This window comes from Malania oleifera, chromosome 7 (assembly GCF_029873635.1).
Source record: "Malania oleifera isolate guangnan ecotype guangnan chromosome 7, ASM2987363v1, whole genome shotgun sequence".
Lineage (NCBI taxonomy): Eukaryota > Viridiplantae > Streptophyta > Magnoliopsida > Santalales > Ximeniaceae > Malania > Malania oleifera.
The window spans coordinates 44757853-44829941 of record NC_080423.1 but is presented as its reverse complement, the minus strand read 5'-3'; the positions used below and the strand labels follow the sequence as shown (position 1 = coordinate 44829941).

The 72089-nt window shown below is 37.0% G+C and overlaps 1 protein-coding gene across 3 annotated transcripts; it reads right to left on the bottom strand.

Moving 5' to 3' along the window:
• Nucleotides 1-17485: 17485 nt before the first annotated feature.
• Nucleotides 17486-49016, bottom strand: LOC131160135 (exocyst complex component EXO84C). 3 transcript variants are annotated; one of them, XM_058115493.1, is made up of 8 exons: nt 36962-37145; nt 30195-31506; nt 29297-29391; nt 23361-24402; nt 21947-22471; nt 21175-21363; nt 18167-18303; nt 17486-18085 (listed from the first exon to the last, which is right to left on the bottom strand). In XM_058115493.1, the coding sequence occupies exons 2-8, from the start codon at nt 30237-30239 to the stop codon at nt 17842-17844; spliced, it is 2277 nt and encodes a 758-aa protein (XP_057971476.1). In that variant the 5' UTR covers nt 30240-31506; nt 36962-37145; the 3' UTR covers nt 17486-17841. The 3 variants fall into 3 exon arrangements, with proteins under 3 accessions (XP_057971476.1, XP_057971475.1, XP_057971477.1); XM_058115492.1 differs by lacking the exons at nt 30195-31506; nt 36962-37145 and adding an exon at nt 48706-49016; XM_058115494.1 differs by lacking the exon at nt 30195-31506 and having other exon boundaries at nt 36962-37118.
• Between the last annotated feature and the right edge of the window lie 23073 nt (nt 49017-72089).

The following is a 72089-nucleotide window of genomic DNA, read 5'->3' as shown; positions in this document are numbered from 1 at the left end:
CTAGAAAAGAAATATGGAGAATCCCAAGAGAAGGAGATCGTAACTCCTCTGAATGCTCCAAACTCAAATGATCATGAGGAGGTAAATCATGAGCTAGAAATCAACGAGGAGGTATATGATTCTCACTCTAGCTCGTTTTATGATTTTTCTTATGAATGTTGTGATGCGTCATATACTAAATCATCTGTTGATAATACTGTAAATGGTTCATGCAAAGTTTACAATGAAAAATCTTGTGATGAATCATTTGATTACTCATGTGATGTTTTGACTGAAAATTCATGCACTGATTCATATGATAATCCTTGTGTCAAATTGTGTGATGAATCATGTGCTAATTTGATAAATGAAAGCATGCCCTCGTATGGAAAAGCTAGATTAAACTTTTTTGAAAATGAATAAATTTTTAGCGAAGTTATCTAAGCAGAAGTCCATTTTGAAAAAGGAAAATAAAGCATGGCAAAGAAATTAAGAAAAATAAAAGATTATTATGCCATCTTAGAAAAGAGAAAGATTAAGAAGATCTTAAAATTTATTTGCTTAGAAAAGGAAATGGATGATTATTCTAGAGCTACACTCGAAGTTAAAAATGAAAAAAATAATCATGATAAACCCTTAAGATTTAAAAAGAAAAACATTTTCAAGAAGGGTTCAACCTTTAAATCCAATAGCTATTGTTATGCCTCATTGAGCAAAAATAAGAGCTGTAAGCATAATCTTTCACCTATTTACGAAACATGCTTACACTGTAAAAGAAAATGGCACATTCCATCTTGTCCATCTAGTTATGCCAGAGGCCTGGATAAGAAAATGAATTGGATTATCATGATGGTGAATCTCTCGGGATCTAAGGAAGATCGAATTCCAATAGAAATTGTTTAAATATTTTAATCTTCCCTTAGTTCCTAGGTTTAGGGATTTCGATGACTATCAGCTTAGGAAGTGGTTTGTGGTTAAAATGAAAATTCTTAGTATATGTATTCACTATATACTTTTTCCACACTAAGAAATTGAATAATCTTCACTTCCAAATGGACTAGGCATCATTGTTAGGTAAATATTTCCAAATGCTTAACCCATGATTAAATGTAATACTTTAAGTTAAACCATTGTTGTCATTGCACAAAATTGAGTGTTAGGGTTCCATCTTATATCATATATCACTATACCCTAAAACTCACTTTTGAATATGAAATGCCTAATAAAATGGTTAGTCATCATTCTAGGCTTAAAGCACTATTGATCATGACTGACTAATATACATTGAGTAATTCTCATAGCTATAACCAAATTAGAGGCATCCACTAGGGGATTGGTCCATTTGAGTTTAAATTGTGAATCCTTTAATTTTGGTTTAATCCCTCCATAGGAAATCTTTACCATACCACGATCATATCCAGTAAAGATTTATCCTTCCAGTGGTTCATATCCTTGCTCTAATTTATGATCATCTTCAGAGGATACCCTTCATTTGTGGAAAATGAGAAATACCCAAAAAGAGCTTCATTCAAATAAATTCATATACTCATGAACGCTCTTTGCCTAAGCAATTGGACATATTCAATTCCACACGAATATCCTGAATCTTGTCCACTCAAAGTGAATACTCTTCAAACTTAACATAAATTTTAACCCTTTTAACCCTTAAGGTGTAGGTTGAGGTCAGCCCGACTAATTGACCTGGTTGTAAAGCTTGAGGTCAGCCCTGTAATGACCTCCTTATAAAGATAAATTCTCTACTATTTTAAATTAAAACAATTTCCTAGACAGCGGAAAGCAAATAACATGAAATACAACCTTATATATATATATATATATACACACTCAATACCAGAGTGTCTAAATATTCCACAAATATTACATATTATATTATACTCTCAAGAACAGCTCTTACTAATATCAGGGCTAACAAAATTGTACCCCAAAAACACTCACCCTCAAAAAGGGCAGACAAGTAGTTCCTCTATCTGCGAGCCTACTCCGCTCACCCAATTGGCTCACCTAAAAAATAATTCAACACTGGGATGAGCCAAAGCTCAGTAAGACGAAACATGCTATCACTAGTGTGTGGCAACTAAGATGTGGATCTATAAAAATTAATCTGAGTTAAGAGTAGTACAAGTAACTAAAACTAAAAATTTTGATACTACATAACATATTATAAAATTTTTAACTACATAATTTAACATGTCAAACTGTATGAAATTACTTTTCATAATAATACTATTATTTTGAAAAATCTGATAATACCATAATATCTGAGAATATTTTCCTAGATGGTTGTATGTCATGATTTAACTCCTCGTGACGGGGTTATGTAGCCCGAAGGCTAGGTCTATCCTGGTTGGCCTACTAGGGTAAACCACTCTACTCCTACGTCAGATCAGCCCTCCTCAACCCATATCTGATGAGGATCCTGTCCACAACTAGGCACGATCAACCTCGTACCACTTACTATCTGAGTTAAGTGGCTACACTCTAAACTAAATATCTATATATCTGTAGCTACGGTACCGTGCTCAACTGTCTAATCCATCAAGGTCTAATACTATATAATATGTTTCTATATACAACTAACTGTTTTACCATGATTCTATAATAACTGTATAAACCATGACGCTGTAATAATCAGTAACTATATCAATTGTGTTTTTCTAAGATAAACTGTAAATCTACCTGTTATGATGCTGTAAAACTGTAAAATCATGGTATTCCGAAAGATACTGTAAACACATTTCACTGTCTGTATATTCTGTAAAACATATCCGTGAAAATACTGTAAAAACATGTTTTTATACGATATTCATACTCTCATGCCACACAATAATTTAAAACATTTTAATCTCAATAATAAAATGCATAAATTTCTGCTCTGAATAATAATCTGGTAAAAACATAAACTTCATACTGAAATGATACTAGGTTTTCCTAGCATAACATGTTTCCCTTACCAAACTGTCTAAAAGCCCATTTCGTACACCGATCCTACACCCGCAAGGCTTCCTATTCCACACCCTGAAAACCACATTTGCCAAAACAGAACATTAATATTTCTTGGCCTACATCATTTCCTACAACTACTAGAGGGTCAAAAACTGGATAAAAGACCTTACCCTGATTTTGGGAAGGAATTCGTCTCAATCCCATCGACGATCCACCCCAGCAGACTTGAAGAGAACTCTGGCAGGATCATCGTGGTGGGCTTAGATTGTCGATCTGACGACTGATGGGGCCGAAATCGAAGAGATATGGAGGAGAGGCTATAGGAGAGAGAGAGGAGAGAGAACGGTGCTAAATTTCTGCATTTAACCAAAGTTTTGCACTATTTATACTGCAAGATTTGTCGACGAGCCACGTCATCTCGTCGACGAATCCTGTAGAAAGTTCATCGACGAACCACCCCCTCATCGACGAATTTCAAACTTCTCAATAATCTTCTCTCGGTATCTTCTCATCGACGAAACTAGTCCTCGTTGACGAGGTGTTGCTATACCCTTGTCGACGAATCCCCTGTATTCATCGACGAGGACCAAGGAAAAGTTTTCGATTATTATTATTCCCAAAGTGCAATGTCGTCGACGAACGCGACTGCCTCCTTTTGTTACTATTTCCATTTTCCTCCCTTTTTTTATTATTTAAATAACATTATTCTTCGGGTTGTTACATTTTCCCCTCCTTATAAAATTTCGTCCTCAAAATTCACCAATTCATATGATCCTTCCTTCTTAAAGGTAAATGGTCTACTTATTTTATTACTTGCCCTCACTTATGGCGGAGGAATGTCGTGGTTACGTGGGTAGTCCTAGGAGATTACAACCATAAAATAAAATTTCCCCCAAAACCAAAATACTACCTAACCTATGCTCTACATTACAATTACATTGGACTCAAAAAAATAAAATTACCATTCTAACATATACATCTATACTATAATTCATCGAACAATTGGGGATATTTCCGTCTAATTTTATCTTCAAGCTCCCATGAGGCTTCCTCAATCGCGTGGTTTCTCCTTAGAACTTTTACTAGTGGTATCTTCTTACTGTGCAGTTCTTGTTCTTTTCTATCTAAAATCTGTACTAAAGTTTCTTCATATGCTAAAGCCTCACTGACTTCTAGTTCTGCATGGCTGATGATGTGGGAAGGATCTGGGATGTATTTCCTTAGCATAGAAACATGAAATACGTCATGAACTTGAAATAAAGATCGCGGTAAAGTTAGCCGATAAGCTATTGACCAAATCTTCTCAAGTATCTCAAATGGGTCAATAAACCTAGGCCTCAATTTACCTTTCTTCCCAAATCTCAAGATCCCCTTCAATGGAGTTATTCTCAGAAATACATTATCATCCACTTCAAATTTCAGTTTTCGGCAGCAAGTATCCGCATAGCTTTTCTGCCGACTCTGCGCTGCACTGATCCTGTCTCAAATAAGTTAAATTTTATCACATGTTTGCTGAATTATCTCTGGACCCAAAACTCGCCTTTCACGTACTTCATCCTAGAAAAGAGGAGATCGGCATCTCCTACCATATAATGCCTCGTAGGGTGTCATGCCGATGCTAGTCTAATAACTGTTATTATAATAAAATTCAACTAGCGGCAAAAACTGAATCTAGCTACCTCCAAAGTCTAACACATAGGCACAAAGCATATCTTCTAATACCTGGATTGTTCTCTTAGTATGACCATCGGTCTGAGCGTGGAAAGTGGTGCTGAATGCTAATTAAGTCCCTAGTGCCTCTTGCAAGCTCTTCTAGAACCGTGATGTAAAACGAGGGTCACGGTCTGAGACTATAGATACCAACACTCCATGGGGTCGAACAATCTCGTGAATGTAAATCTTTGCTAATCTGTTCATAGGGTAGCTGACTTTAATGGGCAGAAAGTGCGCTGTCTTCATCAACCTATCAACCACTACCCAAATAGCATTCTGACCATGCGGCACTGGCGGCAGCCCAATAACAAAATCCATGAATACGTGGTCCTACTTCCACTCAGGAATTAAAAGTGGCTGCATTTGACCAGCCGACCTATGGTGCTCAGCCTTAACCTGCTGGCATGTCAAACATTGCTGCACAAATTCTTCTATTTTCCTCTTCATACCACTGCACCAGAAATACTCTGGAAGATCCCTATACATTTTCGTACTGCCAGGATGAACAGTGTATAGAGATTTGTGTGCCTATTCTAGAATCATTCTTCTGATGCTGACACCCGCATGCACACACAATCTGGTGCGAAATCTAAGGGGCTCATTATCAGCAATCCTTAATTCCTCTTCCTGACCATCCTGTATTCTAGCAAGCACCTCCACTAACTCTAGATCATCTCTCTGAGCAGCTTTAATTCTCTCATACAGTGCAGGTTGTATCACTAAACTGGCAATAAGCACCTAAGGATCATTCTTCAATTCCATACCGAGCCTTTCCAAGTCCATTTGAATCGGGTGCTAAATTGCTATTGCTAACTGCGCTATATCCTCTAACTTACGGCACAAAGCATCAGCCACCACATTTGCTTTACCTGGGTGGTAACTGATGGTGCAGTCATAATCCTTAATGAGTTCCAACCACCTCCTCTGTAACATGTTCAACTCTTTTTGTGTGAAGAAATACTTTAGATTCTTGTGATCATAAAATATCTCACACCTCTCACCATAAAGGTAATGCCTCCAGATCTTTAGTGCGTGTACAACTGCCGCCAATTCCAAATCGTGAGTAGGGTAGTTCTTTTCATACTCTTTCAACTGCCTAGATGCATATGTCACCACCCTACCATGCTGCATCAGTACACAACCAAGCCTTTTCAAAGACGCATCACTGTAGATAACATAACCATCACCTCCCGATGGAATCGTCAGTACTGGTGCAGTGACGAGCCGCTGCTTTAATTCCTAGAAGCTTTACTCGCATTCTTCATCCCACACAAACCTGGCATTCTTCCTGGTCAAACGTGTGAGGGGTCTTGATAAAGCTGGAAACCCCTCAACAAAACGACAGTAATAACCTGCCAGTCTTAAGAAACTCCAAAATTCCTACACATTCCTCGGCCTGACCCAACTTACTACCGCATCAATCTTGCTGGGATCTACAGAAATACTGTCCCCTGAGATCACATGGCCTAAAAATACAACTTTCTCAAGCCAAAACTCACACTTGCTAAACTTGGCATAGTGTTTCTCTTGCCTGAGCGTCTGCAGTACCTGCCTCAAATGCACCTCATGATCCTCGAAACTCTTCAAGTACACCAGTATATCATCAATGAAAACTACTACAAACTGATCTAGATACTGATGAAAAACTCTGTTCATCAAGTCCATGAACACGGCTGGGGCATTCGTCAAACCAAAAGGCATAATGAGGAGCTCGTAGTGCACATACCTGGTCCTAAAGGTTGTCTTCGTGACGTCCTCTGCTTTTACTCTCACTTGATGATACCCAGATTTAAGGTCGATCTTGGAATATACCCGTGTACCCTAAAGCTGATCAAACAAATCGTCTATACGGGGTAGAGGATATTTATTCTTAATAGGAACCTTGTTGATTTCTTTGTAATCGATACACATCCTCATAGACCCATCTTTCTTCTTTACGAACAACACTGGAGCTCCCCACGGCGATACACTGGGTCGTATAAATCCCTTGTCTAGCAAACCTTGCAACTATTCCTTTAATTCTCCCAATTCGGCTGGAGTCATACGGTAAGGAACCTTAGAAATCGGCGCGGTCCCTGGAGGTAAATCTATAGGAAAATCCACCTCGCGCACAGGAGGCAACCCAGGTAACTCCTCTGGAAAAACATCTAGAAATTCTTGTACCACTGGGGTGCTATCAATCTTCAATTCATTTTCGGGTACTTCTTTCACAAACACTATAAACCCCTGACCTCCATCCAGGAGTAATCTACTCGCCTGCACGGCTGACACCAGCTACGTTGGAGCACGTACTCGTGAACCAATGAATCTGAATTCCTAAGTACCAGGGGGTCTGAAAATTACCTCTTTCCGACGACAATCAATGTTGGCGTGATTGGAAGCCAACCAGTCCATAACTAGTATTATATCAAACCCACACATATCATATACAATCAAATCAACTAGTAATACTTTCTCCTGAATTTCTATCGGATAGCCCCTAAGTACCCTCTGACATCTGATCACTGACCCTAATGGTGTAGCTACTAACAGTACTATATCTAATAACTTGGTCTCACTCTCAAATAATTTAACATAAGATGCAGAGATGAAAAAATGAGTAACACCTAAGTCAAAAAGAACAATAATTGGATATGATTGTTGGGAGTCCCAACCCGAAGTATATAGTCTAGAGGGGGGGTGAATAGACTTTTTTTGTGGAATATGTATTTTTCTACAAAATAAAAACTCTTGGCAAGATACAAGAAATTATATCGCAATATAAATATAAATCATTCACAAGATATAAAATAAAGAGTGTAAGGGAGAGAAAGAACAACACCGGTATTTTTACGTGGTTCGGCACCAAGCCTACATCCATGCCTTAGCACCAAGCCAAGGATTCCACAATCCACTCAAGATACTCCTTCACCGGCAGAGAAGCCTTACAACTCGAGAACAAATCCCTACACTTGGGAACGAACCCCTACCGCGCTCACCAAGAGCCTTCGCTTCGGTTCACAAAGAACCTTACAACAATGGTTCACAAAGAATCTTACAAGAGATTGGAAATACAATTTAATGCTCCTTAAATGAGCCAATATGAAACATAACCAAATCCTCACTCTATTCTCTCAAGGAATGAATCTTACAAGATAAGTGAGCAAGAGAGGATTGAGCACTTGTGAAGAATAACTAAAATGCAAAGTGCAAAGTGCTTAGGTTTTGGATAAAATGATATTTTTCAAAAATATGATCAACAATGCTCAAAACCATGTTAATACAAGTCTAAAAGCTTGTATTTATAGCCCAAGAACCTTAGGAGCCGTTAACTAGCCGTTGGGGGGAAGAAAAAATACTTTATTTGGCAAACTAGCCGTTTTCCGCCCGTTGGGGCGCTTCTGCCCAGAATTCGTCGACGAAATCTGAATTTCATCGACGAGGTCCCTGAATCAGAAAAAGTCACCAAAATGAAAGTTTTAGCATTTTTCTTAGCTTTCCAGGGACACCAAGATCGTCCCATTTGAACTTTTCTAGAAAAAGTTATGCCCAAAATACCGTAAGGTGTTCAGGACTCAAGACTGCACTACAGCAATGACGATTACTTTGTTTTTCCTTATCAAAAAGTATTTTAATGACTCAAATCATTCTTGGACGAAATTATATGAAATATATTAAGTCTAATGAAGATTCAAACTTGTCCAAATGAGTTTCCTTTTGAATATAAGATATTTTAATTAATAGAACACGTTTGAAAACCCATTTTGATATCTTATATGCTTAGTATGTCCTTTTGTAAATATACTCGACTTTCTTTGAACCTTTAGGACGTTAAACTTGTTTTAACACAATCGGGACTAAGTATAAAAATGTTCTTAAAACTAGGATGTTAAAAACTTGTCCCTTTGAAAACATATTTGAGTTTTAGGATTCATTTGACAAACTCTTGTTTTAACTTAGAAAGCTATGAAAGGTGAGTTTGTGTTTATGTCTTTAGTGCAATCCTATAAACTCATGTGTCCTAGTATGCTTATGAAATGGCTCAACTCTTACTCAAAAATAATGCAAGATACACATCGCAAGAGTTATAATACGCACTCACTCACACAACCCTTATTACAATTAATTTATACACTTAAGCTTTCTTTGGTTGTGCTTGGGTCATTCCGAGTACGTGTCCATTTGATCTTTTCTTCTTGACATCTACTCGGTCTGATCTTTGCCTTCGATCCAATAATTCATGTACAAGTACCTGTACTAAACATGATCTTCAAAGATAGGAAAACACTAGGAACAACATGTAGGTTAATATCATCAAAACACATTAAACAATGATGGCGTAGCCACTAAGGCTAACATTCTCCCCCTTTTTGATGATGTCTAACCTATTATTAATTTACTTAATCTTTGCATTTATATTTATACTAATCATGGCTTGATATGCAAAGATAAACTTACCTAGAACCACTAATGGGTTGTTATCATCAAAACAATGCAATTAAGCTTATGTAACCTCTAAGGCTAACAATGATAAAATAGTAAATGTACATGTCACCACATCCGCAGTAGCCTCAACATCACCTGGCGTTAGAGCGTATACTCACGCTGGGGCCACATTCCTCTGCTGGCCACGACAAGGTGCCTGATATCCTCCCCGAGCTACCTGATGTCGTCACCGATAGGGCTTGGGAGCTAGAATCTAGTCCTGCAGTCCTAGGCATGCACGTGCCATGTGGTCGAGTCTCCCACATCGATAGCATATGCCTCTCCCTACCAGATACTCCCCTGAATGACGTCTTCCGCATGTCTAGCACACTGGGAAGGTCTACATACCCTGGTACTCTCAAGGTCCTGCCGTCTACCTCTAATCTCCCCTATCACGACCTCCTCTCCATGGACCCCTACTAGAGCCAATCTGAAAGCCCTGAGGCGCAAGCCTCTTCCTTTGATTCTAAGCCGCTATACCCCTTTGTATACCACTCTCATCAATCACAGCTCTATCTACAACCTCTGTAAATATCTGAGCTTTGAAGCCAATCACCTGCTCAAACAAGTTCTGCCTCAATCCCTTTTCAAACTTCCTAACCTTTTTCTCTTCATCGGGTGCTAGATGTGGAGCAAAACGTGACAACTTGATAAATCGAGCTGCATACTGAGATACAGTCATTTGTCCCTGTACCAAATGCAAAAACTCTTCTGCCTTCGCGCTCCGAACGACAGAAGGAAAATATTGCTCGAAGAACAACTCCTTGAATCGATCCCAAGTCACTGGCACTGGAGCCGGCCTCTGCTCCTCTATCAGTCGCATTGCTCTCCACCAACGTTTCACCTCTCCTGTCAATTTAAATGCCACAAATATGACTTTCTGTTCATCTATACAAGGAAGCACAGCCAACATCTCTTCAATATCTTGGACCCAATTTTCAGCTACAATCGGGTCGTCTCCTCTAGCAAAGGATGGGGGGTTCATCTGCGTAAATTGCTCAATCGAATAGCTATGCTCCCCTGAGCTCCTGACCATCTCAGCCATCACCTGCTAGGTGACACTACGCAGCACAGCATCTGTATCGGCACCTCCCATATTGGAAGGTCCTAGCCAGTCTCCCCCAACATTCGTGCCGCTGCTTCCTGGATCCATCCTGAAACTAAGAAACACACTTAAGAACTTTATCTCCTACACAGACCTACCCTATAGTCACTCGGAATTAGCTATCTTCCCTTATCTTAATTCAATATCCAGTTTCGTCACCTAAACACACGACCCGACAATAGTTTACTATGGTTTTCCTGAAATTGTCACCCCAGGAAAAACACAGAAACCACCACGGTAAATCCTGTACCCATACAACAAAACTAATTTCAAATCCTTTCCTATACTCTGGTATTGCTTCCACTGCACTCTAAAGTCTACAGAACGTAACAACCTAGGCTCTGATACCACATTTGTAACGACCTCCTTATAAAGATAAATTCTCTACTATTTTAAATTAAAACAATTTCCTACATAGCAGAAAGCAAATAACATGAAATACAACCTTATATATATATATATATATATATATATATACACACAATACCAAAGTGTCTAAATATTCCACAGATATTACATATTATACTGTGCTCTCAAGAACTGCTCTTACTAATACCAGGGCTAACAAAATTGTACCCCAAAAACACTCACCCTCAAAAAAGGCAGACTAACAGCTCCTCTATCTGCAAGCTTGCTCCGCTCACCTAACTAGCTCACCTGAAAAATAATTCAACACTGAGATGAGTCAAAGCTCAGTAAGACGAAACATGCTATCACTAGTGTGTGGCAACTGAGATGTGGATCTGTAAAAATTAATCCGAGTTAAGAGTAGTACAAGTAACTAAAATTGAAAATGCTGATACTACATAACATATTATAAAATCTTTAACTACATAATTTAACATGTCAAACTGTATGAAATTACTTTTCATAATAATACTACTATTTCGAAAAATATGATAATACCATAATATCTAAGAATATTTCCCTGGATGGTTATATGTCATGATTTAACCCCTCATGGCGAGGTTGTGCGGCCAAAGGCTGGGTCTATCCTGGTTGGCCAACCAGGGTAAACCACTCTACTTCTAGGTCAAATCAGCCCTCCTCAACCCATATCGGATGGGGAGCCTATCCATAACTAGGCACAATCGACCTCATACCACTTACTATCTGAGTTAAGTGGTTGCACTCTTAAGTGAATATCTATATATCTGTAGCTACAGTACCGTGCTCTACTGTCTAATCCATCAGGGTTTGATACTATACAATACGTTTCTATATACAACTAACTGTTTTACCATGATTCTGTAATAATTGTATAAACCATGACGCTGTAATAATCTGTAAATATATCAACTGTGTTTTTTTGAGATAAACTGTAAATCTACCTGTTATGGTGCTGTAAAACTGTAAAATCATGGTATTTTGAAAGATACTGTAAACGCATTTCACTGTCTATGTATTCTGTAAAACATATCCCTGAAAATATTGTAAAATCATGTTTCTATACGATATTCATACTCTCATGCCACACAATAATTTAAAACACTTTAATCTCAATAATAAACTGCATAAATTTCTACTCTGAATAATAATCTGGTAAAAACATAAACTTCATACTGAAATCATACTAGGTTTTCCTAGCATAGCATGTTTCCCTTACCAAACTGTCGAAAAGCCCCTTTCGTACACCGATCCTACACCCGCAGAGCTTCCTATTCCACACCCTGAAATCCACATTTTCCAGAACAGAACATTAATATTTCTTGGCCTACATCATTTCCTACAACTACTAGAGGGTCAAAAACTGGATAAAAGACCTTACCCTGATTTTGGGGTGGAATTCGACTCAATTCCACCGACGATCCACCCCAGCAAACTTGAAGAGAATTCCTCTAGGAGCATCATGGTGGTATTAGATTGTGGATCTGACAAATGATGGGACCGAAATCAAAGAGAGATGGAGGAGAGGCTGTAGGAGAGAGGAGGGAAAACGGCGCTGAATTTGTGCATTTAATCGAGGTTTTGCACTATTTATACTGCTAGATTTATCGACGAGCCTCATCACCTCATCGACGAATCCTATAGAAAGTTTATCGACGAACCTACCCCCTCGTTGACGAATTTCAGACTTCCCAATAATCCTATCTCAGTATCTTCTCGTCGACGAAGCTCATCCTCATCGACGAGGTCCTGCTATACCCTCGTCGATGAATATCGTCAATGAATCCCTTGTATTCATCGACAAGGACCAAGGAAAAATTTTCGGTTATTATTATCCCCAAAGTGCAATATCGTCAACGAACGCGATTGCCTCCTTTTGTTACTGTTTCCATTTTCCTCCCTCTTTATTATTTAAATAACATTATTCTTTGGATTGTTACAAGCCTTGTGCTAATTGACCTGATTGTAATCGGTGCCGTTCCACCTGTTAAGTGAGCCTTTAGTGGAATCCTCGGGCTTGTGAGTTAGAGGCGGGGACGTAGACACAATTTACCGAACCCCGATAACATATCGTATGTTTACTTATATTTCCGCATTTTATATTAACCGTACGTGTATGTTATGGTGTGAATGATGTGCATGATTTAAATTTCTGCATATCATATTTATCGGCGCATTTGGAATTACATAGAAAGACCCTAGGTTGTATTATACGGTTATCTTGTTTAACCTAGGAGATAAATTTTTAAAATTCCAATTCATCCCCCCCCCCCCTCTTGGGAATACACCAATTCTAACACAACTAGGATATAAGTGAACATCTAGAGGTATAGAGGACTATCGAGCATTCAGCATACCTATCAAACTCGAATATGTCTAACAAGTCTAATAATAAGGATGACGATGAATGAAATATTAAGCACTCATTTTATTTATCCATAGTGATTCATCGACAGCTCTCTCTCTCTCTCTCTCTCTCTCTCTCTCTCTCTCTCTCTCTCTCTCTCTATCTCTCTCTCTCTCTCTCTCTCTCTCTCTCTCTCTCTCTCTCTTTTTCCCTCTCTCTCTCTCTCTATGCAGTGCATGAACATTAAAGAAATTAAATTTGAGGTGTTTATACATACGCATGTTCAAAACAAGCAACTTTGCGAAAGCCATTAGAATAAGTTAAAGAAAGATTCCCAAATATGAACAAAGTGAGAGCATCCGCTGCAACTATAACTTCTAGCTATGATGGTGTGATTTGGCGCATTTTCCCTAACTTAGGAATAAATACCGATCTTTTTCATCAGGAAACGAGTGAAAAAATAAATAAATAAAGAAGAATGAAGCTTTCTATATCATCCAAGTGCTCAAATTCTCTCCTCTCTCATTAAATATCTTTGTGTTTAACTTGCTCATTTTGAAAGATCTAGGAAAACTATCACGCAATCTCTTGCTTCTTCTGTCGGATTTATTCTTGTACTTTCATTTGTATATCGTTCCTTGTGAGATTTTTTTTAATTTTTTATATTTATTTTTTGTATTCAACTCTTGTAATTGGTGTTACTGCCTCCATAAAAGCAAGTGTATATTGGTGTCTGTATTGCTATTATAGTAAGGGATTTAGTTGAACCTCAAGGTGATTGGCTTTGAAAGAGTGAATGTAGGTAGGGATAGCCAAACCACTACAAAGAGATTGCATATCTCTCTTCCTTATATTTTTAGTTAATTGCTTTAATATTTGTGTTATTTGCTTGTGTTGTCTTGATTTGTTTTAAATTTGGTATCAAGCTCTTAAATTTCACTAAATTTTACAAAAAAAATAAAATAAAATGAAATAAAATAAAGAGGTTTTTTTATTTTGTATTGTTCACTTCTGTTTTTTTCAAGAAAATATGAAATACTTACTTGCCTTTGGAACTTGAAAAATACTAGGAAATGGAAAGGAAAATACAAATAAATATATTATTTCATATTCAGTTATCAAGGAAAGTTAGAAAAAAAAATATTCCAAATCAATGAAAAAATTTTAATTATACACATCATTAACATTTGATTTTTCTTAATTTTTTACCATATTAGAATAAATTTTTAGTTTTAGTATTTCATATAGAGAGAAATGTAATGAAAATTTATTTTGCCTTTATTTTTCTTTCCTTCTTTTCCCAACCAAAATCATTATTCAAAACAAACTCAAAGGAGTCATTTAGTTGTACGACATATTTTTTTTTTTTTCTAATGTTTAGTTTTCTAGAGAACTATAAAATTTTAGCTTATTTTTTACCTTTTTCAAGATTCATATTTAAAAAGTAGAAAATAAATAATTTTTTAAATGTGCAAAAGAAGTTTATTTTTTATTTCTATATTTTAAAATAATCACAAAAATAAAAATAAAAAATTCAATTTTGCAAAATTTATACAAGGTAATATTTGAACTCATGAATTTTGGGATTTGAATTTAGATTTGTATGGATTTAGAAAAAAAAAAAAATTACTCTACATAATTCATGCAAATTAAAGTCTAAAATCCAAATTTCACACTTCCATACATAAAGTAGGAATTAAAAATCTAGAATAATAAAGAAAGGATATTTTTCAACTTTTATGTATAAATTTAAAAAATTAAAATTAAGATTTCATTTTTTGTAATTATTTGAAAAATGAAAAATTAAAAGTTATTTGCTCAAACAACTAGTGTCAAAACTGTCTATTATTATTTTTCTATTTCATACAAATATTGCAAAAAATAAAAATTTAATTGATCTTTTGTAATTTCCTTTCAGTCCATTTTACAAGATTTTTTTTATTTTTCTATTTTTTAATAAATAAAAAAAATAAAGATATAGGAAAAATATTAAAACAAAAACTTCAAGGAAAATATTTTTCACAACTAAATTAGAGTATGTTGCATGCATGTAAAGCAAAACAGACTTTTGGAAAGTCGATTTTCGTTATAGGAACTGACTTTCCTTAAGTTAGTTTTATCTTACATGAATTCTACCATGTTGCATGCATGAGCAACGAGACCGACTTATACAAAGTCGATTTTCCTTATAGGAACCAACTTTCCATAAGTCGCTTTCACTTTAGCACAATTCCATAAATATTTTCTCTACTGTCATATAATTGTGTTTTTTATAGTTTAAATATTAATATTTCCATAAGAAAGTATAATTCCTTAGCTTGGTGCATTTAGTTCGAGTAATCCAAAGTGGTGTTAAGTCCACCAATTAGCTTTGTGTAGCAAATCTTGAACCCAATTCCAATAAGGTATTATCTATTTTGGTTCATTAGTCTCAGATAGAATTTATCCTGTAAAAAGTATTTCACATAGTTGGAGTTCAAACCATCCTTATAACCCAAAATTTTCCTCATACAATTCCACTATGGGACTATAACATTCTATCCGATCCAATTTCTGACTCTGACGCTCTCATTAGAGTACCTTCTATGTGATATAATATCCATAGGTAGCTTGATACCCAATGTAATGGTCTTGAACTCCACTCTAATAAGGTATTGTTCACTTCGACTCGCTATCCTCACAGGTTTATCCTATAAAAGGCACCTCACAAAAAACCTAATCCACCATTTAGTGTCCAAAATAAACCTTTTTATTGAATCATTAATTTTATATACACTTTGATTAAAATTTAAATGAAATGTTTATCTGAATTTAAATATATTTAAAATAAAATATTCATAAATAAAGAAATTAAAAATAATAATAAGTCAATTACAAAATGTTTTTACAATCTTCAATTGTGATGTAGGATAAGATTGTTATTACAAAGTGAATTTTGAGATATAACAATAAATTAAAATAATTATAATAATTTTTTTATTTTTATTATTATATTTTTAATTTTTATTATTTCATACTTCTATTATTTAACACATTTGCTTTTATAAAATATAATTTAATTTAAAGACAAAAATAAGCATTTATTTAATTAAAATTTCAATTCGCTTTAATTTTATGAATACAAACAAAACAAGCTCATTATGTGTCTAAATTTTAGTTTTCGATTTTATTTTTTTTTTGTTATAATTTTTTAACAATAATAATAAATGACTCATTAAATTGCCAAAATTCCATGTCAAAACGACATCAACTTCAAACTTACAATACAACCCTGTGCCACCATAACCATCCTCGAAGGTTTTTGGGGTCATTGGCAATTACCGGCTAGGCTATGACAAATCTAGTAGGCAATACCAGTGCCATAAGTACCACATGGTACTAACTGTCGCTCCTCTCATAAAGAGCTTTTATGTAATTATAACTCAAACAAGAAGAAAGATCAACTTGTTTGACTAGCACAATGCCACAAGCCAACCATCCCAAGATGTTAGCACTTTTCAAGCAGTGTAAGCAGCTGAGAAGGCACCGGATAGTAGACTGAACATGCTTCTTGCATCCATGGAAACTTAGGAGGCCATTCACAAACAATCCTTAACCAGCAACTGGAATACTTACTAGTATAGACTCACTTTGCGCAACATGCACCAATGGATGACTAAACTCCCCATCACTCCTCAACACGCCTTTCGTGCACTTGCAGCTCTATTAAGAAACATCGATTTGTCCCAAGTCACACAAGCATGTCAATAACAATACCACCCAATGTTTTGAAGGTTCCTTTTTGTGAGTGTAAAGTGTTACCCAATTTTGACGTCCTCGATTGTTGATTAGCTTTTGAAGGCCTCTGCGCCCCTAGGGATGCCCGGGTTGAGTGCATCCCCAGGTTGAACGTAAATTGCCTTTTTGTGTTGTTTGGGAGCCTTGCTTCCCTTCTCTTGGGTATGCCCAGATTTCTGTACATATCCTTTTTTGATCAATATAATTTACATGGATAAAAAAAAAACCAATACCACCCAATGTTTTGTGATCAAAAAGAAATTTGGGCGCGTCTGGCTGGCACTTGGCCAATAAAGTAGAATCGTCAGCCATACTGGCATTAAGCAGTAGAAACATCCAACTTGCACCAAATTATGTCACTGCATCTTTAAGAGGAACTACTTTATTCATAATAAGCGAAGTGTGTGCCCTGCACCTTCATTAAGAAGAAACTGCTTTTGCTACCGCAAACAAGAAACTACTGGCAACACAAACAGGTTTCTTCAACAAGACTAGTGATTCTTGCAACTCCACCTTCATCTCTCAACAGTTGTTCCTTCATATCATACTCATGAATAATTCATGTCGGAGCTGGGCTTGTATGTACTCGTGTTTCTTGGTCCAAGCCCGCATATTTGGTAGGTCAGACCAGTTGGGCAAGATCTCACAACCTCTTTTGACACAAGACAAATCATCAGTTTTACAAGAAACTATTAAACAGCTGTTACTGTTGTATCAAACTTATGCCAAGGAAAAAACACGTGCAGCAATGGCAGAAAAACCAAGAATCTTCATCCATCTCAGCCATCACAATACATAACACAATAAACCAATGGTGGGACAAAAGTTGTCCCAGAATTCCATAGCACAAGGGGAATTGGGTTAGCCCCAGAGAATAGGTTGGGGTGGGGGGTGGGGGTGGTATGCTGCTTCTTAGACCTACATACTGTTGGCCTGCCTATATCAAAAATTGGAGATTTATATGATTGACTACAACTAACAAATTTTGCATGCTATGTATACTGTTGAGCAACTTCACCAATTTTGATGAGAAAACAATGAGGGCATCTCATGAGTCATCTGGGAGGATCATCGACCAATCAAGTTAAGGGGATAGCCATAAACTTCATCCCTCGGGATCAGAATAAACTGGGCTTTCGAGTTCACCCATATCTGCAGAAGCAAAGGACTCTGAAGACTCCACTGTGGAAAGGGAGGAAGGAGAGCCAGCAGAATCAGAGATGATCTCATCATGCACAAGTATATGCCCTTCCTCAGTTTCTGATGTCTCTGATCCAGATGTTTCTGAAAGAAGCTTGTTTATTGCTGCTTTGGCAGTATCAACAAACCATTCATCCTCCAGAAGTGCACTAATGAGAAATAATTGTTACTTGTCAGCACAAGAACATAACTGAATGTAAAATTTTTAAAAGAGGAATGCTGTAGGATACCATTGTGGTTCTATGCCCCTAGCAGAAAATATCCTGATAGCACGGGCATTTATGGAAGATGCAATCTGGTGCACATGTCGAGATGGGTAACCCGCAAAACGTGCAATTTCAACAATGAAGTGCATATCAAGAATTAACTGCCAAGTGAAAGTAAACCATGAGAGACAGAAAGAGGTAATTCATCCATCTACAAATGTTGCCACAGAACTGTGTATTTATTTTTTGGATAATAAAAGAAAGTATATTAGACAGGGAAAAAGGAAGGTACAAGCAGGGATGAGGAATCCACCAAAAAAACGGGGGGAAGGGGGAGGGGTGGAGAAGATCAATCACAAACATGAAACTATCAAAATTAACCAAGGAAACCCCTTTTCAAACTCTTTTCATCATACTTTAGCGAGCTCTTCAAATTTGCTATTCCCTTTGTCCCTTCAATTTACGATTTTTGCCTCCATCCAAGCAAACTTCATTTCCTCCAATATCACTCAACTTTAAATCCATTTTATCCAAAAGATATTGGACTTCTAAGTCCTTGGAATTTCCTCCATGGGAGTAGGCAATATTCGTACCTTGTAAATTGTTGACCAAACCATCATTTGCAAAAATACAGTCCCTCCGGACCTTCCAACGGGAGAGGATGAACATAAGATAAATCACCTACTTCGTCGCAAGAGTTAAGAGACACACCCATATTTCTTTCGAATCTCATCCGAGAACAAACCCCCACCACAGTCAAATTCATTAAAATTATCAATCTAAATCTGAAAAGTCCCCCTTTTTCTTTACCTCCTTCCTTTTTCTTTCCCCATTGCTACACCCAACCTCCTTTGAAATAGTCTTCCACTATACTAAATTCTTCTTTAGAATCTCTCTCTAAAAACTTAGTCCCTGTCACACCAGAATTTTCTATCTTCTCTTCAAACACCTTCCTCATCTCAACACCCATACAATCTGTCTTCCGAGCATACACATAAGTACCCTCTAATCTTTCCCAATTCAGACATAAGACATCATCAATCTTCACCAAAGCAGCTCCTGGTTTTTTACTACTTAATACCACAACTTTTGAACTCTCTTCAAGGCTAGTTACGTTTTTTTTTTTTTTTTTTTTTTAACACCACAGTCTAATTCTAACTCTGAACTATTAATATTATGAGCATGGTCTTAAATTTCTATCGAAATTTCCAGTTTCCATGACTCTTGAAATCGAAATGGTAGTTGATTTACATCTCACATGATTTCCAATGAAATTTCTAAAAATCATCCAAAATTTATTGAAATCTCAAACTCTTAGCGAAACTTGTTGAAATTTTTTAACTATAGAATGAAATTCCCCCAGAATTCAAATGAGAGACTCAGGAGTGAAGTGAAATTTCTCTCTTAATTATTTATTTTTTTATCAAAACAAAAGATTATTACAAAGGCTTTTGAAATTATTTGGAAAAATAAACTTACAACGACATTTTATGTAACCATTCATCTCTAAATTATTATTATTTGTATAATAAATAATATTTAAATGATTTATGACTTTCATTTGTATTAACTAAATATGTTAAGTGCACAATATATTACAAATATGTTTGATGCACATTATATTATAACTTTTCCACCTCATACACAACATAGATGTATTTAACTTGTAATGCATTAGTCCCAAAACTTACATTATTATGTCTATTAACCATTTCTAAAGTTTCATAAAAGAATTCCATGCTTTGCTATTGATTTCCGTTATTTTTTCAAATTGAAATCAAAATCGAATCGAAATCGTAATTTCCATACTTTTGGAGCTTCAAAATTTGAGTTGAAATTGAAATTAAGACCTTGATTGTAAGTATGTTCCAGAGTTCATTCAGGCTGATTTAAAATTTGGAGTGCGGGAGACTGGGAATGATGCCTAGCATCCTCCTTCCCACTGCTCATTTCCTAATCTCTAAGGACTGAAATCTGGGATTTCCCATTTTTAAGATCTGGCACTGACTTTACCTAGTTCTCCATTTCCACAGCCAGCATCCTGCTCGTCCCAGAACCGTGTATTCATGAAAAGGGTTTTTGCACCACATGGCATGCCTGCAGTACCTGATGATGGATTAAACCCCTTCACTGATTGAATGAGCCTCGCTAACAAAATGATATTAAAAAATGATGAAACAATCATCTGCTGAACTAATGGACTGAAAAGCATGCTGCCTGCTACAGTGCCACGTAGTCAGATTGTAGACTCTCCTTGACAAAAATGCATATATTGCCAATTTCAGTGGAATTTGTGTTCTGATAAAAAAAAAAATCAAATACGGAATGTTGTTTAGTTATTTTAGAAAATGTGAATCAACACATTCCATCAAATGGTCACCCCACATTGTAGGACAAACGTGTAATACATATCCCTATATCTTAATTACACATAGTAAAGCTTTAAATTCAACAAAAAAATTCACTATAAACTACCATATTCAAAGTTATCAAACCCATACTTGTAATCAAAGCAAGAAAACTAAGGTTGTTGGTTCATCCATTTGAAGTTTCAACTGCCTAACAAACAATAAAGGGTGTCCCCAGGCCACAAGGTTCCCTGGCTTTGTGAGGGTATAGGGAGCGTCTCACAATGATAGCAGCCTTACGGCCTTAACCCCATTTTTATGCAGAGAGACTGTTTCCTTGGACTCAACCCATAATCAATCGGTCACAAAGGAGCAACCTTACCGTCGATCCAAGGCCCGCCAACAACTGCCTAACAAATGATCTCTTATGAAAATAGTGGAAACTTAAAATCATCACCAGCCACCAATAATTATTAGGTAATATAATTACTAATATTCCACATAAAACCAAGTTTATTCCAATCATTTATTAGTTTTTAGAGATCATTAATATACTAAATATGAGAATAAAAGAGTAAAGGAGGGCATAAGCATAATAATAATAATAAATATCAGATCTGCTACATTTTTATGTCATTGAAGGAATGAAAAATTTTGCTCAACAAAAAAAAAAATCAAACACACCTGCTGCAACCCAAGTGGCTGAAGGGGTGCAGAATCATCTTCGAGCACACTCCAGAACTCCTGTTCATCTGACAACCACATTACCACCGTCTCTGTGAGCCTGGCTAGCAAGCTTTTTTGTATTTTCTCTCTCCCCAATAGAACATCGCCAGCTACTGTTGCCAACTGCTGTAGCTTTGCAAATAATGCCTGCAATCATAACACAAAAGCGTGCTATTATTGCCAGAGGAAAAATGTGCAGACAAAAACATGTATTACACAAAAGGATACGTAACTGAAAGCACAAAAAATGGTTACAAGATTTATTGATTACTGATGGTCACGCTCAACATTTAAATTTGAAAAAAGTAAAATTAAAATAAGCTTCTGTGAGCTTCAAAAAATAGTGTTTAGCTTTCTTTATAAAATATTATAAACAAAAAATTAAAATATTTATATGCAACCAGAAGACCAGATATCATTTTGTCAGACTTGATATCTAGAGATATACATGTGACCACATATTGATTGATATCTAATGAAATAATATCAAATTCAAATTGCATTCAAATCAGCTATTGAAGAGTTGAATAGCCAAAACAGCTATAACCTGAAACAACAGAAAGATAGCCATTAACTATTTAACTAACGGAGAGTGGGTCCAAGGGTTGAAGATGGGGAAGAAAGAGATCTTAAAAAGGAATACTAAGAGAAAATAAAGCATAAACCCAGCAGGAATCCACGTCTTATCCGTGCGACGGTGTAACATTAAGCCTTAGAAGAAAACGACAACCTGTAATGGCAATGAAGGCAGGGGATCAGAGTCCCGCGATAAGTTTTCCCCTTTCCCATTCAAATAAATCCGTGCATCTAGTCGTGGTTTCCCATCCCCTGAATAGATGAAATTCAAAACATATTGCCGACAGAAATGATCCCTGAGCTTGTCACATGAGTGCAGAAGACGCCGCTTCCATTCCTTATATTCCAGAATAGTACTTGAAATGGGTACAGAGTTCTCTGAGGGTCCATTGCTTGCTTCCTCACTTCCAATCTGCATGCTCCAGAACCCACATAAAAATTCTGGTGATAAGTTATCTGAAATTATACATACAACTCCCAAAAGAGCAAGCTGTTGTGAATCTGTTTCTACTCTGAATGGCAGGGCTTCTTTCAGCTCTGCAAGATTGTCATCTTCAGAAGGGCCTGACAAGGCCTTAATCAAAGCATCCACATATCTATCAAACAGTTGAGAAATCTTAGCCAAAATGCTTCCACCAAAATGCAAAATGGTGAGGGGGGTCAGCTGCTCCACAATATCCTGCATAGAATATTTGAACTCCATCATACAGTGAATTGCTAGGTAATCATGAACTACAAAGTACCACAATCAGTAAACTTATTCAATCTGACATACAAGTTGGAAAAAGGAAAGTCCCCCCACCCCACCCCACCACAAATACACACAAATCCAGCACGAGTAAACTAGTGATCTTTCAGTTTCAAACGTACAAATGCACCACATATTATTAGTAATTAAAATCTGCAGGCACATAACACTAAAGATTCTTATGCTCACAGATGTTTTAAGCACAATTGAAGGTGCTTATGCTTATGTTTTATTATACAAATAGATGCAGTTACAGGTGTCTTCATGCATGCTTTTGTGCAGTCAGACAAGTATATGCATGACAGACTTATGAACTTCAATGGAATATTTCCGCTACAGCTCACACCATACATATGCATTGTGAAGCTATGGAACCACCAGTGCATGACGGGCCTTTATCTAGATCTTCTTATGAATATCCAATGCCAAAAATCAAGTGAAAATATAAAAAAAAAATTGTACAACAAAAATATGCTTTTCTGGGAAACTCCTTTCATTCTTGAAGTTTAAAAATAGATAAATAAATATTGCACACACAAATAAACATAATAAATCTCATGGCGAAGAAGAAGAAGATTATGATAATTTTGGACCAGCTGATCATCTGATCATTATATATCAGCACGTCCAAAATCATCTGATCATTGTTATTAATTGGGTGCACTACATTATGTGTAACCAGCCAATATTGTATTGCTTTTCCATTTGCAAAGCATGCTGAAAGGAGTAAGGTGCATATGGTTGTTTTAGGAAATGAGATTCAAAATATTTTCCCACTACTAATTATTGTTCACATTTTAAAGAACAAAGATCTGCTTACTTTCATTATAGACAAAAACCTCATTCCACTATCAATAAGAACACCATCTGCTGACGTTGCGAAGGCAGACAATGGAGACGCAAAGCGAGGTGATAATGGCAAGCTCTCATCATTTGCCACCAAATCAAGAACTACTCTTCCAGCCCGCCTAAAATTCAGATCTAGAACTTCTTCAATGTATGGCCACAGGAGCACCATGAGCAATTTCGAAAGCTTCAGGCCTTGCGGTTCCAACAACGTACAATAACTAAGACTAGCCTGGATGCAAATGCTAGCAGCACGCAAAGCAGTGACGGTCTCCCCAGAAGGGGCATTCTCCTTCACCAATCGTACAAAAGATTCAATTTCCCACTCTGCCCATTGAACAATTCTATTTGTATAAACAGGATTATCACCAAACATTGAATCAGATTCTTTAGTTATAAATGAGATCATAGAAAATACAAGCTTAGATAATGTAGCTGAATATGTTCTGGGGCACAATGAACATGAAGGAAGAAAAGCTTGAATGCTATTTTGGAGGTGCAACCCATAAGCCTTTAGCAACAGCTGATGCGCCATAGGACCTTTTCCAAGTTTTATCAAACCAGATAAAGCCTTCTTCAGTTCAAGAATACCAACTGAAGGTCGTTCAGCAGTCTCAAGTAGCTGATCCTCAAGCATTGCCTTTCTTTCCATGAAAGCAACCTTGCAAGAGGATGCTTCAGTTAAGGAAGCATCTCCAGAGCCTTTCAGTTCCAGGAAACTTCTCTCGGCATCTAAGGCCTCTAGTGCTTCTTCCACTCTATGTTCAGCCAAAAGTACATCAATATTTTCCAAAATTGTTGTCATGTCATTTTCTGTTATATTTGCCAAGGGGTCATGAAGCACACAAGTATCAGGATCATTTTGTGCTTCGTAGGTTTCACCGTTTGCCTGGTTCCACTCTTCCAGCTCATGACATGCACCACTCATCAAATCCTGCACAATAATCCTTTGAGAAGAAATATGCTTTTGCAGCTGAATCAACTCATGCTCCATTTCCACAACCTCTTCTGATATTCTATGATTATTAATACAATCAATAAGACTATTATTATTTTTTTGACAATATGACCACGAAGATTTATAGATGATTAGAAAATTTAGTAAAGAAGTAAATATGTCTCAATTAAAAAATTTATATTTAAAAAACGATGCAATCATAAAATGAAAAGTTAAATTTTTCAAGTAGAAACTAATGTCACCCTTACAAATGAACACATGCATTTTTCTCTTGCACAAAACAAAGTAAAGACATGAGCTCAAGCACACACAGAAATAAGACCATAAATAACCAATCACACAGACATCTTGTATCAGGACTTTCCAATCTAGGCTATGGATGTGAATTGAAGCGAGTTCTAGAAAGAATGTATTTGACTGTGTTGGTCTTACAAGGCTTAAAATCTTGTTTTGATAATAACAAATAAGATGAACTTAACATATTTGTTAAAGTGATGATGTTTCAGAATTGCTTATAGCGCAAAGTTCAAAAGCTTCAATAGTTATAAAGGATCAAGACCATTAAAGCTATATTCATACTAAAAGAGATCCAAAGGAAGCTCCAAGCAACACCAAAATAATCAAAGGATGAGGAATCTAAAGCTGATTCAAACTAAAGTCCAAGGAAACTCAAAGTGACCATATCATGGAAGACTTCAAGCTTAGAGTGCAGGGCTTTAGGATATGCTTTGTAAGTACTTCAAGTATACTCAAGTATGAAATTATTTTTTAAGTTCATTAGGAACAAGAGACCTAGAGACCTAAAAACTTAAATCTTGGAACATATTTTTCAAGTAAACAAATTAAAATTCCAAGAATTGAGAAGCAAATAGAGTTCTTACAAAATTATTTCAAAATTAGAATTTTTGTCTTGACAGGAGCCTGACTGAAATCAACAGTAGGCTGCCAATATAATTGATTTTAAAACACACAGGCAAAAGATCGTCAGGCTACTGCCTGGACCTTGACAGGCGCCTGACGAGGCAATCTAAGAAGCCTGTCTGGGTTTTTCCAGGCTACTGCCACACTACTGACTTTGTTTTAAACTGAGAAATTCAATGACAGACGCCTAACCAAAAGGTGACAGGCAACTGCCACCCTACTAACTTTTAAATTAACCTATGTATTTCAGTGACAGACACCAGACCAAAAAGCATCAAGCTACTGCCACGTGGCAGAATTCCAATTTTTATAACGGGCAAATTTTTAAAATTAGAATGCTTGGGGCTCAAACTTGTTTAAAACTTGGGCACTACTCCAAGTAAACTTGGGGATCAAGTTAAATACTTTTCTAATCTATAAATAGCCTCAAGATCATTGAATTAATTCACCAAGCATCAAATTCAGCATTCATACGTATTCAAAGGCTCTCTTGGTCACTCATTGTGCACGAATTCTACTATAGCTTTGCTGACTCTCAACACCAATCTTGTGCTACAATTCTAAATCCTTTCAATCATTGAAAGAATCATTCGGTGATAAATTCTCTTGAGCTTCAATTTAAATTTCATATTAAATTACTTTGAAGTGTATAGTTTGAAATTGTACTAATCTGCTTTGTGTGAAAGCATTATTGTATGCAGCTCTTGTTTCTTGCTTCATTGACGATTCCAAGTTGTTGGATCGTTGGCAAAGTGTGGGGTATTGCTTGGAGAGGTGCAGCCTTAACTTAATTGAAGGAGTGACCGAGTGAGGGGTATCACTTGGAGAGGCAGTGCTCTAGTCTATTGAAGGAGTGTGTAACGATTTTGTTCCGCCCGGAAAGGAACTAGTTTAGTGAATCCTTAGGTGGTTTGCCTAAGGCAAGGATGTAGGCTGGGGATAAGCCGAACCTCGTAAAAAAACCCAATCTCACTCTCTTTAAATTCCAGCAAACATATACACTGCATGGATGATTTAATTTCTTAATCATAAATACTACGTAATTTGGAAATTAAGTAAACTTAAGTTTAATTTTGATTTGGGATTGCGGAAACCGAAAGGGAGTACGTTGATTGATCAATACTTCGCGGAAACCTCAAAGGGAATACGTTGATTGGTTAACACCCAAAGACAAATTAACTAAGAGTTTATTTAAATTCTGAATTATTGGGAATCTGAGTTGTGGTTTGCTTTGAAGAATCAATTTCATTACTACAGGGCTTAAATCAAATTTATATACACAAGGTTGTTAACAAAAGCTGAGAATTGTTCTAAAGCTTTCTTGATTGAATGGTTGATTGATTGGTTACTTTGTTGGTGTATGGTTGCAGATTAGAATTGTATAAAGACTTAAGTATTTGTTGTGTATTGGATAAATCAACAAGAAGTTTAGAATTCATTAAAAGAAGTAAAAGATGTTAAGAATTCTTAAAAAGAATTAAAAGAAATTTTTAAACCCAATTCACACCCCCCCCCCCCCCCCCCCCCCATCTTGGGACTACACTTTAGTTTTCAGACTGCCCCCCCGAAAGAATTTCCATATGCTTGTTTCGGTCACTTTCAAGTGCAAAAAAATTAAAGTTTACAAGATCAATAAATCAGTAACTTCAAACTGCAAGATGGCTGGCCCTTGTAGGGATACCAAAATTCATTTGACAGTAACCTCCAAGGTGAAATTTCTGTATATTATCATACCAATATATTATCTAGAAACTTGCACAGGACTTCAATGTAAAACATTAAATTTGAAAATTTGACCAGAACTGCTCTTCCATGCTGCAGCTACCAAACAATCCTAATTGTTGCAAAAATAGAGAGGCCAAGCTGTGGTTTAAAGCTTCAATGGGTTATACGAGGGGATCCATTATCCCCTTTTTAATTCACTAGGTTGATGCCTTGAGGAGAATGACTGTAGAAGAAGTTGATAGAGTCTCATAGAGAGGATTAAGGTGAGCCATGAAGATTAGCCAATTTCAAATTTACAATTGCAAATGATCTTGTTCTTTTTTAACAGATGGTGTGGGTAATTTCTCTAATCTGTTAACCATTTTACATATTTTTGAGAAAATTTTGACATGGAGAACTAATTTTTCAAATGGCAGAATTGTGGGAATTGGTAATGAGTCACATACTCCTATTTATTACAAAAGCTAAAGTCCCCTGCAAAATTAAGGCCTTCACTGGGACTATGATCTTGGATAAAATTAATATTAATGACTTGCTTTAGAAGATAAGGCACTGCCACCAGATGTATGTCATTTGTTTTAGGAGTGACAAGAGTTGTTCACACTTGTGTTTTAGATCATCCTTGAATATGTCGAGTCAAATTCTACACATTATTTTTTGAATTTTATCCAAGAGGAATGCCAGAATCTTTAAAGGTGCTGTTGCATCTCATAATTTGTTTAGGAGCATAATAGTTTCCCTTGCATCACTTGAAGTAGATTCTTTGAGAGGAAAGTTTTGCGTAAGCCCTCTCTCTCTCCCTCTCATTGAGTTGTTGTAGGATGCCTTGTACTCCATGCTATATTTCTTTTTTTTTCTTTTCTTCTAATAAGTTATCAAGACTTTACAGAGGAACAAGACAGAGAGGATTTTACCATTTCCCATTTCCATTTGTATGAACCTTGTACACCTTATAGTGAGTTTATAATGCAATGATATCCAAATTATATTTCTTAAAGAAAAGCTGAAATAAATAAATGAAAATTTCCTACTAAGGAGTCTTCTGTCATTTACTTAATTTTTAAACAAAAGAAAATATGCTCTTATATTCTTAAAATTACATTTTTTGATAAATATGAAAAGAAAACGAAAAGAAATTGAAACATAAAGCATTAGATATTTGTACTTGAAACAGGAAATTTTCAATGGTTTGAGAAAGAAATTTCAAATTTTGTGATGTAAAAAGACTAGAGGCATAGTAGTATAATATAATAAAGTCCATCTATGCGCCACTTCTTAATCAAATTTTCTAGATGCGCGGTGCATGTTCAAAAATTTTTATGGTACGCCATTGGCAACTTTATACCAGGGAAACCTACTAGATCATGTGTTAATTTTCTTACATCTAAGGAATGCATGGCATACTCTTATGTTTCAATGTTCATATATCCAAGTGTCAGATACAGGTACTCCATGGTGAATTGTGTTCTAGGTACTAGACATTTGATTCAATTTCAATTAGAACTCCTAAGGTTGAACATTTTGGAAATTAACTGGAACTTGTTTTAGTTGGATCAAATGGGATGCATGCTGGTTAGATGTGTAACGGCAATAGTTAAGCAGTTTGAGGATTAATTTGGAAAATGATTAAACTCCATTTTACATGGCTTTTTTTGGGTAGTGTTGGTTTGTTTGCTTTTGTTTTGTTTTGGCATAGAAGGGTTAAAAAATGGATATTATAAATACATAAAAAAGTTTCAGTTAAACTTGGAATACCAGTTTAAATGACATAGATATTCCCAGAAAAGTGACTTATTCCCATTTCTAAATAAGGTCTTCAAATATTCACAGCCAATTTGTGAATACCATGTGGAAAAACCTAACTATGTAGCGCCTTGTGTGCACCAACAAGTTTGGCAATCATATTTTGCAACTAAATCCCACTTTGCAGGAGACTCCCATTATCCATTTCCCTGCTCACTTTGCCATATTACATCTGTCAGAGCTAGTGAGTATGCCAACTTCTTTTTTCTCTTTTGTTTGTTGTGTACTAGGCAGACTTGGTGGTGCATCAGCTCAATGGATTTATCTGGAACCGAATTTCCCTAATGCAATTCTTTGTCTTTCATTCCTTCATTTCCCGACCCAAAAACCGGACAACATTAAATTCCATTTATCATATGAAGCAAACCAACGCTCATACAATTAAAATCAGGGCAACAGTTGTAACACATACCAATTCTTCAGAGGGAAAAATTAAATATTAATAAATGCTGACACATCAGCCAATAAATTATTCTAGGTGAAAAACCATGACCTTTTATTACCTCAAGAAAGCCAAGAACTTTGTGCGCATATTACCATGTAAGTTTTCCACGGCATCCTTCAAATCCAAGAGCTCAAAACAAAGCTTTCTGATTCCCTGCATTTAAAATAAAATTAAAAAAAAAGGAAAAAACAAAAAACAAAAAAACATTGAAACTATTATAATAGAATTGAAGTAAAAAACATCTAAACTGTTATTTAAAATATAATTGTGACTGTCTCAACAACCGTAAGATATATCCTCCTCTATTAAGACCAACGGAGATAAAAATACACAAATCACAACCACCAGTGAGACAAAATTTTAAAAAATAACTATGTGAAACATAAACACAAATAGGGATGCAGCACCGGGCTGCCCTTTTTTTTAATTTTTTTTAAACAACATATGGAAATGCAATAAATAAATACATAATTTGCATACAAATGTATTATAGGACACAAACCTGATGCACTGATATACATTATTGGCCAGTTCCTTAATGCCATTAAACATTAGGGCCCATGTGCCTCCTAATTCAATTTTGAACATGTAATGTAAGATACTAATATAACTACAGAAGGAAAGCACATCTTAGAACCTGAGAAACTACATTAAGCAAAAATATGAAGGTGATAAGAAAAAAAAAATGTTACAGAAAAATGATATATCAAGATATGAAAGCGATAGGACTGTAAAAAGAAAAAAAAAATTGACAAACAAAGAAAAATTTTAAGAGATGAAAGCAATGTTTTAATAGGTGAAGGTATAAGTCAAGGTGTTTTATGGATGATGAGTGAGGCATAAGCCATTTGAAAATTTAATTATCATTCAAAAATAATATGAATTTTATTCAAATTTATAAAATTTGTTGTATCGATTTTGAAACTAAAAAATAGTCTAGAGAAAATAATGCTCACATAAACCAAGCTGCATTGCCACAGACTGCAATGCCACAGCCGCATGCTCTCCCAAGAAGCAACAATAAAGAGCTTATATACCAAGACAGCTCCAATCCATCAGTTGCCTTTCCATCCTAAAAAACTGAAACAAAGAGGCAAATACTAATCCAGAGCTAATCTTTCTTGATTTTTTCTACACTTGTCTCTTGTGATTTGCTCATGACTTTCTAAACAATTAACTCCAACAAACCAACAATATTCAGAAAAATGGACAACCACCAAACAACTTCATGCCAAGAACCAGCTTTTGATCGCAATTTTCACCTGACTTTCCAGTCCATCCATTTCCTCCAAAAAATCAATGGTCAGAAAATTGAAGACCTACAGAAAACTTGCTTTGATTGAAGAATCAGCTCAAAATCAAAGCAACATCAGATCCTGTGTCTTTTTCTTCAAACTGAAAGGCTTCATCAAGATCACAAAGTGACGGAGCTAAAATGCAAGGGAAGTCTTCACTCGATGAGTATCAGTGTGTCAGTGTGAAGAGTCCTATGTTTTTCATAAAATTGGAATATATATATATATATATATGGTAATACTACAGATCTAAAATGTGTATGCCTTGGAGTGAAAAAAAAAAAAACATAAAAGACATGTTTTCATCACAAGGACCATAGGGCTCCATCTTCAACTAAAATGTGCACTCTTCGAGAGGCCTTTCAAATTGCACCTCAAGGCATTCAGCTACTGTCTGGTGTGCCTGATGAACACCTTTTAAAACATTGGATGAAGAAGAATATATGAAAAGGATGATAAGGCATCATTCCAATAATAAAGAAAAGAAAAAATGAAAAAACAAACAAAAAGCTAACAACGTATAGCTTGCAAATTGGTCAAAGAGATTCCTCTAAAAACAAAACAAAACAAACAAAAGCATTTACCGATGTCCAAAGCAAATCCAAAAAACACCACCCTCGTCCAGAAATGATCAACAAAAAGTGATGCACCACTAGAAATACGAGTGCTGCGTTCCAACCAAATGCACTAAATCATTGCAAAAAATATCACTTCTCCATAAAACCTTATCTCCTTACCTTTGCCTGAGTCCAAAGCCCCTAAAAGAAAGGGAAAGCATGGTTTCTAAAATAGAAGGACAAACCCACTGTTCACCAAAAAATCTATTCCAAGTCTCCCATGAATGGCAGCAACATAAGAACAACTGAGAGATTGTCTCACCACTCTGATAACAAAGCAAACATACATCATTGAGAAAAGCTTTATTTGGCCTCCTCCTTTGAAGGATATCATTAATATTAATTTTAGCTGCAGTCTGCAAAAAAGCAATAATTATGGAAGGAATCTTAGATTTCCGAGTAAAAGAATGCAGCTGAAAAGGAGCAATACCGCTGAAAAGGAGCAATACCAAAAACGTGAATGAGAAGAGCCAAGAACAGTTTACAAGAAAAATCATGAGAAGTGTTCAAAACCCAATATCTATGATCACTCCTCCTAGAAAACCAAAAGAGTTTATAGCCTCTCGAGAACAAGACAGTTACAAAATAAAAAATAAAAAATAAAAAACAAAAGTTTCAATAAATCCGATCCTTTTGATGAAAGAAAAAATAAACAATATGAGCATGATGAAGACTAGAAATCCAATAAAGATATTGGATAAAACTTGCAAGGAAGCAGATTTCCCAGCACAAACCACCCTCACTCTTGGACGGATACAAAATGATGCAGCACCAACGTCCAAACAATTTCAATTCTCAATTCCCATCTCCTTAAAACTCATACATAAAAAGGCCTATTTATAGTCTCACAATGCTTGGAGAATAAGCAAACCAATTTAAGAAACCTAAATAAACTAGACGAATAGTTTCCTAAACAATAATACCCCAAAATTTTGCTTCCTAAATAATAATGTATTAGAATCCTTGAAGATATGGCCCTAATAAAATTAGCTTAAATAAAAAAAAACGAAAATACAATAAATATTTGGAAAATAAAACAGATCTTTCTTGTATGCTGCATTATTAAAACAGATCTTGCTTGTGTGCTGCATTATTCTCCCCCAATTAGAAACTATTCGACTTTGAATTTTAAAAATCCTAGGGATGACGAACCCAAATCATGACCATGCTTGGAGGAGACCAATGTAATGTACATGCTTCAAATCAAAATGGATCATAAGAGTGAATAGGCCATGGAAGCACAACTGGAAAATTTATTTGGGATGATTAAATCAGATAGGACCAGACTCCAATTTTAAGGCATCCATTATTTCTTCCAATGACCCTTCAATCTCCAGAATAGCTTCCTTAACAACCTTAACAAGTACAGTCATGAGCCAAACTTGTTCAAGGCATTATGCTTGCCTATGACTTGTCATGTGTACATGAGACGAGTAACCATCATGTAAATAGTGTAATAGGTTTTATCCCTTGAGTAGGATAATGTCTTAGTGTAAAATCGGAGTATGACTCCCTAGCTTTTGTAAACATGTTTAGCCTATTGGCCTCCCCCGCTAAACACACATTGCCCATGAAGGTTTTAATAATGAATTCCATTACTTTACAATTTACCATGTTACTCTTGTCTACTTTCATGCTTGTTAACTACTTCCACTTAACTTTGTATTTGATGGTTGAGAACTTGTTCATGTGGTGAAACCGCAGTATACTTTCGGCTGTCAAGTTAAACAAGAGTGCTCTAACTAGTACTGTGTGGCCATTCACAACGTATGAAGTGTCTATTGGTATCAAAGCTTGGTTAATTGTTTCTTGAATTCAACTGCCTTCATATTGTGGATTGTGTGGAGCGTTGGTAAAAGACCATACCAACCAATATCAACAGATTTGGGGTGCTAGAGGAGCAGGCTAAGGCATTCAAACATGTACCCATGGCAATGGCCAAACTTGCTGAATGTGTTGATACATTGGAGGGATCACAAAAACATCAACAAGGTACTGTCATGGAATTGTCAGAAGACTTCTGCGCTACGGTAGAATTTTTACAAATCCTGATGAGGAATCTTACTGCCAAGATGAACTTGAAGGTTCATGCTGTTGGGAATTCCAACTCTACAATGGTAGAGTATTGAAGAACAAGCATGCTCGGACCCCAAGTGTATGGGGTGCCTATGATGCTAAGGAGTTAAAGAAATTATTATTTGACATGGAACAATACTTTTGAGCAAGGAGGACCAACTCAGAGGAGGCAAAAGTATCATTGGCAACAATGTACTAGAGTGGTGACACTAAGCCCTAGTGGCATACCAAGTACAATGAAATTCAGAATTGATGGTGTGTTATGAAGAGTTGGGTTGACTTTAAGAGAGAGCTCAAGGCCCAATTTTTTCCTAAAAATGTTGAGTACAATACTCGGCGCAAACTATGAGATCTAAAGTATAATGTACAATCAGGGAGTATGCAAAACAATTATCTGCTTTGGACGTTGGATACCCAGGACATGTCAAAACAAAGAAAAGATTTTCTATTCTAGAGGGGTTAAAAATGTGGACAAGCACAAATATCATCGATAAAAAGAAGACTTTCCTACTACACAGGCTGCAACAGAAAAATCAAATGATTATGCTGGAAACATTTCCACAATGTCCAAAGAGAGTGACATGTTGGATGGAAATAGTAGAAAGCCTTTCAAGAGGGGCAAAACAAAGGGAAGCTAACACCAAGGCATCAACTTCTAAGGGAGTTTCATCATCTCGGTTTTTTAACACATTCAATGGTAAGGGTAAGTTGGCATGGTTCTTATGTCAAGGCCGTCACGGAGTTGTTGATAGCCCTCACAAAACATTGCTCAATGCCTTGAAAGCTTCCATTGCGAAGGGGGCACTAGGACATGATGAGGATGAGGAAACCCTGAGGATGGCCGCAATACAATTACTCAATGGGTTCGAGAGGCAAACAAAAGAACTGAAAGCTACCACTAAAAGGTTTATGTTTGTGGACTTGCAACTTGACGGAAGCCACGATGCAAGATTTGGTACTTGCTCTTCCAAAAATCATGAGGTCATTCAAGGTACAAATAGATGCATCAAACTTTGCACTTAGTGGTGGTCTTGTTACAAGATAGGCATCTTGTTACGTACAAAAGTCATAAGCTTATTGAAGCCGAGTAGAAGCACACAGCTCAATAGAAGGAGATGCTATCTATGGTATATTGTCTTCATGTGTGGCAACAATACCTACTTAGGTCTAAGTTTGTAGTGAAAACAGATAACTCAGTTGTCAATCCCTTTTTCACATACCCTACTTATCCCCCAAGTAGGCCCGTTGGCAAGAATTCCTAGAGGAGTTTGACTTCTCTTTTGAGCACAAGACAATAGGCCGAATGAATCAAGTCGCGGATGCACTGAGCACAAAGGCCAAGATTGCAGCCTTACAACTAGCAACACACTTGACAATAAGTAAGGTTACCGTAAGTCCACAACAATGTCGGAGCACATCAAGGAGACATCGACAAAGACCCAGTTGCCCAAAACATCATGAAGTTGGTAGAATAGGGCAAAGCACGTCAGTTCTGGTTTGAAGATGGATTACAAATGATATAGGTAACCAACTATTTGTGCCTCAAGCAAGAGACCTGAGGAAAACACTGTTGAGAGTGTCATGACTCCATGTGGGCACATCCAAGATGGCATAGCACTTTGGCATTGTTGGAGTAGAGACATTACTAGGTACACAAACGTGATGAGGTGATTTGAGTATACCTAAACTTGCCTCACCTATCAGCAAGACAAGGTGGGATAGAAGAAGATCACAAGGTTACAAGGTTGAAGCCCCTTCAAGTACCACTGAGACCGTGGTAGAGTGGAATTCATCACCAACTTACGCAAAGTTGAAGACACAAGGTCTATACTCATGTTTATAAACAAGTTTTCGAAGTACAATACTTTTATACCTACTCAAGTACAATTCAACAGAATAGCATAATTGTTCTTCAAGCTATCACCAGCAAGCAGATGGAGAAACAGAGAGATTCAACAGGCTGCTGGAGGAGTCCTTGTGCCATTTCATCACTTCCAACCACAATAATTGGATGTAACTACTCAATCTAGCTCAACTCTACCCCAATAGCCTAAAGATCTCAACAACCAAAAAGAGTCCCTTTGAGCTTCTAACAGGCTAACAGTTGTTACCTCACACAATGGTTGCATCATACAGAGGAAAGAGTCCAAGAGTATACATATTCACCAAAGAATGGAGATAGAACACGGAGATCACCCGAGCTTACCTAGAGAAAGCTTCTAAGAGAATGAAGAAGTGGGCAAATCAAGGGAGAAGATGGTTACACTTCAACGTGCATGACCTGGTGCTTGTTAAGCTTTATCTAGAATTGATAAAGTCACTACAAGGTCGAGAAATTATACTACTTTGCAAATATAAAGGATTAGTTCTCATCTTGGGAAAAGTTCGAAAGGCCTTTTACAAGGTTGATACTCTATCTTGGATGAAGGTGCATCATATGTTTCATGTCAACTACCACTAGCTACTTTAAACCATTCATCACCGACACTAAAGATCCAAGCATAAGTCAGTCAACTAAAGAACCATTGAAGACATCGGACCCTAATAGAAGAGAAGTTGAGGTCATCCTTGCAGACAGTTCACATCATCAAGGAAGAGCGACACGAGCTCTTATTGAAGCGGAAGGGCCTTGGAGACTAAGAAATCAATTGGACATCAGTAAAAGACAAGGAACCATTCATGGATAAAGTTAAAGAGCACCTAGCATCAAAGTCTATGAGAATGTCAACTGCATAAGTGAGGGAGAATGTCATAAGCCAAGCATATTCAAGGCATTATGCTTGCCTATAACCGCTTGGCTTGTGCACATGGGGTAACCATTTTGTAGATGGTAGTATATGTTTTATTCTTTAAGTAGGATAACGCCTTCATGTAAAATGGAAGTACGATTCCTCGATCAATTTTATGTTTCCTAGTATCAGAGCTAGAATAGCATAGAAAGCACTTTATGTCAGGGTGAGTGTTCATCAATCATTGTGAAACTCACTAACTTTAGTAGACGTGCTTAGCCTACTAGCTTCCCATGCTAAATTGCCTACAAAGGTGTCAATGAATTATGTTGCTTTATAGTTTACCATGTAACTCTTGGCTACTTTCACGATTGTTAACCACTTCTGCTTAACTTAGTATTTGATGGCTGAGAACTTGTTCATGTGGTGAAACCACAGTATATTTTCGGTTCATTTGTTAAGCAAGAGTGCTAAAACTAGTGTCATGCAGCCCTTCATCAGGTGTGAAGTGTTTGGCCCGTGAGTAGTGGTTCTGTAATTACAATAGCTTCCTCAATTACCTTTCTTGCACGATAGAAACAACCTTTGGATTGTTGCCATGGTGTTTTTGTTTTTAAGTCTGATTGACAAAGGACAAGGGAGTGGACTCAAGACACTCAAACTTGGAGATAATTTTATTTTGGAAAGTAACAACTTGAGAATTAGGAGAAGCTACCTACACCATCAATTGTTAGATTTTCTTTTCTACCTGTTGTTTCCACACAAACATTTGAGTCGCTTTGTTAACAACCAGATCAAATTGATCTTGTCTTTTATGCTTTTTTTACCCAAAAATAATAATAATAATAATAATAATAATAATAATAATCTTGTTGTTAGGCTAGTTCAATCTAGTTGGGTCCAATTTAATGGACTAGCTAGTTTGGACGATTTGCTCTTGATAACCAAATCAAATATGTGTTAAAGTTGCAGCCTCCTTTGAAAAGAACTAGGGCGAGCTAGCTACCTCATTTCTTCAACCAATAAACAGTGATGCATAGAGTTATGGCTTGCTCTATCCCGATGCTCAATGACCAAAGAAACCAGATTTGGTTGTGAAGTTACAAGAGCTATGGTGAACGAAGTCAGCTCCAACAAGCCCTTGAAGTGAGGTCAACAGCAACAATCTACTATGAGTTGACAATAACGAGCTGTCACATTCCAAAGACTTCACATCAAGGGTCATGCAACACTAAAAGTAGCACACAAGCTTAATTAGTCATGCACCAGTAAACGACAGATTCACCACAGAGCAAGTTCATAAGCATTGAATACAAAGTACGCAGTAAGCGGTAAGCAAGCATGAAGTAAATACAAGTCAAGTCAACCGTAAAGCAATGCAATTTGAATCATTACACCTTTGTAGCAATGTGTGTATAGCAAGGGAAGCAAGCATGCTAAACACATTATAATTTCCAATGTGTTATATAATATTGATGAACACACCCTCCCCCTAAAGAACTTTCTATGCAATTCCTACTCTAACATAAGGAAATATAAATATGAACAATGAGTACTCACCTTATTCCCTAAAGCACTAATGTATCTAAAGAACAAAATTTATACTACAATTTACATGATGATTGCCTAGTCAAAGGCAACTAGGAAGCCACAAGTTGTTGTGTTTGCCAACAAAGACAACAAAGGTTTTAAGTCTACAGGGCCTTTACAAGCAATGGCAAGGCTCACAATGGAGGTATACAAAGATGAACTTCTATTAGGCTATGACGATAACTTTAATTGGATCAGGGCCTTGATGCCCAAATTGGTTTACTTTCAGCTGGAGGGGATTTGGTGCTACATGATTTCTTTTTTTTTTTTCTTTTTTTTAAAGGGATTGGTTGGAAGCCATGGAAGGACTCTAGATCAATGTATGAAGGTGGTGATCATGGTGGTGAAGATGGCAGCAAATGCAAGGTGATTTAAGTTTAACTACAAATTGTACAAGCTCAAACAAAAACTCAAAGACAACCCCCTCAAACAATGACAACCAAGGCAATTAGAGTTGAAATTATGAACCTTGTCAAATAACACTAACAGTCATCGGATTAGAGTTTGCTTAGACATCATTTGTTACAGGGTCAACGTCCAAAATTTCAATTCTCAATTCTAGTCTCCCTAAAACTAATACACAGAGGCCTATTTATGGGCCTATAACACTTGGAGAATAAGAAAACAAAATTACAAAATCTAAATAAGCTAGAAGACTAGTTTCCTGAATAATAATGCCTTAGAATCTAACTTCCTAAATGATAATATATTAGAGTCCTTGAAGATATGGCGCTAATAAAATTAATCTAAAAAAAAAGGGGAGGGGGGGGGAGGCCAATGCACAAAGCTCCCACGTATGCAGGGCCCCGTGAAGGGACGGACCAAATAAAACAAAATTAAATATAATTAAAATTAGAAAAGTAAAATAGCTTTTGCATGTACACTACCTCGCACAACCTCCTACCTCATCAGATCATGCCTCTTATTAATACCAACATCAAGCCATTAAAAAATCCCCATCATCTTTACTAATGTCAAGCAATATCCACTAGGATCTTCAGTAATTATAAATAATACAGAGTCGTCAAAAAACACAAGCTTTAACTAAAGTAACTTGGACACCCCCCCCCCCCCTTAACACTCTTCCAAGAGTAAAATAAGATCAAGTCCACCCCTCTAACCTCTTATAGACCTTCTCAACCACCAAATCTCTACGAAGGGATGGATGTCAAACCACCGCTCAAAGGAACACCTGAATAACTAAGATCAAGCGTACCACACCCACCAAAGAAAATTGGGTAATAGAATCCAGCTAATACCTGAAATCCCACTATTAGACAAATTAATCCTTAAAGCAAAGACCTAAAAATCTGCAAAACTGTTTGAACATTAGAGAAGCATCAAAGGTCTCAAATAAATAAATAAAAGAGAAAAATAAAAGGTGGTAAATGAGGTATAGGCACCTCTCTAGAGTCTATCTTCATTCCATGAATAACACCTATGTCCACCCCTCTACTCATCATCCTACTAAACATCTATACAACATGTCCACAACCAAAGTTAAGAGAAGAGATGATAAAGGGTATGCATGTCTCACATCCCTAAAAAGCTTTAAACCAAGAGTTAGGCTCCAATTAACTATGAGCAAAAACATAGCAGGAAAGAGGCAACCCCAAATCCACTTCCTCCACCAACACACAAACCCCTTCCTATCCAAACCTTAATCAAGAAACCTCTAGTTAACACAATCATAAGCTTGCTAAAAATCTAGCTTCAAAACAACCTCTTTCCCCAGCTCTTCTTGATGTAGGACGAGACGCGGCTGTTTGGATGGATTATTTTGACCCAATTAGGAGGCCTACGTCAAAGAATAGGGTGAATGGTTTATTGGGTCCGAAACCCAAATGTGCTTAGTTAGTTAGTTGTTTAAGTATGTGTATGTAGTTTGCTTGTATTAGGATTATTTATGTTGGGGGCTTATTTGTAGTATGTGTATTCTAGTGTGTGTGTGTGTAGTTTCATGTGTTTGGAAGATTTCTTATAAATAGTGTGTGAAATCCATGATGTAGGCAGTTGATGAATTTGAAATGAATTGAACATGAGTTCCCCCCTGGTATCTCTTCTGTCGTCCCTTCTCCTTCCTATCTTCTAATTTTTCCATGGCTGCAGAACCTTGATGCTGCCTAATTTCATGTGTTTGGAAGATTTCTTATAAATAGTTTGTGGAAGTCATGATGTAGGCAGTTGTTGATAAATTTGAATTGAATTGAAGGTGAGTTCCCCCCCTGGTATCTCTTCTCTCCTCCTTTCCCCTTCCTCCCTTCTAATTTCTCCATGGCTGCAGAACCTTTATGCTGCCCCTACATCATTTGGGAAGTTCTTCTTCTTTTTTTCTGAAATTCCAGCAATGTACCATTCTTCAAAACCCTAATTTCCAGCCTGGATTCTACAACACCACCTACATCACCAAAAACAAAAATCCCTGAAACCCTACCCCTCTAATTTTCATCGCCGTCCGACCACCAGAGGACACTGCACGTGCCAGCCAAAACATTTCCAGCCGTCGGCTCTTCGAAAGCCCCATCCTCCTGTGCTTTTCTCATCACACCACCAACACCATTGTACTCCCTATTCATTGATCACCCTTCGCCCCAAAATTTATTGCCGGAAATTTGCTGCCAGCAACTCAAGCACCCCATGCACTGGTGACTGCTAGTAGGATTCTGCCAGACTCCCCTCCTGCTTCCAGAGTCATGAGAAATTGGTTCCCAGCTACGAGAAATTGGTGTTTTCTCCACGCTATTTTGATATGCAGGATGGTATTTTGATCACGGACACAACATAATGCAAGCAGGTGTGATAATTTGACACGGAACACTGGAAATTGAAGAATTATTGTACCATTAGCATTTTGGAGCATGGGGTTGTCACTGCCAGCTATAACAAATCAGTTTGCATAGCTGTGTTTGTGAGTTTTCTTCGTGAATTTGTTTCATTTAGCAAAACAATCAATATCAAAGTTGGTACAGTTGCAGTATATATGAATAAATCCAGCAATATGGTGACAGTTTACTAGAAAAATGAAGGGCTTTTGTCATACTCTAAACATAATATCAAGCCATTCCATACCTTTCTTAAGTATGGGGAAAAAATATGCAAATTCAATTTTGATGGAAGACACCCTATGAATGTGATTTCTAGAAACAGAGTTATTTGTTTGCAACTTCATTCGGAACCTCGGAACCCCATCCAAAGCCTTATGACATATCTTGGATTGATAACACTAATATATCTATTTATGAAATATGTATGATTCCTATCCAAATGGGTGACTATTTTGATAATGTTTAGTGTGATATCATACCTACAAAGATTGGCCATGTACTCCTTGGTTCTCCTGGGTTGGATGATTTGAGTGTGACTCAAGGACATGAGAACATATATTGATGTAGGACAAGAAGCAAGACTTTGGGAAGATCCATGTTGGAGATTACTTAAGAAGAATTGTATTGAGAATTGTTGGGTTTACTTAGCAGTTTATTATGTGCTTAGTTTAATTAGTTTGGTATTATGTGTGTTTTGGGGGCTTGTTTGTAATATTTGTGTAATGATGGAGCATGTTTGTAATGTAATTTAGTTTTAGGGGTTTATGTGTAATTTCATGTGTTTAGAGCTTTCTTATAAATAGCGTGTGAAAGCCATGATGTAGGAGTTGTTGGTGAATTTGAATTGTTAATTGAACGTGCATTACCCCTTGGTATCTTTACTCTCCTCCCTTCCTTTCCTTTCTCTTCTCTATTTCTTCTAATCTCTCCCATAGCTGCAGAACCTTGATGCTGCCCCTGCATCATTTGGTATCAAAGCCCAACTTCAATCTCCATTCTTCCATTTCAATCCTCCCCATCGCCCCCTTCCCTCTTCTCTTCTGCCCCCGCATCATTTAGACAGCAACAGAATTCAGTAATGAGAAAGAGAGTTGAGAGAGTTATGGGAAACAGAGAAGAAGAGAGAGGGCAGAGGGCTGCTGGGCAGCAGAGGATTAGTGACAGAACAGGAGATTAGAACAGAGAATAGAGGAGAAGAAGAGAATAAATCAGAAATGGAGAGAATTGAGAGAACTCGGAGAGAAAATTAGAAGAAGAGAAGAAGAGAAGGGCAGAAGAAAAGAGAAAAGGGGTTGATGGGGGGATTGAAATGGAATAATGGAGATCGAAATTGGGCTCTGATACCAACTGATGCCAAGGCAGCATCAAAGTTCTGCAGCCATGGGAGAGATTAGAAGAAATAGAAGAGAGGAAGGTAAGGGAAGGGAGAAGAGAGGAGATACCAAGGGTAAACTCATGTACAATTAACAATTCAAATTCATCAACAACTCCTACATCATGGCTTTCACACACTATTATTTATAAGAAAACCTCTAAACACATGAAATTACACATAAAACCCTAAAACTAAATTACATTACAAACATGCCCCAACATTACACAAATATTACAAACAAGCACCCAAAATACACATAATATCATACTAATTACACTAAACACATAATAAACTACTAAGTACACCCAACAATTCTCAACTCAATTCTTCTAAGTAGTTCCCAACATGGATCTTCCCAAAGTCTTGCTTCTTGTCCTACATCACATATGACTTCTTCCATTATAATGGAAAGAAATCATATTGAATCCTACTCTACCAATCAACCAGGACAAAGAATTTGAGATTATTGATCATGTCAACGTTACTCAACTTGAAGGCACTACAAGCAAGGCAATGAACGTGTTTAAAGACATCCTAAATCCTTCAAAGTTCAAACACTCCTATTGTAGACTTTGTCATCCCCAACAAGTTCATTGATGCTAATTCTCAAGTCAAGTTGTCTCGTTCAAGCGTTTCCAAGTGCTTCTCCCTTTCGATCCTCCAACATTTCAAAATTCAAGGCCAAATTTTTTTCCCAATTGGGGAAGAATTGATGTAAGACAAGAAGTGGCTATTTGGATGGATCATTTCGATCCAATTAGGAGGCCTACGTCAAAGAATAAGGTGAATGGTTTATTGAGTCCAAAACCCAAATGTGCTTAGTTAGTGAGTTGTTTAAGTCCATTTGTGTAGTTTGCTTGTCTTAGGATTATTTATGTTGAGGGCTTGTGTGTAGTAATTGTGTATTCTAAGGGCATGTTTGTAATGTCATGTGATTTTAGGGGTGTGTGTAATTTCATGTGTATAGAGGCTTTCTTATAAATAGTGTGTGAAAGTCGTGATGTAGGCAGTTGTTGATGAATTTAAAATGAATTGAACATGAGTTCCCCCCTGCTATCTCCTCTCTCCACCCTTCCCCTTCCTTCCTCCCTTCTAATTTCTTCATGGCCACAAAACCTTGATGCTGCCCCTGCATCACTCCTAATCCACTACCTCATAAGCCACTAAGGTTGCATCTAGAATCTGCCTCCCTCCCTCCACTACCTCATTAGCCACTAAAGTTGCATCTAGAATCTGCCTCCCTCCCAATCAAAGCACTTTGATTCTTGGAGATAGTATCAGCTAACACCTCACCAATCTTATTAGCAAGGACTTCAGTTTAAATTTTATAATTTTTATACAGTAGTAACCAAATGTCCATGCATTTACAAAGAATATGGTACTACATAGAGTAAAAATAGCAAAAGAGAATTCATGTAATCAGCTCCAAGTACTTAGGATTAAGACAACTGAAGTTTAGGAAGCAAATAAATTCTTTGCATAAACAATGAATAAGGCCCTTAATGTGTCCTGCATTCACTTGGAAGAATGTTGTAGACACCCAACTTTGTCTACGATTGAAATTTCTCAAGCAATTAATTGAGGTTTCTCCACCCTTCTCTAAGTCATTGCTAGCGCAATTCAATTTCAGATTAAGAAGAAGCCTCTAATTTCATCTTTTTACGGTTCAATTGCCTTTGCTTGTTAAATAGAGATTTATCCTTAATTTGATTAAGGGCTTATCCCTAAGTTTGGGTTGGGCTTGCTTCCAAACACCTTTATGGGACAAGGAAGGGATTTCCTTGTCTCTAAAGGGTGTTTTTGGAAATAGAGGCTTAGGGCAACACCCTAGCTTCCCATAAGTCTTTTAAATAAACAAAAAAGCTCAGGCTCCCTTTGCACACACACACGCCCAATTACTTGGAGAGCACGTTCAAATAGAGGAGAGAGAGAGAGAGATTCAAAAGAAGAGGATAAGGGGAAAGCATTGCACGCTCAAGAAGGAAGAGATCAACGTTCAAGGGAAAAGAGAAAGAAAGGAAAACAAGCTAGGTATGACTCTTGATTCTCTTCTCCATTTTCTTAGCATAATGTTATGTATGACTATACCATGCTAGGGCTAGAACTATGATATTTATTACATATTAGTGTGAAATTGCAATTTCGATTCCATGTTTGCACTAAAATCAAAATCTTCATGGCATGTTAGGGCTTAAGATCATAGTTTGTATTTCATGATCAGTGAAAAATAGCAATTTTGACCTTAACTTTGCATCAAAGTAGCAATTTTTTGGTTGAATCACATACACCCATCCGTGCTTCAATTTGTGATCTTCTTCTGAAGAAACAAAAGTATGTAGGATGTCATTGCTTGATTGAAAGCCAAGAAGGATTGAAAAAGAAAGAAAAGAATAGGAATGAATGGGAAGAGAACAGGGTGGTTTTCCTTTCACGTGGTCATGTTTGCAAGATTTGGTGAAGAAGGACAAGGTTTGGAAACTATAAGGATGGCCTCAAGTGGCCAGATAACCTTTCTAGATGGTCAGAAGTTCAAGGAGCCGCCATTATTGCCAGCAACAATCAAAGCTGGTAAGGAAGGTGCTTCTTGCCAGTATCTTGGCAAAACAGGGCTTCCACGAGGGTCAAAGAACTCCCAGGAGGGGGAAGATGGTGACAGATGACGGTTTCTGGCATTAGAGAAGGGTGGCAGCAGCCTCTAGGGTTGCTACGGCCGCTAGGGTTTAGCAGCTACCAGAGAAGACATGCAGGCATGCGAGTGATTTTCACATGCACTGCCCATGGTTTTTTAATGACGTGGATCGGTTGGCCAATCTACTTAAACTAGTCAACCAATTTTCCTATTTATTTTTAATTTTCTCTTATTCTGTTTTAAAATTTAAAAGTTCATTTAAAACTGTTTTCTTATACAATAAATTGCCAAAAAGTATGGAAAATTCAGAATATTTTAGAATAATTCCCATATTTTTCTTTATATCTTATTTTTTTATTATTATTTTTATCTTTAATTGGTTCTTTTGATTAAAAAAAAACACATTTCCTTAAATAAAAATTTTTTTAAGAGGTTAAAAGGGCTTTTATTTTATTTTAGGTGTCGAGTCCATGCATTTTTTTTTTATCATTTTTCTTATTCAATTTGATTTTCTTTAGGCTTATGGCTTATTTTTCCTTTTATTAATTAATTAAAAAAATTAAAAATTGTGAAAAAGCATATAAAAATCCTTTAAACAAATTTCTGCTTGTTTTTCAGTATTTTGCATGATTTTAGGAGAGTTGCACCATAGATTTGATTCGACTTTCTAAGTGTTCAAAAAGCCCAAAAAAAAATTCACTCACACACACACACAAAACAGTCCAAAATCAAAATAGTGATTTTTCCCTTTGTACATAAAACTTTGTTTTGTCTCTTTGAGTTAGTATGGTGAGTTAAGGCTTCTCATTAACTTGGAATGATTCACATAGAATGATATTGGATGTATGATTGGGTTTGTGCATATTTTTGTGCTCGATTTAGTTCAATTCATGTCTAATTGATACATTGTTTCATATGCCAAATGATATGCTTGAACTTTTGAGATAACTTGATGAATAGCATGCTTGACGGACTCGTCAAATATATTGTTGCATGATATGGCTTTGAGATTCTTTCGAGAATAATAAATGAATTGAATTGAATGAAAGACAAGAAAACCCTATTTAACTAATCTGACAAGGTACCTCAAGGTGGTGTCTTGTGCATGCTTTCTCAGATCTCGAGGTGAGGGTGGTCACTGTCTTGTACAAGGCTTACCCAATATTTAATGGGTGGGTAAATTTACACAAAGCATTCTCACATGCTAAAATCCATCCAATGATGGACCTCAAGATGGTATCTTGTGCATACTTTCAAGGATTTCGAGGTGAGGGTGGTTGGTCACCATCTAGTGCAGGGCTAATTCAATATTTAATTAATTTGACGACGAACTCCAAGATGGTGTCTTGAGCATGCCTTCGAGGATCTCGAGGTGAGGGTGGTCGCCGTCTTGTGCAAGGCTAACTCAATATTTAATGGGTGAGTAAATTTATACAAAGCACTCTCACATGTTAAAATCTATCCAATGACGGACCTCAAGATGGCGTCTTGTGCATACCTTCAAGGATCTCATGGTGAGGAAAATCGTCATTTTATACTCTTAAAAGACCAATAGATAATGAGTCGGAAGGATTAAAATCTTGATGGATTGGATTCGAAGGTAATTATAAGCTAATTAGGTAATATTCATAGAACAGGTGTGTTGGGGTACTAGTACCTCCCCATCACATAACTGTACTCTCGAACTTGACTCTAGTGCACAAATCTTTGGCTATCGATTCCATAGGCCCTAGGTGTAGCTAGTTGACCAAGTCAATTGGCAGTAATTAATTAGGTATTCTAACGTCACCCAAGACAAAATAGGTTACTGGCGAGTCCATTGGTATGAGTTTTTTATGCATATCTCAACCCCATTCAAATGTCTCTGCTAGAGTTCGCCATCCATATCGAGGCGGCTTGGAGATTCACCTCGATAGAGGTGGGCCTTCAGGATGTGTTGACAAGTGCTATTGACCATAATTCACAGCAATGAAAGTTACTTTCAGCCTTCCAACCACCATGACGGTAAGAAAAAGAAAGAGAAAAAGAAAACACAAAGACACAGATTGTGGTAGTTTTGGTTTCATCAATCTAAACATGCTAAGAGTAAGGTTGTAGGGGTGATAAAACAGCAACTTAAACCCACTTGAAGTAAAAATTATAATAACAAGAGCTCAAGGGCTTATAGAAGAATAGAACATTGGGTTCTTTATAAGGCTTTCCAACTATTGAAGAAGCATAGGAAAATTGAACAAGAGAACTCCTATTATCCTATAATTTCAAAGAAAATGATAAAGCAAATTAACTAATTCCATACGCTATATATATATATATATATATATTATATGCCACTTTAAATGACTAAATATTTCATAACAATGGTTAAACACTATATCACTACAATGGCACATCTACAATTTTTTTTTTCCTAATTTTTACTATATAAAAGCTAGGTTTACATGAGGGTTGTAGCTTGGTATTCTTCTTTAGTTTTTTTTTTTTTTTAAATAAACAAAGAATTGTATTAAAAGAAGAGAGGATTACAATAATGAAAAAGGAAAAAGAATAGAACAGGGAACAAAGCGCAAGCACATTTAAAGATTCTAGAGGGTAACACCAACCAATCCTACAACATGTCTTGAAAAGAAATATGCCAAAAGAATCCATTTGCTGAGCACCAAAAGGAAGCCAGGAAGACCACTTAGCTACAAAGCATGCTAAACAAAGTGAGAACACATCCAAAGATTCTAGCATTTCTTTCCAACCAAATGCACCAAATATTTTCCAAAATAATACACCACCAAAACACTTCCGCTCTTTCCTTTGGCCAAAAACTCCAAGCATAATAACAAAAAAAGCTCCAAAGATGTCAGGCACCCCAATTTTCACCAAATATCCCAAACAAATTATTTCAAAGTCTACAAAAGAAGTGACAACAAAAAACATGTGAGAGCAATTTTCTCCATCCCTAAATAGAGGACATAAGCATCAGGAGATAAGGCATTGTTAGATCTTCACTTCTGAAGTAAATTATTATTATTGATTTACTCAAGGATGGTAGTCTAAGAAAAAGGCATGACTTCTTTAGCTTTCCATATTAGATAATAAAGGGCAAAGATGTTGACATTAAAGTAGTGGATCAAATCATAATAAAGATTTGCAGGAAAAATCACCAAAAGAATCAAGACTTCAAATACGTTTATCACTTCCAACCTGGACACAAAAGGAATCAAGCATAATAGTCAAAGATGTAGATTTGCATGAGAAAATCCCAAAAGAATCAAGACTTTGAACATGGTTATCACTACCAACCTTGACACAAGAAGAATCAAGCACAATAGTCAAAGACTTGGTATTCTTCATCATCTCTATTTTTCCAAAGATTACTTGTTTTACACATAAAAATGCATTGAAAGGAAAGAGAGATGAATTTAGTAAAGAAGAAAAAATTATTAGCCTATAAATATGTATTATTACTTTCATCATTGCTTTTATGAAATAGCTGATGGTTGCATTTGTTCATAGTTTATGGTAGGTGGATCTTCTACAAACTAGAGCAGAAAAAGAATAAAATAAAATAAAAAATAACACCAAGAACAGCCTTGACAACTACCATTGACAATTCTCATAAATTCTTTAATAATAGGACTAAAATCAAAGAATATCATTAACAATAGGATCAACTGTAGCTATCCTGTCAATGAAAGCTCGGAAACCAATTTGAAATACACAATACCCAGATAAAAGAATTAATTTGTTTGAAGAACCAGTCAAGAAAAAGGCAAAACCCAGACTGCCCAATACAATCACAAACACCAATATCAAAGTGCTACCAAAAAATGAAACAACAAAACAAAACAAAAAGAACATAATTTCTCATATGATGATTTCAACATAGTGCAAGCCCATTTATGGACACCCCAAGATAAAGTCATTCAGGCACTACCGCAGAGCACTTAACATGAAATAGATGAAACCAACTTTCAAAAATACCGTAAAACTAGAAAATCACCTTTAAAGCTAAAGTAGAGAAAAACCAAAAGAAAGGAGACGATCTACGTCAACCAACAAGCAAGAATTTTAGCTAGAACATGGAAAAACAGAGAAAAAAAAAATTAACTTCGATAGAAAAATTGAACAAAAAATAACCCTTTCGTTTGATCATTGAAAAATTAACGAAAGCAAAGGAAATTCACTGTCAATCTTGTTTCATTGTCTATTACTCTGCTTGCTAGAGTGGAGATTCTAGCTTTTCAAGAAAATCTACTTCAACGTTGTTGTTCTTTTCCTACATTTTCCGGCAAGCAAACATTTTTAGGAGGCGGGTGGGAAGAAAAGAAATGGAAGCTCACTTTTTCAGTATTGGATTGGAAAAGGGCGTTGATATTAGATTGTGCGATGATTTTGTCGTGAGATGGGAAGTAGTCTTCTTCATCACTGCTCTCCATTCTCACTGTTCTTTGATTCGCTTTCTTCTTCTTCACTTCTGAGTCACGGATACATGTATAGCAGCAGTGAAGAAATGTTGACAGATTCAAAATGCAAGGAAGACCGTTTGGAACGGGGAAGGTGGGGAAAGGGCAAGTGGCAGCCGGGAGCTATGAACTAGGTATAGGTACGGGCCATTCATCTGAAACATGCGACTCGTGATACTGCTCTACACACACAACTAGTCCAACTACCCCAATTTAGAATTAAAAATTTAAAAAAAAAAAAAAAAAAAACCCCACTAGTATAAAGAGATGCAGGAAAATAAATAGAGATGATGTGGAAAAATAAATAAAGATGAGACAAAAATTTTACATGATTCGGTTATGTCTACTCCACATACGGATATGATCAAAAATTTTATTATCTCGGGAGAAATTATAAGATAATTTGGAACCGACCTTATACAAAATATCTCTATTCTCCAATCTCTCCTCTTATCTAATCATTTCTATATGTCTGCTTATTTCAAGCATGAAATGTATATATCAAAATGAGAGGAAGAGAGTGCCCATTTATATGGCAATAAGGATAGTAAAGAATTTATGATGGTGGAAAAATGAAGGGGTGACAGTCATTAATCTTTTATGGTTTTCACAACACTCCTCCTTGGATGTCACTCATATATTAACTCCTTCTACTAAGATCTTTAAGATGTCTCATTCCGATGAGATAAACTAATTTCTTGAATGTTGTAGTAGGCAAAGTTTTGGTGAACAAATCTACTAGATTATCACTTGATCGAATTTGTTGAATATATGTATCACCATTTTTTTAGAGTTCATGTGTATAAAAGAATTTTGGAGAGATATGCTTCATTCTGTCATCCTTTATGTATCCTTCTCTTAGTTGAGTTATATATGCAATGTTGTCTTCATATAAAACTGTTGGAATATCCTTTATTGATTTAACACCACAATTTTCTTGGATATGAGAAATCATTTGTCTGAGTCATACGCATTCTCTACTAGTTTCATGAATAGTTAGTATTTTAGAATGATTAGAGAATATTGATGTAACCGTCTACTTTATTGATTTCCAAGATATAGCAGTTTTTCCATAAAGAAATACATATCCAGTTTGAGATTTAGCATTGTGAAGATCATATAGATATCCAACATCTGCATATCCTACTAGTTGAGACTTGGAATCAAATGAGTAGAATAGACCCAAATCAGAAGTACCTCTCAAATAGCGTGGAGTATGTTTAATTCCATTCCAATATCGCCAAGTAGGAGCAAAGTTATATCTTACTAGTAGATTTACAACAAATGCAATGTCTAGTCTTGTACAATTGGCCAAATACATTAAAGAGCCGATAACACTTAAATTTGGTACTTTATGACCAAGTAATTCCTCCCCCTCATCATGATGTCGAAATGGATCCTTCTTAATATCAAGTGATTGCACCATCATTGGAGATCTCAAAGGATAAACTTTGTCCATATAGAATTGCCTTAATATATTTTCAATATATTTAGATTGATGAACAAGAATTTCGCCATTTACATTATCAATCTGTAGGCCAAGACAATATTTTGTCTTTCCTAAATCTTTCATTTCAAATCCTATCATTAAATAATTTGCAACTTTAGTGAGCTCTTCGGGAGTCCCAACTAAATTCAAATCATTAACATAAACAGCACTTATAGCAAATCTGGATTCTGATCTTTTAATAAAAATGCATAGACAAATTGAATGATTTAGGAATCATTCTTTCACAAGGTACTCACTTGATTGATTGTACCACATGCATTTATATTACTTTAATCCATATAGAGAACATTGGAGTTTAATTGAAAATAAATTTCTGAATTGTGCTTCAGGCAATTTAAATCCTTCAGGGATTTTCATGTAAATTTAACTATCCAACGATCTATATAGGTATGTTGCTACTATATCCATAAGATGCATGCTCAGTCATTCAGTGACTGCTAGCTCAATTGAGAATCTAAAAGTGATTCCATCCATTATGGGAGAATATGTCTCCTCATAGTCGCTTTCGAGTTTTTGCGAGAAACCTTGTGCTACAAGTCTTGCTTTATATCAAATAATTTAATTATTTTCATTTCGCTTGCACACAAATACTCATTTGTATCCAACGAGTTAAACATCTTCTGGTGTCTAGACTACAGGTCCAAAAACTTCTCTTTTTGATATAGAGTTTAATTCCAATGTGATAGCCTCTTTCCATTTTGGTCAGTCACTTCTATATCGACATTCATTAACATATTTAAGTTCAGGATCCTCATTATGTCGCACATTTCTCTTATGTAATGAATTGAGATCTCATTATTATTTCTAGATACTTATCCCTTTTCAAGAGATGTCTTTTCAGGAGTTTTCTCTTTAAGAGATTCCTCATCAGAACGTTCCATAATAGGGATTTCATTTTTAGGAGAAACGGGTTTGTGAATGTCAAACGGATTATCCACCTCTGTAACCTATTTTGGAGTGTTTTCACATTTCAATTTTCTCCTTTTGGGAGTTTTTTCTTTTGCACCAACATGCCTTCCACGCTTAACATGCGGTTTAGATTTATTAGCCGGCTGTTATCCTTCGAAGACATCAATACGTGCGAGAATATTTGTAGTATGTATATGAGATTTTAGTATGACCTTTATATTTATGAAAGAATCTGGTAACTGATTTGCAACCCCTTGCAAATATATAATCTTTTGAATTTCAAGTTCACTTTGATTTGTGCGAGAATCTAATTGAGATAAACTCATAGCATTCCATGTGATTTAATGTTGTTCTTCAAGCACTGATTTTATCCAAATGACAATCTTGAAATCATGCTTTAAAAAAAATCACCTATTAAAGGTTCAAGATATCTAATAATAGAAGGGGAATCAAAACCAACATACATACCAAGCTTACGTTGAGGACTTATTTTAGTTCTTTAAGGAGGGACAATAGGAATATATATTGCACAACCAAAAATTCTTAAGTAAGAAATATCAGGTTGTTGCCCAGAAACTAATTGTATGGGTGAAGGTTTATTGTAAGCAGTTGGTCTTATACAAACTAAACATACAACATGAAGAATAGCATGTTCCCAAATAGATAAAGGCAATTTGGTTCTCATAATTATAGGTCTAGCAATGAATTGAAGTCTCTTAATAAAATATTCAGCTAAACCATTTTGTGTATGGGTGTGAGTAACAAGATATTCAATATCTATTCCAAGTGACATGCAATAGTTATCAAAATTTTGGGATGTAAATTCACCAACATTATCCAAATGAATTGATTTATTTAGATAATCGGGAAACTCGTAATCTAATCAGTTGAGAAAGAAATCTAGCAAATGCAATATTACGAGTAGAAAGTAGAGAAACATGTGATTATCTAGTAGATGCATCAATTAAGACCATGAAATATATAAATGGTTTAAATAGTGGATGTATTGGTCTGCATATATCACCATGAATTCTTTGTAAGAAACTAGGAGATTCAAGACTTATCTTTGAAATGGATGGTTTGACAATTAATTTCCCTTAAGAGTAAGCAGTACACATGAAATCACTTGATAAAATAATCTTTTGGCTCTTTAGTGGATGACCATGTGAATTCTCAATGATTCTTCGCATCATTACATCTCTAGGATGTGCAAGACGATCATACGAAAGTGTAAATAACTTTGGATCAATGCAATTCTAGTGCAAGACATTATATGATTCAACTATTTTAATCTTTGTATAATACAATCCATAAGATAAAGTTAGCAATTTTTCTAAAATTGTTTCTTCCCAAAAATAATAGAAGTAATATAAAGGAATTCTTGCCTGTCTTCATTTGTAGTTTCAATGTGATATCCATTAAATCTTAAATTGCTGGAGTTGAACATGTAGCGGAAGCACGCACAACTCAGACCAATCCAGAACCAATTCGAAACACTTGGATTGATTTGAAACAATCAATGCAAACACACAATAATGAATATATGAATCAAGCAAGTACGAACCACAATCACACCAACAATAATTGAAGAACAATAGACAAAAGACACAAGATTTACGTGGTTCGGCAATTCTTCCTACGTCCACGGGAGTAACAATTGATTTTCACTATATAATTATTCAAGCTTACAATTAGGATTACAATAAGATGTATTTATACTAACCTTATGCGCATAAGAGGCTCTAGATCAAATCCTAGAGGAAAATCCCCAAAATCCCCCCAATCTACCAATCTTCGATTCAAGTTTTCATGTTTGCGCTGAACCAAAAGATTACAGCTAAACCATCGATGGTTATAGCCAAACCGTTGATGGTTTTAGGTAGAAAGAAATTTCATGTAGTTTGCTTTGTTCAATGCTTCATTATGCTTTCCCAGTACATGTATCCACTCAGAATATGAGTCACATCCCCAACAATATCCACCCTAGCGAATATTCACCACTTAGGAGAAAAAAAGTAGTGACCCGAAGAATAATTGTATTTTAATAATAAAGAGGGAGGAAAATGGAAACAGGAATAGAAGGAGGTAGTAGATTTCATCGACGACATCACACTTTGGAGGTAAAATAATCTCAAGAAATTTCCAAGCCTTGTCGACGAATACAGGGGTTTGTCGATGAGGTTCCGTCTCGTTCACGAGAAAATACCGAGAGAAAAATTTGGGCTACTTTGAATTTCATCGACGAAGGGTTAGGTTCGTCGGCGAAATTCCTTAAGGACTCGTCGACAAGATGACGTGGCTCGTCGACGAAGCCCGCAGTATAAATAGCCCTAAACTGATTTTAATCGCAGAAATTTGCTGTAGTCTCTCTCTCTCTCTACCCCTACGGCTCCTCCCTCTTCTTCCTTCAATTTCGGCCTAGTTAGTAGCCGGATCGACGATTTGAGGCCACCACAACGCTTCTAGCAGAGTTCTCTGCAAGTCTGCTGGAGCGGATCGTCGGTGGGACGAAGTTGGAATTCATCCTAAATCCAAGGTAAGGTCTTTTATTCAATTTTTGGCCTTATGGCAGTTGTAGGAAATGATGTAGGCTAACAAATATTGATATTCTGTTTTGGAAAATGTGATTTTTAGGGTGTTAAGTGAAGAACCATGCGGGTATAAGACCCGTTACAGTAGGGGGATTTTAGCCAAAATCAGGTAAGGGAAATATGCTATGCTAGGCAATTTTACTAAGTTAAGTATAAATTATACGTTTTTACCAAATGATTATTCACGATGGAAATTTATACAGTTATCATTTATGTACAATATGTTTAAAATTTCTGTATGGCTTGAGAATATGGGTATAGTAAAGAAACATGTTTTATAGTATTTTCAGGATGTGATTTATGGAATATACAGCCAGTGGTTATGTTTTATAGTAATCACAGAATACCATGATTATACAGTTTCCAGTACCCTGACTTACAGATTACAGTTCAATTCAGAAACACAGTTGACACAGTTACAATTTATTCCATTGTCATGGTAAATACAGTTATTTCTGAATCATGGTAAATCAGATAATTGTATATAGAGATGTATTATATAGTATCAGACCCTGTTGGACCATACAATTACAGAGCACGCTACCGTAGCTACATACAGTTTACAGAGTGCAACCACCTACTCAGATAATACGTGGTAGTAGGTCGATCGTATAGTGCCCTGACGTGGACAGACTCCCCATCAGATATGGGTTGAGGAGGGCAAATCAGACCGAGGGAGTATAGTGTTTTACCTTGGTCGGCTAGCCAGGGTAGATCCCGACTATGGGCTGCACAACCCTATCATGAGAGGTTAAATCATGACACACAATTATCCACAGGGAAGTTTTCAGTTATTATTATGTATATACAGATTTACAGAGGTAGAGAATATACTTATGTACATTAGAAGTATTTTAAATAGTAACCTAAAATACTGATATGTTAAGCAACATGGAAATGGTGGTGGTTTCTATTACTTGTACTGTATTTACAGATCCAGTTATACATGATTTTATAGAAACAGATTTTCATAATATTGTAACTCATCTGCCACACACTAGCAATAACATATTTCGTCTTTCTGAGCGATGGCTCATCCCAATTACTTTAACATTTTTTAGGTGATCCAAGTAGGCGAGCAGATCAGGCTGGGAGATAGAGGGGCCTTAGTGTTGCCCTGATAATAGAGTAAGTATTTTTCTATAGCCTTAGCCAATTGAGGATATTTCTGGGGAACAATTATATATGTATATTTTGGGAAACAATTTAGTACTCTGGTATTGTATATAATCACATATGGTTATCTTTATTTGATTTCTGCTTCTTGCTACTTAGGTTGATGATTGGGTTTAATCCAGTATGGTATCATAGCATGTTAAATGTCATAGTATAAAAATAAATATAAAAACCTAGTTAAATAGCAGGTCGTTACAGTTTGGTATCAGAGCCTAGGTTGCTAGGTTCTGTAGACTTTAGAGTGCAGCAGAAGCAATACCAGAGTATAGGAAAAGGATTTGAGGTTGTTTGGTTGTCTAGATATAGGATTTTCGTCGTGGTTTCTGTGTTTTCCTAGGGTGACGATTTCAGGAAAACCATAGTAAACTATTGTCGGGTTGTGTGTCTACGTGATAGAACTGGATATTAAGTTAAGGTTAGGGAAGGTAATTAATTTTGAGTTGGTACAAGATAGGTCCATATAGGAGATAAAGTGCTTAAGTGTGTTTCTTATTTTCAGGATGAACCCAGGAAGTAGTGGCACAAATGCTGGGGAGGATAGGCCAGGACCTTCCAGCATAAGTAGAAGAGATACAGATGTTGTACTGCATAGCGTCACTCAGCAGGTGATGGCTGAGATGGCCAGGAGCTCTGGGGAGCGTGGCTGTTTGATTGAGCAGCTTATGCAGATGAAGCCCCCATCCTTCGTTGGAGGGGATGCTTCGATTGTAGCTGAGAATTGGGTCCAGGACATTGAAAAGACGTTGGTTGTGCTTCTTTGCACAGATGAGCAGAAGGTGGTGTTTGTGGTGTTCAAACTGACAGGGGAGGCAAAGCGTTGATGGAGATCAGCGCATCTGATAGAGGAGCAAAATTCGGTTCCAATTCCAGTGACGTGGGACGATTTAAGGAGTTGTTCTTCGAGCGGTATTTCCCTACTATTGTTCGGAGTGCTAAAGCAGTAGAGTTTATGCATTTGGTGCAGGAACAGATGATCGTATCCCAGTACGCGGCTCAGTTTTTTGAGTTGTCGCGTTTTGCTCTGCATCTAGCACTTGATGAAGAGAAAAAGGCAAGGAAGTTTGAGGAGGGACTGAGGCATAATCTGTTTGAGCACGTGAATGGTTTCAGGGCTCAGACATTCACAGAGGTTGTAGATAGAGCTACGATTATTGAGAGTGGTATTCAGAGGGGTTTAGAAGCTCAGATTCAGAGGAAGAGGCTGGCACCTTAGAGTTTTCAGGCTAGCTCTAGTAGGGGTCCATGGAGAGGAGGTCGCGATAGGGAAGATCAGAGGCAGATGGCAGGACCTCGTACATCGACTTACCCAGTGTGTTGGACATGCAGGAGACATCATTTGGGGGAGTGCCGGGTAGGTAGAGGTGTATGTTATCGTTGTGGGAGACCTGGCCACATGGTACGTGAATGCCTAGGTCATTCAGACCAAGTCTCAGCTCCCAGGCCCTATCAGGGAGGACATCAGGTAGCTCGGGGAGGATACCAGGCACCTTGTGGTGGCCAGTAGAGGAATGTGGCCCCAGCGCGAGTATACGCTCTGACGCTGGGTGATGTAGAGGCTGCTACGGATGTGGTGACAGATACATTTACTGTTTCATCATATCTAGTTATTGTTCTTTTTGACTCGGGTGCTACTCATTCTTTCATTTCTACATCTTATGTTAAATTATCTGAGAGTGAAACCCAGTCATTAGATATAGTGCTGTCAGTAGCTACACCATTAGGGTCAGTGATAAGATATCAAAGGGTACTTAGAGGCTATCCGATAGAAATTCAGGGGAAAGTGTTAACATCTGATTTTGTTGTATTTGATATGTGTGGGTTTGATATAATATTGGGTATGGACTGGTTGCCTGCCAATCACGCCAGTATTGACTGTCATCAGAAAGAAGTAATTTTCAGACCCCCTGGAGAGCAGGAATTCAGATTCGTTTGTTCTCGAGTGCATGCTCCATCGCAACTAGTGTCAGCCATGCAGGCGAGTGGATTACTCTTGGACGGAGGTCAGAGGTTTATAGCATTTGTGAAAGAAGTATCTGAAAATGAATTGAAGATTGATAGCACTCTAGTAGTATGAGAATTTTCAGATGTTTTCCCATAGGAGTTACCTGGATTGCCTCCTGTGCGCAAGGTGGATTTTCCTATAGATTTACCTCCAGGGACTGCGCCGATTTCTAAGGTTCCTTACCGTATGACTCCAGCTGAATTGGGAGAATTAAAGGAGCAGTTGTAGGATTTGTTGAATATGGGGTTTATACGATCCAGTGTATCGCCATGGGGAGCTCCAGTGTTATTCGTAAAGAAAAAAGATGAGTCCATAAGGATGTGTATTGATTACAGGGAGATGGTTAGAACTCATTAAGGATTACGACTGCACCATTAGTTACCACCCAGGTAAAGCAAATGTGGTGGCCGATGTTTTGAGCCGTAAATTCGGAGACATAGCACAACTAGCCGTGGTAGTTCAACATCCAATTCAGATGGACTTAGAAAGACTCGGTGTGGAATTAGTGGAAGATGATCCTTAGGCGCTTATTGCCAGTCTAGTTGTACAACCCACATTATATGAAAAGATTAAAGCTACTCAGAGGGATGATCTAGAATTGGCAAAAGTGATTGCCAGAATACAGGATGGTCAGGGAGAAGAATTCAGCATTTCTAACGATGGGGCTCTGAGATTTCGCACCAGATTATGTGTGCCTGCAGATGACAGTATTAGAAGGATGATTCTAGAAGAGGCACATAGATCTCTATACACTGTCCATCCTGGTAGCATGAAAATGTATAAGGATCTGCGTGAGTATTTATGGTGGAGTGGCATGAAGAAGGAAATAGCAGAATTTGTGCAGCAGTGTTTAACGTGCCATCAGGTTAAGGCTGAGCACCAGAGGCCGGCAGGGTAGTTGCAGCCACTTTTCATTCCTAAATGGAAGTGGAACCACGTATCCATGGATTTTGTTACGGGGCTACCACCAACGCTGCATGGTTAGAATGTCATCTGGGTAATAGTTGATAGGTTGACGAAGACAGCGCACTTTCTGCTCATTAAGATTAGCTATCCTATGAACCGGTTAGCAGAGATATATATATATATACAGGAGATTGTTCGACCCCATTGAGTGCCGGTATCCATAGTCTCGAATCGTGATCCACGTTTACATCATGGTTCTGGAGGAGTTTGTAGGAGGCATTGGGGACTCAACTAGCATTTAGCACCTCTTTCCACCCTCAGACCTATGATCAGGCTGAGAGAAAAATCCAGGTATTAGAAGATATGCTTCATGCCTATGTCCTAGACTTTGGAGATAGTTGGATTCAGTTCTTGCCGCTAGTTGAATTTTCTTATAATAACAGTTATTAGACTAGCATCAGCATGGCACCCTACGAGGCATTATATGGTAAGAGATGCCGATCTCCTTTTTTCTGGGATGAAGTAGGCGAAAGGCGAGTTTTGGGTCCAGAGATAATTCAACAAGCGTGTGATAAAGTCCAATTTATTAGAGATAGGATCAGTGCAGCACAGAGTCGGCAGAAAAGCTACACAGATACTCATCACCAGGAACTGGAATTTGGAGTAGGTGATCATGTATTTCTGAAAATAGTACCATTGAAGGGGATCATGAGGTTTGGCAAGAAGGGTAAGTTGAGCCGTAGGTTCATTGGTCCATTTGAGTTACTTAAGAAGATTGGGTCAGTGGCCTATTGGCTGGTGTTACCACCATCTCTATCCAGGATTCATGACGTGTTTCATGTTTCTATGTTAAGGAAATACGTCCCCAATCCTTCCCATATCATCATCTATGCAGACTTGGAACTTAGGGGTGATCTAGCATATGAGGAAGCTCCAGTTCAGATCTTAGACAGAAAAGATAAGGAATTATGCAATAAGAAGATACCGTTAGTAAAAGTCCTATGGAAAAATCACGCGGTTGAGGAAGCCTCGTGAGAGCTTGAAGATGAGATCAAACGAAAGTATCCCCACTTGTTTTGAGAAGTTATAATGATAATGTATATATTAGGATAGAAATTTTCTTTTGTTCGGTACAGTGTAACTGTAATATAGAGTACAGGATAGGTAGTATTTTCGTTTTGGGAGAATTTTCTTTTATAGTTGTAATCTCCTAGAACTACCCATGTAACCACGGTATTCCTCTGCCATAAGTGAGGGCAGGTAATAAAATAAGTAGACCATTTTCCTTTAAGGGATGATGAATTGTATGAACAGTAAATTTCGAGGATGAAATTTTATAAGAAGGGGAGAATGTAGTGACCCGAAGAATAATAGTATTTTAATAATAAAGAGGGAGGAAAATGGAAACAGGAACAGAAGGAGGCAGAGTGTTCGTCGATGACATCGTACTTTGGAGGTAAAATAATTTCAAGAAATTTCTAGGCCTCGTTGACGAATACAGAGGTTCGTCAAAGAGAAAATACCGAGAGAAGAATTTGGGCTACTTTGAATTTCGTCGATAAAGGGTAAGATTTGTCGATGAAATTCCTTAAGGACTCGTTGACGAGATGACGTGGCTCGTCGATGAAGCCCGCAGTATAAATAGCCCTAAATAGATTTTAATCACAGAAATTTGCCGCAGTCTCTCTCTCTCTCTACCCCTACGGCTCCTCCCTCTTCTTCCTTTGATTTCGGTCCCGTCAGTCGCCGAATCGACAATCTGAGGCCACCACAACGCTCTTGGAGTAGTTCTCCGCAAGTCTGCCAGAGCGGATCTTCGGTGGGACAAAGTTGGAATTCATCCCAAATCCAAGGTAAGGTCTTTTATTCGGTTTTTGGCCTTCTGGCAGTTGTAGGAAATGATGTAGGCCAAGAAATATTAATATTCTATTTTGGAAAATGTGATTTTTAGGGTGTTGAGTGGAGAACCTTGCGGGTGTAAGACCCATTATAGTAGGGGGATTTTAGCCGAAATCAGGTAAGGGAAATATGCTATGCTAGGCAATTTAACTAAGTTCAGTATAAATTATACCTTTTTATCAGATGATTATTCACGATGGAAATTTATACAGTTATCATTTATGTATAATATGTTTAAAATTTCTGTATGGCTTGAGAATATGGGTATAGTAAAGAAACATGTTTTACAGTATTTTTAGGATGTGATTTATGGAATATACAGCCAGTGGTTATGTTTTATAGTAATCACAGAATACCATGATTATACAGTTTCCAGTACCATAACTTACAGATTACAGTTTAGTTCAGAAACACAGTTGACACAGTTACAGTTTATTTCATTGTCATGGTAAATACAGTTATTTCAAAATCATGACAAATCAGAGAGTTGTATATAGAGATGTATTATATAGTATTAGACCTTGTTGGACCATACAATTACAGAGCACGCTACCGTAGTAACATATAGTTTACAGAGTGCAACCACCTATTCAGATAATATATGGTAGTAGGTCGATCGTATAGTGCCTTGACGTGGACAAACTCCCCATCAGATATGGGTTGAGGAGGGCAGATTAGAATGAGGGAGTATAGTGGTTTACCCTGGTCGGCCAGCCAGGGTAGATCCCGCCTACGGGCTGCACAACCCTGTCATGAGGGGTTAAATCATGACACACGGTTATCCATAGGAAAGTTTTTAGTTATAATTATTTATATACAGATTTATAGGGACAAAGAATATACTTATGTACATTAGAAGTATTTTAAATAGTAACCTAAAATACTAATATGTTAAGCAACATGGAAATGGTGGTGGTTTCTATTACTTGTACTGTATTTACAGATCCAGTTATACATGATTTTATAGAAACAAATTTTCATAATATTATAACTCATCTGCCACACACTAGTAATAGCATATTTCATTCTACTGAGCGTTGGCTCATCCCAATTACTTTAACATTTTTCAGGTGATCCAGGTGGGCGAGCTGATCAGACTTGCAGATAGAGGGGCCTCAGTGTTGCCCTGATAATAGAGTGAGTATTTTTGAGAGTATTTTTGTATAGCCTTAGCCAGTTGAGGATATTTCTAGGGAACAATTATATATGTATATTTTGGGAAACAATTTAGTACTCTGGTATTGTATATAATCACATATGGTTATGTTTATTTGATTTCTACTTCTCGTTGCTTAGGTTGATGATTGGGTTTAATCCAGTATGGTATCAGAGCATGTTAAGTGTCATAGTATATATATAAAAAAACCCAGTTAAATAGCATGTCGTTACAAAAAAAGTTAAAAGCATACCCACTGCTCCACTCGAGACCATAGATTGGGCTCGTCTCCCATCTAGCACATGGAGACATTAATGAAGTCCAAGAAATGCTTGAACTTGTCCGTTGTGACCAGCTTTGTCAACATATTAGCTTCATTATCAAATGTGTGAACCTTCTTAAGCAAAATTTCACCTGAAGCAATTAGTTCCCTGATCCTGTGAAACCACACATCAATGTGCTTTGTCCTCGCATGATACACCTGATTTTTTGTCAAGTAGATGTCACTATAACTATCACACTGCAGTTGAACTCCACCTTGTTGTACACCCAGAGTTCTCGAACCAATCCTGTGAGCCACAATGCTTCCTTGACAGCCTCAGCCATTGCCACATACTTCAACACAGTAGTAGATACGGCAACTAGGGACTGTACCATTGACCTCCAACAAATGGGTCCACCTTGAAAGTCGAGGTGTCCTAAGACGGGGTGAATTGGGTATTTTAGAAATTTAATGCGCGAAAGCTTAATCAATTTTAAATGTTATGAATTTATAAGTGATCTAACTTCTTAACATCGTACAACAGTATTCTCAACAAATAATTTTATCAATTTATATATCCTTAAATACTAAAGAGTCTAAGCTAAGATTTCAATCGATAAAAGCATTCACAACATATACAAATTAAAGTAAATATGCTTCGAAAGATAAAGAGTTAAGGTTGAGAATGACACTAGAGTTTTTACAAGGTTCAGCTGGCGTGCCTACGTCCTTGCCTCAAGCCACTCGCTATGAGGATTCACTATTCCTCCTTCAATAGGTGAAGAAACCTCTCTCTTTTAGTAGGCGGAGATACCTTTTATAAAACCTCCTTTATGTAGGTAGAGTTATCTCTCTTCGTTGCTTGGGCGGAGTACCCCACTCCTTCACGAGGCAGGGTCACCTCTCTCCTTTACTTAGGTGGAGTTACCTCTCAAGCAAAAACACTCTTTCGCTTGTTTAACTATTCAACACTGGAATCGTAAGTTTAAAAGAGTAAGTAACAGCAAAATTGTACAAGAAAAAGCTCTTGAAATAGAGTAGATTGTACACAATTAAAAGCTAATGCACTCTCAGAATGAATTTTCTATGAAGTTCGAAGAGATTAGGCTAGGTTTTTCTAGTTTTGAAAAGCTATAAACTTGAAGAATGAACTCAGAAAAAGTTTCAGCTATGAACAGTGCAAATCACACTTAATAATCAATGAAAGGTGTTATCTCTTTTGTAAAACACATTTAGGGTTAGCTATTTATATGTATGTTTGAATTATAGTCGCTATACGTGTTTTGGTAACATAATATTTGAGAATTGAATAGATTTTTGGCTGTTTGTGAAACTTATTGCAGTGCTTCGATCGACTGAACCATGTGTTCGGTCACCTAAACCAATTAAAATCATTATTTCCAAATTGGCAGTAACCATTCGGTCGATTGAACTATGAGTTTGGTTATCCAAACTCACTATGTCTAGAACTTTATAATGGCAGTAGCCATTCGGTCGACTGAACATGAGGTTTGGTCGCCCGAACTCCTTGATGCTAGACGAGTTTGTTCAGAAATTCAAATTCCTTTATATTTTTTATTCCAAAAAGTAGTTTTAATCTTTTGAAATATCATTTGGACTTTGTAAAAATATTTTCCATGACTTTCCAAGGTATCAAGGGTCCAAAATAATGTCCTAAGAGCTTCGTAACAAAAACCAATTGAGATGTACTTACATGAAATTTATTATACAATACATAGAACAACATATCTAGGTCTTCATACCCTTAAGCTTGATCTTCATCCAAGCTTTTCTTCAATAGCCATCTTTCATTTACTTGTGTGCTTCATGACCTTCCTTTTTTGCATCTTTCATTGTGCTTTTATACTGTAATACATGTATACACACTTAACAGCACAATTAGATGCCTTGGTTTGTCATTTTCAGAATGAGATTAAGCCTTATTGACTTATTCTGGTAGGCCAACCAGTGTTAAGTCTTGCCTATGGGCTGCACAATCTTGTCACAAGGGGTTAAATCATGATGTACTCTTTTCCAGGGTATTATCACAGTTATTTTTTATGTATATAGATTTACATAATAACATCAGATATTCTATAGTACTAAAATTATGAATAAATAGTACTAGGAGATGTCAGTTGTATTTTAAACTATATAGATATAGGATGTACTATGAGATGTTTTACCAGCTAAATTTAGTTTCAATTATTTGTCAGTATAATATGTTTGTAAGCTCAGTTGCCACACACTAGTAATAACATATTTCTTCTTACTGAGAGTTATCTCATCCCAGTAATTTAATATTTTTCAGGTGATCCAATTAGGCGAGCAGATCAGGCTCGCAGATAGTGAGGTCATCTACACTACCCTATCTGTAGGGTAAGTTTTAATAGGAGATTGTATTTTTGAGTTGTAACCCGGAGTTTTGGGTATATGATACTGGGATGATGTGTAATTATATTGTAACGACTTGCTTAATAAATTGATTTTTTTATACAATGATTATCTACATGCTCTGATACCCTAATGAGATAAGCCCATCCATAAACCTAAGTTGCAAGAAGTAGAAACTGAATAAACACATCCATATACGTTATGTATAATACCAGAGTGCTAGTATGTAATCTCTGAATATACATGTATCACTGTTCCCAAAATAACCTCAACTGGTGAGGGCTACACAAAAATGCTCTCAAAAATGATACTCACTCTGCTGACAGGGCACTACAGATGCCTCTCTATTTGTGAGCCTGATCTGCTCACCTACCTGGGTCACCTGAAAAATATTTCAACACTGGGATGAGCCAACGCTCAGTAAGAAGAAATATGCTATTACTAGTGTGTGGCAAATGAGCTAACAATAATGTGCTAAATATGATTTCATATAAACATGTATAACTGGATATGTTAAGTATAGTATCAATAAGAAAATGCATCCCCTATCCGTGTTGCTTAACATAACAGTATTGTAAGTTATAACTCAAAATACTTCTAATGTACATAAGTAGGGTCCCCGAACCAGTAAATCCATACGTATGTAATAATAACTGAAACTGTTCCCTATGGCTATCTGTGTCATGACATACCCCTCATGACGAGGTTATGTGACTCGTAGGCTGGATTTACCCTGGTTGGCCAACTAGGAATAAATCACTGAACTTCGTCAGTCGACCTGCCTACCTTAACCCATATCTGGATGGGGAGCCTAACCTCTTCAAGGGCCTAGGTGGTCGACTTTACCACGTATATCTGAATAGGTGGTTGCGCTCGTAAAGTAACATAGTATCTATAGCAACGGTACCGTGTTCTGTAGCTACAAGTCCAACAGGGTCTGATATCATATATTATATTTCTATACATAACTAACTGATTTACCATGATTCTGAAATACTGAAATAACCATGATGCTGCATAATGTACTGAAATCTGAATAATCATAACATGGAACTGCATATTCATAATACTAGAATTCGTATAATCATGGTACTGAGATTCATAAAATCATGGTACTGAAATATCATAAAATCATGGTACTGAAGTTCATATAACCATAATACTGAAATTCATAAAATCAGGAAACTGAATTCGTAAAACATATCCCCGTACCATATACATAATCACAAGTCACACCATACTAAAATACATAATTTTCCTAAATAAATAAACTGTATAATATTTAGAAATTTCCTAGCATAGCATATTTCCCTTACCTGACTACTGGAAAGCCCCTAGGGAATACAAGCCTAACACCCGTAGGGCCTCCTACAAAACACCCTGAAACCAACATATGCTAGAACTAAACATCAGTATTTTTCCATCTATATCATTTTCTATAACTACCACAAGACCAAAAGGAGACTAAAAGACCTTACCTTGAATTTGGGGTGATTTCCAACTCCGATTTCCCGACGATTCGCTCCGCTAGATGCGTGGAGAACTCTACCAAGAGCATCGTGGTAGCTTCGGATCGTCGATCCAGTGACTGGTGGGGCCAAAAATGAAGAGAGAAGGGAGAAAGAGTCGTAGGAGAGAGAGAGATGAGAGAGAGAGAGAGAGCGGCGAGAGAAATGTGATAAAATCTCGGATTTCCACTATTTATAGGGCCAGGTTGGTCGATGAGACCCTGTGTTCGTCGACGAGCCCTTCACAAAATTTGTCAACGAGGCCCTGTGTTCGTCGACGAAATTCTGAAAACCTTTGTCGATGAGATTCTGTGTTTGTCGACGAAGCTGGGCAATTTCCTGAATTTATGATTATTTAATATTATCTCCAAAATGTAATGTCGTCGATGAAGTCTACGGTCTCCTTCTGTTTCTGGTTCTATTTTCTCTCCCTCTTTAATATTTAAAATGCTATTATTCTTCGGGTCACTACATATATAATTACGTTTTGGGGAAAAATTGGATTCTAGTATTGTAAATATGGATGTGTGTTTTTATGTTTTCCACTGCTTAGGTATGTAATATGAGTAGGATTTCCTCAGTGCTCACTTGGGTCTTGGAAGGTTATAGTAGATAATTTAGGGGTATTAGAGTAAATAGGTAAAAAAATGGTATAATTTTTGGGTCGCTATAGTTTGGTATTAGAGCCTAGGTTGCTAGGTTTTGTAGACTCTAAAGTGAAGTGGAAATAATACTAGAATATAGGAAAAAGGATTTGAGGTTTTTTTTTGTGGTCTGGGTACAGGAATTTCATGGTGGTTTCTATGTCTCTCCTGGGGTGATGATTTCAAGAAAGTCATTGTAAACTATTGTTGAGTCATGTATCTAGGTTGCAGGATTGAATTTTGAATTAAGATCAAGGAGGGTGGTTAATTGTGAATATGAGATTTCAGTAAGATGAAATAAATTATATCTATATGAGAGATAAGGTCTTTAAATTATGTTCATTGTCTTTTCAAGATGGACCTAGGAAGCAGTGGTACGAATGCTGGGGGTGATAGAGTAGGATGTTCCAGTATGGGGGGTAGAGATTCCGATGTGGTATTGCGCAGCATTACCCAGTAGGTGATGGTTGAGATGGCCAGAAGCTCAAGGGAGTGTAGCCGCATGATCGAACAGTTTACGCAGATGAGACCTCCGTATTTTTCTAGAGGAGCAGACCCTCTAGTGATTGAAAACTGGATTCAAGATATTGAGGATATGATGATGGTCCTTTCATGTATTGATGAGAAAAAGGTATTGTTTGTGACATTTAAGTTGACCGGGAAGGAAAAACGTTGGTGGAGATTAGCAAGGTTAATTGAGAACAGAGGCTTGATCCAGTATAGGTGATGTGGAGCCATTTTCGGGAGTTATTTTTTGACCAGTACTTCCTCGCCACCGTTAGGAGAGTGAAGGCAGCAGAATTTCTACACCTGACTCAGGAACAGTTGACTATACAGAAATATGCAGCCCCTTTCATAGAGTTGTCTTGGTTTGCCCCACATTTAGCACTGGACATGGAGAAGAAGACAAAGAAGTTTAAGGAAGGCCTGAGGTAGAATATGTTTGAGCAGGTTATCGATTTTTGAGCTTAGACATTCTCGGAGGTTGTGGATAGAGATGCAATAATTGAGAGTGGCATGTAGAGAGGCACTACAGCTCAAAGTCAGAGGAAGAGGCCCACACCTCAAGGTTTTCAGGCGGGTTCCAGCCAAGGCCCATCATGAGGAGACTGGTATAGAGGAGGTCAGGGATAGATGATGAGGCACATCGGTTTTCAGAGTGGGCAGACCTTTCTTATCAGTCTTGAATGTGGCCGAAGGCATCTAGTTGAATGTAAAAGGGTAGAAAATGTTTTCTATCATTGTGAGAGACCTAGTCATATGGCGCGATCATGTCAGGGATCATCGATTCATACTCATAGACCACTTTGTGGTGGTTATCAGGCACCCCGTGGGGACTAGTAGAGGAACATAACACTGGCTAGGGTGTATGCTTTGACGCCGAGAGACACTGAGGCTACTAGAGACGTTGTTATAGGTATCTTTACTACCTTTTCATCTAAAGTTGTTGTTTTGTTTGACACGGGTGCCATCCATTCTTTTGTCTCATTGGGGTATGCTAAATCAGCTGGGATTGAAGCACAGTTGTTAGATGTTGATTTGGTTGTAGCCGTACCGACTGGATCTACTGTGAGGTATAGGAAGGTGCTTAGAAATTTTCCAGTGGACCTTTAAGGGAAAATACTACCAGCTGATCTTGTGATATTAGATATGTAGGGGTTTTGATGTAATATTGGGTATCGATTGGCCAGTAGCTAATCACGCCAGCATAGATTGTCATCAGAGAGAAATAATTTTTAGACCACCAAGTGAGCAAGAATACAAATTTGAGGGTTCACATATGCGTGCCTCGCCACAGTTGATGTCAGCTATTCAGGCAAGGAGGCTGCTTTAGGGTGGTTGCTAGAGATATGTTGCTTACATAAAAGAGTTGCCAAAGGAAGAATTGAAACAAACTGATATTCCAGTGGTTAGAGAATTTTCAGATGTTTTTCCAAAAGAATTACCTGACTTATCACCAGATCGAGAGATTGAATTTACTGTGGATCTACTATCAACATTGGCACCGATATCTAAAGCACCGTATTGAATAACTCCAATTGAGTTAAAGGAATTGAAAGATCAATTGCAGGAATTTCTGGAAAAAAGGATTTATCAGGACCAGTGTGTTAACTTGGGAAGCACCAATCCTATTCGTGAAAAAGAAAGATGGGACCATGAGAATGTGCATAGATTATAGAGAAATAAACAAACTTACAATCAAGAATAAATATCCTCTATCCAGAATTGATTATTTATTTGACCAGCTACAGGGGACCCAGGTCTACTCCAAAATTAACCTTCGATTAGGTTACCATCAAGTGAAAGTTAAAGCAGAGGACATTTTGAAGACAACTTTTAGGACCAGGTATAGGCATCATGAATTTCTAGTTATGTCATTTGGTTTGACTAATGCACTAGCTGCATTCATGGACCTGATAAATCGGGTGTTCCATCAGTATCTGGACCAGTTCGTTGTGGTTTTTATAGATGATATACTGGTCCACTCAAAGAGTTTTGAGGAGCACGAGTGTCATCCTCAAAATCTCTCCATTCTTTTTTAATATCTATATAACTATACCTAAACAGTGGAAACATAAGTCATACCACCACATATACTATATAATACCAGAATTATGTACATCTAAACCATAGCCATATACAATAACTCCCTATAGTATCGTCTACCCCAAAAAAAAAAAATACAAAACCCTGTCACAAACTTACCCTACAACTAGGGTAGGCAAGTCAACTCTCTATCCGCGAGCCTGATCTACTCGCCTAGCTGGCTCACCTGAAAAATGGTAAAGTAATAGGGTGAGACGATGCTCAATAAGTGGAAATATGCTATTACTAGTGTGTGGCGACCGAGTCATAAAACTATAACATTAATATATATAAAACTGTATGATCTCAAAAATTTGTAAAACACATATATAGTAGCTTAAAACATTTATATCATCTGAACTTTCTATCATTCATACTGCTATATCATACTATATACAACAAAAGCTGTAAAACTGTATACATATAAATAACTATGCTCTTTCCCTAGGACTCTGTATGCCATGATTTAACCCCTCATGACAAAGTTGTGCAGCCCGTAGGCGAGACTTAACCTGGTCGGCCCTCTAGGTAAGTCATCATATTCTACACTACCTCAGCTCGGCCAAACTGCATCTACTCCTAAGCTCGGGACTGGTTGCTACCTTGTCTAACCGGCCCCCTCAAACCAGCATTCTGGGAAGCTGCATCCTCTCCGAGCACGGTTAGATGGTACCCACACACTATCTGAGATATGTGGTCGCACTCTATTTGTATATAGCAACGGTACCGTGCTCTATAAACTATATCTGTTTGTAATATTTCCACATGGATCTGATACTATATAAGTACACACACACACACACACAGATATATATATATATATATATATATATCTTTGCTGTTCTCATAATGTTTCCAAAATAACCATAATGCTATAATTCTGTACTATAAATACTGTAATATCTGAGTAATTGTAGCATCTTGATGCTATAACTATATAATTTTTCTTTATAAACTGTCTGTATAATCTGTCTATATAAACTGTGTTATGGTATTTAGGAAAACATGGCATTTTGTAAATACTATAATATACTGAAGTGAATAAAATTTGTATAAATTTGTCTGTTAAATATCTGTGAATATTTGTATATATATACTATATAACATGATATGCTGAAACACTGTATAAATTCTACATTAGGTAAATATCTACCCAGGCCACACAAACATTAAAACTCTTATTTTATAAAAACTATATAATAAACTAGTATATATGTATCTATGAAATCTTTGTTAACATTCTTAAAACTCCTAGCATAGCATATTTCCCTTAACTAGTTTCTGAAAAGCCCCCTACCGAATTTTGGCCTTACACATGCAAGGTTTTCCACTCAACACCCTAAAAACGACATCTCCCAAAATAAAACATCAATATTTTTTTGCATATAACGTTTTTTATAACTGTAGGGAAAGCATACTTTGAATAAAATGCCTTACCCTGAGTTTGGGATGAATTCCAAACCAACTTCTCCAACGATCAGTTCTGGTAGACTTGTAGAGAATTTCACTAGGAGCATCATGGTAGTCTCAAATCTTCAATCCGACAAGAAACAGAGCCGGAATCGAAAAGATAAAGAGAGGGGTGCGTTTTAGAGAGAGAAAGGGAGAGTATGTGCTGAAAATTCATCCAAAAATCTGGGTTTTCACTATTTATAGAGTCGGATTCATCAACGAGACACGTCACCTCGTCGACGAGTTCTTAAGTAATTTCATCGATGAGGAAATTCAAAATGCCCAAAAACCCCTCTCGGCATCTTCTTCATCAACGAGGCCTACTTATGAGCTTGTCAACGAACTCCCTGTGTTCGTCAACGAGGCCTTGTGTAAAACTTCCGAGTTATTACGTCCAAAGTGCAACGTCATCGTCGACGAAGCCTACTTCCTGCTTTGTTACTATTTCCATTTCTCTCCCTCTTATTATTAAAATACCATTATTCTTCAGGTTGTTACAACGAGGATCATCTGAGGCTGGTGTTATAGGTCTTAAGGGAAAAGAAATTATATGCCAAATTCAAGAAATGTGAATTCTGGTTAAGACAGGTTACTTTTCTCGAGCTTGTAATCTCCGGGGACGGCATATCAGTTGACTTGAGTAAGATAGAGGCAATGGTGAGTTGGGTGAGGCTAGGAAATGTCTAGGAGGTTAGGAGTTTTTTGGGTTTGGAAGGCTACTACTGACGCTTTGTAGATAATTTTTCTAGATTATCGGGTCCATTGACACGACTCAAGAGGAAAAAAATATGAGGTTTGATAAGACCTATGATTGCGAGTAGAGCTTTCAGGAGTTGAAATAGTGGTTGGTCACCACCTCGGTGTTACCTATTCCTTTAGGGGAGGACGAATTTGTGATATACAATGATGCATCTTTGAAGGGACTCGGATGTGTATTAATATAGCATGGAAAAGTCATCGCCTACGCATCTAGACAACTTAAAGAGTACGAAAAGAATTACCTTGTACACGACTTAGAGTTAGTAGCAGTGGTGTATGCTCTGAAGATCTGGAGGCACTATCTTTATGGTGGCAAATGCGAGATTTTCACTTATCATAAAAGCTTAAAGTATTTCTTCACCCAAAAAGATTTGAATATGTGGTAGAGAAGATGGGTGAGCTTATCAAGGATTATGCTTGTACTATTAACTTGCACCTAGGGAAAGCAAATGTAGTGGTTGATGCACTGAGCAGGAAAATAGGAAGAGCAACGGTGTCAGTAGTGGAGATTCAGCGCCCTATCCAGATGGATTTGGAGAGGTTAGGCATGGAGTTGATAGAGGGTGATCACAAGGAATTTATTGCTAACATTGTGTTATAGCCTACATTGCAAAAATATATTAAAGCTACCTAGTGAACTAATCCAGAACTAGTAGAGTTGATAGAGAAAGTGCAAGACGGGTAAGAAGAAGAGTTCAGTATGTCAGATAACGGAGACTTATGGTTTCATACCAAATTATGCGTTCTTGCATATGCTTAGATTAGGAGAGTTATCTTGAAGGAAGCTCAAAGATCCCTATACACCGTGCATCCAGGTAGTACTAAAATATATAAGGATCTACGGGAATCCTTCTAGCAGAGCAGTATGAAGAGGGAGATTGCTGAATTTGTGAAGCAGTGCTTGACGTTCCAGCAGATAAAAACTGAGCACCAGAGACTCGTAGGGCAGTTGCAGCCACTCTACATCCCTAAGTGAAAATGGGATCATGTCTCTATGGACTTTGTAATATGGCTACCACTAGCATGACAGGGACAAAACGCTATTTGGGTTGTCATAGATCGATTAACGAAGATTGCTCACTTCATCCCGATCAAAGTTAACCATTCTATGGACAGGCTAGCAGAGTTGTATATTTAGGAGATAGTTCACTCCCATGGTGTGCCGGTATCCATAATCTTAGGTTGTGACCCCCGATTTACATCACGATTTTGGAAGAGTTTTCAAGAGCCTATGGGGTCGCCGTTAACATTTAGCATAACTTTTCATCCTCAGATTGATGGGCAGGTAGAGAGGAAAATTCAAATACTTAAGGATATGTTGCGAGCTTGTGTGCTGGATTTTGGGGGTAGCTAGACCTAGTATATGCCGCTGGTTGCGTTTGCGTATAATAACAACTACCAGGTCAGCATCGACATGGCACCTTTCGAGGCATTGTATGGTACGAGGTGTTGTTCTCCACTATACTGGGATGAAGTAGGTGAGAGGTAAGTTTTGGGACCAGAATTG

Bases quoted from the DNA above. Each gene is read 5' to 3' on its own strand.
- LOC131160135 (XM_058115492.1), bottom strand. From the start codon at position 48,801: ATGGAGAGCAGTGATGAAGAAGACTACTTCCCATCTCACGACAAAATC. The intron at 29,392-48,705 runs GTGAGCTTCCAT...TTTTAAATGCAG, and splicing joins TCCAATCCAATACTGAAAAA to GGAATCAGAAAGCTTTGTTT. The intron at 18,086-18,166 runs GTATCCTACAGC...ATTTCTCATTAG, and splicing joins AGGGGCATAGAACCACAATG to TGCACTTCTGGAGGATGAAT.